Source organism: Melanotaenia boesemani, chromosome 12, assembly GCF_017639745.1.
Source record: "Melanotaenia boesemani isolate fMelBoe1 chromosome 12, fMelBoe1.pri, whole genome shotgun sequence".
Classification (NCBI taxonomy): Eukaryota; Metazoa; Chordata; class Actinopteri; order Atheriniformes; family Melanotaeniidae; genus Melanotaenia; species Melanotaenia boesemani.
The window spans coordinates 15,823,188-15,895,276 of NC_055693.1; the positions used below are offsets into that span (position 1 = coordinate 15,823,188).

The 72,089-nt window shown below is 37.4% G+C and overlaps 3 protein-coding genes across 7 annotated transcripts; 2 read left to right on the plus strand and 1 right to left on the minus strand.

Moving 5' to 3' along the window:
• Nucleotides 1-625: 625 nt before the first annotated feature.
• LOC121650209 (immunoglobulin superfamily member 3-like) lies at nucleotides 626-8,410 on the minus strand. 2 transcript variants are annotated; one of them, XM_042001594.1, is made up of 10 exons: nucleotides 8,091-8,410; nucleotides 7,168-7,539; nucleotides 6,618-7,037; nucleotides 6,050-6,454; nucleotides 5,533-5,907; nucleotides 4,278-4,646; nucleotides 3,788-4,180; nucleotides 3,277-3,687; nucleotides 1,637-2,020; nucleotides 626-1,541 (listed from the first exon to the last, which is right to left on the minus strand). In XM_042001594.1, the coding sequence occupies exons 1-10, from the start codon at nucleotides 8,155-8,157 to the stop codon at nucleotides 1,369-1,371; spliced, it is 3,369 nt and encodes a 1,122-aa protein (XP_041857528.1). In that variant the 5' UTR covers nucleotides 8,158-8,410; the 3' UTR covers nucleotides 626-1,368. The 2 variants fall into 2 exon arrangements, with proteins under 2 accessions (XP_041857528.1, XP_041857529.1); XM_042001595.1 differs by having other exon boundaries at nucleotides 7,168-7,536; nucleotides 8,091-8,395.
• Nucleotides 8,411-11,600: 3,190 nt separating this feature from the next.
• Nucleotides 11,601-18,686, plus strand: klhl6 (kelch-like family member 6). The gene is made up of 7 exons (XM_042002793.1): nucleotides 11,601-12,028; nucleotides 12,106-12,271; nucleotides 15,022-15,471; nucleotides 15,584-15,821; nucleotides 16,382-16,584; nucleotides 16,716-16,929; nucleotides 18,221-18,686. Exons 1-7 carry the CDS (start codon nucleotides 11,772-11,774, stop codon nucleotides 18,517-18,519), a joined length of 1,827 nt encoding a protein of 608 aa, XP_041858727.1. The 5' UTR covers nucleotides 11,601-11,771; the 3' UTR covers nucleotides 18,520-18,686.
• A 1,753-nt stretch (nucleotides 18,687-20,439) lies between these two features.
• LOC121650766 (nucleolar protein dao-5-like) lies at nucleotides 20,440-49,666 on the plus strand. Of its 4 annotated transcripts, XM_042002486.1 has the most exons (21): nucleotides 20,440-20,768; nucleotides 23,116-23,406; nucleotides 25,205-25,477; nucleotides 25,803-25,895; nucleotides 26,243-26,293; nucleotides 26,729-26,869; nucleotides 27,242-27,304; nucleotides 27,577-27,762; nucleotides 28,297-28,452; nucleotides 28,608-28,670; nucleotides 29,737-29,898; nucleotides 33,972-34,133; nucleotides 35,341-35,403; nucleotides 36,472-36,633; nucleotides 37,852-37,914; nucleotides 38,980-39,141; nucleotides 40,349-40,411; nucleotides 41,478-41,639; nucleotides 42,847-42,909; nucleotides 46,116-46,235; nucleotides 47,992-49,666. In XM_042002486.1, the coding sequence occupies exons 1-21, from the start codon at nucleotides 20,720-20,722 to the stop codon at nucleotides 48,126-48,128; spliced, it is 2,685 nt and encodes an 894-aa protein (XP_041858420.1). In that variant the 5' UTR covers nucleotides 20,440-20,719; the 3' UTR covers nucleotides 48,129-49,666. The 4 variants fall into 4 exon arrangements, with proteins under 4 accessions (XP_041858420.1, XP_041858421.1, XP_041858422.1 ...); XM_042002487.1 differs by lacking the exon at nucleotides 35,341-35,403; XM_042002488.1 differs by lacking the exon at nucleotides 35,341-35,403 and having other exon boundaries at nucleotides 36,514-36,633.
• The last annotated feature ends 22,423 nt before the right edge of the window (nucleotides 49,667-72,089 follow it).

A 72,089-nucleotide genomic window follows, 5' to 3' on the forward strand; every position in this document is an offset into this window, starting at 1 on the left:
AAACATTAATTGGACAGATGTTGGGAAAAAGAAGATGAGAAAGAAACTGCTTTATTAAGTCAGGTTTGTCTTTTCTGCAGGAACTTATAGCAACTTAAAGCAACATTGATTCTATGAGTACATGAGGAGCGCTTACTTTATTTTGGTGCAGCGTGTTGTGATGGTGCCCACTACTGAGACATTGTAGCATTTTAGAAAATGACATTTTCTGAGGGTAAAAAGAATAATTCTATAAATATGTCAAATTGGTTGTAAAATCATAGTAAAGCTATGTCTAAAGTGGGGTCTGCACTGTGGTGGTGGTTAGTGCTCACAGCAGGAAAGTTTTTGGTTAAAATCCAAGCGGGGGACTTGCAGGGAACGTGCATTGTTTCCCCATGCATGCATTTTTCCAGACTACACTGGCTTATACCCACAGTCTATAAACATGCCTGTTATGTTAATGGGTGTTGTTAAATAAAGCCTTGGAGCATGTACGATTGTTTGTCTCTGTGTTGGTTCTGTGAGCAGATATTTAGCGTCTCAAATGATGCCGGCCTGGATGTTCTGATGCATTTTCTGTTCTGTCTGTCTTTCAGGATGTGAAAATGCTACATTTAACTGAAATAGCAATGAAAGCTCAAAGTATTTCACATATTGTTTTATTTAAAATTTTATAAGAATTCACTCACTGCAATGAAAAAATATTCTTATTTTATTTAATGCAATGAAGCCCACAAATGCATCACCTTTTCCATGTCTCATGCAAAATTACATAAACGGCTGCATCCTTCTACGACAAAGTCTCTGTTTGTGAGAATGTTTACATATGCACAGCTCATCAGATTTGCAGACCACACAGTCATCCTGTAGAGAACCACAGAGCACTTCCTGGTTGATTCATAGCTGCATTACTAATACAGAAAAAGGTTAACTTTGACCACATTCTGTGCAAAGCTGCAACAGCAGACAAGAAATGCTTTACCTTCTCCTTTTCAAAGACATAGCATCAGCCAGAAGATGAGGCTCCAACAGAAAGTCAGTGCAAGAACATTTCTTTGTGGGTGTAAAGCCATGAGTTCTGCCAATCTCAACACGTCACTGTGAAATGTCACAATCATGAAAAAGGAACTTTAGCATGAAAATGAGAAGCGCTTGTTTAATTTAAAAGTTATAATGAATCTCATTGATTCATAAAGGCTGAACTATTCCCATCTGCACAGAGAGTAAAACATTTAGGGCATTTTTATGGAACATTATAAACAGATACATTTTAAAAAAGAGCTAAAAAAATAAAAACATGTAAAGAATTTTTAAATTGTGCAACATTTTTTGCAAAACAAGAAAAACAGTTTGTTTTTTCTTTCCTCATGATCGAGTCTGTGAGGTTCATCCCTTCAGAGGAACCTGTTCAGTCCAGAGAGATGGGCCTGACTTCTTTCCTCCTAAGTCCTTGCTTTTGCATATTTTCACCAACAGAAGCAATATAACCAAAAGTAAGACGATGACAATAACCACAATTATCGATATCCAGGTGCCGGATGAGATGGCTCCATATTCTTCTGCAGAACAACAACAGAAAAATAAATATATTTTAACTTTAATAATTGTACAAGACGTTCATGAGAAAGTGCTTATCAAGCTCAAGTGTGCTTACCCTTTGAAAAAACAGTTACAGCCAAGTTTCCTGACTTGTCCATTGCAACCTTCCTCCATCCATGAGTGAGCGATGGGAGCCACTCCTCTACCTCACAGAAATACATGCCACTGTCTTCAGGCTTCAACACTGTAAGGATGTACTGGCCAGGCAGCGGATGTCCAAAACTTAAAACCCCGTCCTTTAGCTTTGTTTGTAATGTAGAATTTGTGTAAGCAGTGAATATGGGTTGTTGTTTCGTTTGTGTATCTTTATGCCAAAACCATGTGACCTGGAACTTGGATTCATTGCTTGATTGTCGGGTGATGATGCAGGAGATGCTAAAATGATCTGTTTTGCTGACATTCAGCGGCACCTCTTTCTTTTCAAGGAAGAGGTTTGGTTCTGTGAAAGAGAACAAGGGAAAAGCTTTCTTTTACTACACTTGAGCATAACATGGCAAACTAATCAATGGGACTTTAATTACATTTCAAGGGAGAGACAGACTGTTGATAAATAAGTAAATAGGGAGTGTGTGAGCCTGTGTGAAGCTTTGCAAAAATCAGACGTTGATAACACCCAAGAAAATACATCTGTAATAATAAAAGGGTCAGCAAGGGAGAAAAAGTAGGACTGCTGTGTAACAGAGAAGAGACATGACAAAGAGTTATGATAACAGAGGTGTTACGTTAAAAGTAGAGAAGTGGTCATATTGCTGAGAAACAGCTATGGGATGTTGCAAGTCATCAAAATACATGCAGATGTGCACACATAGTTAAGATTACAAGATACTGCAAGCCTCTGAGGCACTGCAGTACCTACAAACAATAAATTTGGGATGTCTCAAGTTTATTTTCTATTTCAAGAGTCAAAATTAAACATAGACAGGCAGCATTTAGTTTTTATGCTCCTCACATATGGAACAAATTCCTAGAAAACTGCAGGTCTGCTGAAACTATCATCTGTTTTAAATCAAGATACAAAACATTTGTTGCTGCCTTTTATCAAGACAATTGTTCTCATACTTTTATCTCTTGCTTTTTATCTGTCTTATTCCATTTTATATTCTCTTCCTGGCACCTATTTCTGGTCAGGTCTATATCTTATTGCAGCTTCTACTGGGGAACAAAAGGGAAGACAAGATGGTGCATGAATGAAATCATTCCAGGGATGAAGCTGAATTAACGTTGCGTTTAGCATATTTCTCATGCATCCGGGACATGCTCCTTTTACTTTTGTTTGTGCTGTCAAAACAGAACCTAAAGTGACTACCGTGTTTAGTATTATTGTAGATAAGGAAATCCGGGTTTCTGGAAAATCTTACATATGATGATAAAACAGCAGAAGACCCAGTTGTGAACATTTATAGTTAACAGATGCACAGAGATGCACAGATATTTTTTCTGTTTTTGTTTAATTTATTTTATTCTTTTTAGTTTGATTTATATCTCTCTGTGTCAGAAAGCCACTCTTATGTAGCCATGTTGCCCAAAAATGGTTACATACTGTATAACCTCAGTGGTTGAAAAAACCTCAGTTGGCTAGCCTGCGTCTCAAAAAATATTAATAAGGTTTCCCAGCTAGAACTTTTAATGTACGCAAAAAACCCACACAAATGTGTCACATAAAGCTGCTAACAGCTGTTCTTCTGTATGTCATACCTGCAAGATTTACAGCCAGCGTGGTGAAATCAGTACTCTCTGAGGCCTTTTGTTGCCAGACACCCTTATTATCCAGCTGGTATTGCTCCACTTGGCACCAGTAGATGCCACCATCCTCTTCATGGGCCCCCTGGATACTGAGTTGGAAGTTGTTCTGGGTCGGTCTGGAGAGATGAAGCCGTCCCTGTAGGCTTCTGATAACTTGATTTTCTGGGTATTTCAGCAGACCAGTGTGTTCCAGCTCAACCAGTGTGTGATTGTTGGAGGAACTGTCTGGTGCGTATAGCCAGGTGACTTTGTAGAAAAAGGAAGCACCGGAAGCATCTGAGATTATGTTGCACTGGAGCTCTACTTCTTCTCCCTCTTGGCAAGTCAGCTGTTGTTTGTTCTTATCTAAAAGAAGGTCATTAGCTAGAGAAGAGAAGGATAAGATAAGTAAACTGAGAAATTAAACTTGTTACATGCTACATGTATGGACTGACTTTTGCCAATCAGAAAATAAAATTCTCACCAGGCTCAGTAACAACTAGCTTCGTGGTTACAGACTTTTTAGGAAGTGAATACCACTCTCCGTGAGGATCCTGTAGCCACTCCACCACCTGGCATACATAGGTGCCTTTATCGGATATTCTAGCTTGCCGAATAGTCAACTCAAAACTAGGGCCATCGGTGCGCCTCATGCTGATTCGCTGGCTGCTGCTCAGCTCTACCTCAGGCCCAAAGGTGACAAGAGCTTTCCGGTCCGAGCTTATAATAATCTTACTTCCTGGTCCCTGCTGCAGCAGCCAGGCCACATCAAATAGAGAAGATACAGAGGTATTTGAGGCAACTGAACACCTTATTTGTATGTCAGTGTTGATATTTTGTGTCATGCTGGGGCTGGACAACAAAGTAAGCTTGCTCTCTAGAAAAGGACACAAAAATTATTGTGGTGAGAAAGGAGAAAAACATAATGTACTTAATCCCAAAATGCTCAAAAGCATTCATAATATCTACAGTACCTGGTTTCTGGACTCTCACAGATAGCAGGTTGGATGGGTGTAGCTCTTTATGTGCATTCAACAAGAAGGCTGACGCCTTACACCCGTAGACTCCTTCCTCCTTCTGGCTGACACTGATGATTTGCATGTAGTAAACGACCATGTTATTTTGGTTTTCTACTCTTATTTGGTATTGTTGTTGGCCCTCAGACCAGTTGATAGCGCCATCTGAGTTCAGCGTCACAATATCCTCGGTTGAGCCATTGCGTTCCAGACTCCACGTCAGAGTAATTGGCACACGTGGTCCTTTGACCTGGCACATCAACTTAACAGTATCTCCTATGGTCACTTGGGTGTTGCGACTTTTCAGAGACACTTCCACCAGTGAACCTGGGATACAAATCCAGCACACATCATTAATTGTCCACCCTCAGGTGAAGGTAAACAAGAAGCATGAGTGCATGACAACTCTAAAGTTTTTCCACCTTCTTTTCTCAGCTATACACTAATTATCTAGCATTGTTTTCTTTAAAAACAAATGGAAACTTGACCTTGAACTTAAATTTTGGGTTAACTAAAAGAATTCTGTGGTGTTAGCTGTACTGAGAAAATCTGTTTTTCCTGATCAAGTGCAGTCTGGAACTCCAAAACTGATGTTAATGAAAACGTAATGATGGTAGTGTAGAAAAGAGACAGAAGAAACATGAAAGGCTTTTCAGACAGTGTAGATTTTTAGTCTCCCTTTGGTGTGAACTGTGGGCCTTTCAACTTCATACTCTTAAATGTACAATAAAGAAACATAACACACTGAAGAGGAATCAAATATTTCTTCCATACAGTATTTTGATCTGAGGTAGCATGAAAAAGGGAGCTTCCACAGTGCTGAAAATGCAAGGGCACAGCCTCTTTGGTGCAGCAATTTGCTATGTAAATTCTTTACATTTCTAGCATGCATATGTAAAGTTTGGACAGATGGCGATGTTGCAGGAAAGGCTAAAGTGCTTGTAAATGTGTAAGGTAAATGCTTTAAGTAATAATTCATGTCCATCTGCCTACTTATTGTTATATCTTACAGACTAAACAGACAGGCAGAGCAATACTCAGACTTTCAGTCACTTGTTCTTAAAAACTTGTTCCCATGTAAGTTAAAATTGTGTGATTATTCTTATTTTTTTTTTTTTTTAGAAAGAAAGAAAGAATGATCAAAACATGTGATAACAGAAAAATATACATACTTTACTATTTGTCTTGAAAAGTCAGGTTGAGGTGATCTTACCAATAGGATTCACAGTCACAGTGGCACTTTGTGACTGGCTGTGAGTCCAGTTGTTGGATTTCCTCTCAGTCACAGTGCACTGGTAGACACCTGAATCAGAGGGTGTGACCTCATCAAGCTCCAAGATGAAGTTGTCAGCCGCTGGACGTGTCGCTATTACTTTACGACTCGTGTATTCATCCGCTTTCTCCGTAACACCATCCTGATGTAGACTGATAACTCTGGTGATGAGAGCTGTTGGTGAGGATGCAGATTTGTGTTGCCAGGTGACAGAGAGCTGACCTTTAACACCAGCTGCTTTACAGGCAAGCCTCAACCTGCCCCCTTCGGTTACAGTTCTGTCTGTGTCTTGCATTTCGACTGAGAGCCCACTTTCTGTGAGGAGATAAGACAGCAGACAGATTACTTGACTCTGTTTGAGAAGATAATTCGTGAAAATTCATTTTGTTAACATAAATACAAACTTTCAGAAATAATATGTCATTTATAAAAGAGAAAATCTGTATTTTCAAGAAACCTTCGGGTGAGATGATGATCATCTGGGAGCTGGAGTCCTGGGCTGCCCCCTGTGAAAAGGTCCCATCAAGGCTTCTGTCCTGAGGCCACGCTCTACAGACATACTCTCCCTGGTCCTTGGTTTTGACAGGCTTTAACATGAGTCGATAATCTCTGGTCCCAGTCCGTGTGGCTCTGAGCTCCCCTTCTTTCTCTCTGCCTCTGTACTCCAGCCGTACTGACAGAATGCCGGTAGGACCAATGCGGGCCAGCTCATTGCTTCCCCGAAGCCACGCTAAAGAGAAGAACCTCCCTTCCTGGTTCTGTGTGTCTATGCTGCAGGACAGTGACAACTCTTGGCCTTCTTGCAGGGTAGTCTGTGGTGTGGAAATTTTCACCACCAGTGATGACATGTCTGGCACCACTTCTAAGTTGGGCAAATGATAAAAAAACAGCAAGACAATAAAAAGAAACACACATCCTGTCAAGAAACCGCAGTGCCTTTGCAAACAAGTGTTAACACTAGTCAAGACATGCCACTTAATAAAGCAGAAGTGAACATAATCCATTGAATGATTGCTGTTACTAACCTTTAGCTTTGACTGTTAGGGTAATCTTCTCTGCATCCTTCTGAAGCATCAAGTACCAGGAACGATCAGGGTCTTGGATCCACTCCTGAGCACGGCAGAAGATCTTACCCTGGTCTGACGGCTCAAGCTGAGCCATCTTCAACCTGTATGTGTCCCCTCCTAATTTATCTAAGCTAATGAGTCCTTCGTTGTAACGCTGCTCAAACCCCTGTCCTGGGCTCAGTGTGAAATCCTTGTCCAGAGAAATGATGGGTTGAGGGTTGTCCTCCCCATCTTTATGGAGATACCAGGCCAAAGACAGATGTGTGTGCTGGAAGGTGTTGGTGGAGGCTTGGCAAGCCAAAGTGAGATCTTCGCCTTCATTATAGCTCAGTGAGGTGGTGGCTTCAGATGATGAAACACTTAGGGAGTCGCTAATCACTATGGCACCACATGAATAAAAAATGAAATTCCACATGTTTAGACTTCTTTCTCTGGAAATATCATATGTAAATACAAATAAACAGATAAATAGACTTTAAAAATCACATTGAAAAAGTTGATTGTTTACCTTTAAGAGTTGTCTGAGCACTGTAGATTCCATTATAAACATATTCTGAATTAACTACTTGACAGGTATACTCCCCTTCATCATCTTTGCGCAGACTTCTTATCTCAAAGAGGACTGAAGTCTGATTTACATATGTCAGATAAATATCATTGCTGTCCACACGGTCTTTATGACTGGTATAGCTGAAATGCGGGCTGTTGGAACTGATGATGTTGATAGAGTTTGAATGTCCAGGCTTTTCCATTTTGAATTCAAAGTCTTGTTTAGCATTTTTGTTGGAAAAGCCACTCACATGGCAGGAAATAGAGAGCGGAGTGCCTACTACACGATAGAGAGGCCCAGCTTGTATTTCAGTGTCCACGGCGGCTTCTGCTTAGCAAAGCACAGACAATAAAATAAAATAAGCAAAAACAGATATTTCAGCCAGTTTAATGATACAATGCAAACTGTCAGTCATGTTTTAATAATGGCAAACTTATCTGTATAACATGGATATGCAAAGCAAAACTTGTTGCATTCAAGTCATGGTGCACATTGCAATGATTAAGTCTTATTTGTAAAGTAAAGTATTCTTACGGGGATAATATGCTCATTCAAATAAAGTTATTATTACAATTTTTGCAATGAAAAAGTTGCAAGAATTTTTTTATTGAGCTTGCTTTAGTAAAACAGTAGATTAATGTTACTTTGATTTATTCTATATTTATAATATTTTGCATAGATACACACACAATGATTTTACTTAAAAATTTAAGTTTAACCTATAAACCACTTATCACAAAGGTTTCTTAATTTAAAATGACAATTTTCTTTTCTTAAGTGCCATATTGAGGAAACTATTTTGCAATTACCGTCCGTATTTTTTTAACTTATAAAACACACCTGAGGCCACTGTATCTACAGGAATTCAGTGTCCTACTTACCACATCGCAGGAGCAGAGCCCAGAGCAGCAAACTGGCCCTCCACAGGGTGTGCTGGGAACACCTCATCCCGACTCTGCTTCAAAGGCAACACGGTGTTCTTAGCGCAGTGTGCTGCTATGATGTCCGTGCCTTTTCGACTAATTTAGGTGGCTTACACTTCCTCTTCATGATAATCATCAAGAGGAAGTCAGAGGTAGCCTGTTCCCCACATTCACAGTGTCAGTATGTTTCTCAGACACGTACGTGCGGAGGTGGAGTGTTGTGGAGTTTTAAAAAAAAAAAAAAGATACACTTTGATGTGCGCGTGGACGGAAACCTCCGTCTGACAAGAAACGGGGTAAAAAATGAAAACATAAATTAACACTTAGAGATAAAACACCTTAGCAACTGTAATCCATTTTTACACGTTTGAACTTAGTTTATATGTGTTTGCGTAAATACCTCAACTCAGGCAGGTGAGGTCGTCTTTCAGTGTCCCTTCATTTCTGGGTGTTTTGTTTCGTTCTTAATGATAAAGTTTTACGCGACTTCCGGTCTGTAAGGGTTGTTCTAGCCTAGATTTCTAATTTTTCTTAAAGCTCCATGTAAGGTCAAACAACAGATAAAGAACAGGTAGTTTTAAATGTGTTGCTAGGCAACAGCATAGGTAAAAATGAGCCCCTTTTTGGACAAAAGTAAGTCTGGGCTCAGTCGGTTCTGTACCTCAAATGGGGTAATAGTGCCACTTAGCGGCTGAAATGTACAATGAGGTGTAGAATTAAATAAACATAATACAATAAAGATTTTAACAATTAGATCAGATATGATACATTTACAAGAGCTTGCGATTAAAGGTCTACTCTACAGAGCTGAGTTATGTGGAAGTGTGGTGGAATGAGTCCATTGCTGAACATGCTCCTGAGGATATCCAGCACATTGTGGAGAAGGTGTGAAGACCTGTTCAGTACACTCCTTAACTTAAACAGCATCCTACTCTGACACCACCGTCAGAGAGTCCCGTTTCATATCTACAGCATGACTGGTTTTATAGATAAGTTTGTTGAGTCTGTTTGCATCAGCCCTGCTGCCTCGACACAACAGCATTAAACAGGGCACTTGCCACTGCAGACTCATGTAATACCTTGAGCATCATTTGGCCAGCGTTGAAGGGCCAGAGCCAACTTAGAAAATAGAGATGGCTCTGGCCCGTTTTGTAATTTTGATCCAGTTTATTGTCAATAAAAACTCCCAGGTATTTGCAGTCCTGCACAATGTCCACATATTGACTCACTTGATGGAAATGGGGCTCAGTGGTAGTTGGTCAACCAACTGACTGAAACTGCAAGGTTCAGAGTTTTTAAAAAAAAAATATTGAGAAACTAACTGAGGTAAGGAACCATTGCTTAAGAGTTATTTTGATTAGATTTTTTTGTTATATAAGGAAGAAAGAAAGAAAAGCAGGCAAGTAGTTCTTTCTTTCTTTCTTTCTTTCTTTCTTTCTTTCTTTCTTTCTTTCTTTCTTTCTTTCTTTCTTTCTTTCCTCTATAAAAAGATATATTCAGTATATATTTAAGCGGAGTAATCCATACCAGTGAAGGAGCCTTGTTAAACATAGTTGGTACAGTTGATGGACATTTTAAAGCTCTTTTTAGGATGTTGGTTGCATTTGGTTCTATTCTCTGCAAGATCATTCCACACTGTTTTAATAATGTAGAGCCTATGGGCCTTTCTGCATGTCATCTCTTTCTGACTCCTTTCCTGTGTACCTACTGATTAATAAAGCCAACTACATCCAACTACCCTGTCTTAAGAATATTCTTTTTAAAAACAAATACAGAAATGGAAACTAATTTGATGTCAAAACAACTGTTAAATTCTATTTTATTCCATTTTAGCTTTTTCCTTTGTTTTTAGATTTTTTCTTTCTCTTTTTATTTTATTTTATTTCTTTTATTTTTTAAGTTTGTTTTTAAATGCCCTTATTATTGCTTCCTGCACCCCACTGTGATGCTTTAATGTTTTATGTAAAGCACTTTGAATTGTCACAAAACACGAACAAATTTGTTTTGCCTTGGATTGATTGGCTAGTATGAAAGTCTCCCAAGGCTGCTCTAAAGATAAATATAAAGAAAAGTGGGCTGGGTCAAGTCTTTTGTTTGAGCTGTAGATAATAAAAGATAATAGTCAGTCAGTGGCATTAAAAAAAATTAAATTTTAATATTTTAAAATATTGAAATGTCCTCTTTTATGTCCTTAAATTTGCACTTTCTACTACAACATCATTTCCCTTTGATGATTAATAAAGTATTTTTTAAATTTAATTTAAAGTTATTAATTTTTATACTACTTTTTAGCAATTAGCAACATTAATCAAACCTTAAACATTAAACATTAAAACCACCAACTAAATCGGAATCCTGTGCTGGAAAAATTGGCATACTGGCATTCACATGGATCTTCCTTTTGTCACCCAAGCGCCCACTTCCATCCATATGGCAGCAGCTTTACCCCAGAGTAGAAAACTTTTTTCAGAGACTAGCAGTGGGCTCCTCAAAAACTGCTTCTGTCATTGACCTTTGATTCTGTTACATGTTCTTTGATCATGCACAGACTGCTCAGAGCTCTTTTGGCCACATGAGGGAGAACTACTCAGTGTTAGACCAGTTATAATTTTTCACATTGTAATAGAACTTAATCTTTTATTTCGTACAACGCAAAGTTTATCTGACCACAGTAGCAACTTTTTAGGGAAATTACAAGCACCTAACATGATAATGACCCCTTAAAACGCAGAAAATGTTTTTTTACCCTCTTATCGTCTCTGTTTTATTTGAATAAATGCTAAAATGCTCAAATATTACTCTAAAAATAAGAGATTATAGGTCAGAAACTGTAATGGAATTTTGTGAATCAGATTTTTTTTTCATTATCCTTAATTACCACAAGATAGCTTAGATTTGTCTGTGGCCCCTTTCCAAATTTAGAAGGTTTTACTTCACCTGATAAAATCTATTAGAAGGTGGAGTCACAGGAATTGTCCTAATTATTTTGCCAGTGATCCACAGATTCATGCCAACCTTCCTCTGAGTGTTCACAGGCCAAAATGGCTGGCAATGACTTAGGTAAAGAAATCAAGGTCTTGCACTTCAAATATGGGAGCAAAGGGAGTACGAGCATCATATCTTTCTTGTCTGATAGGCAAGTTGCCCCACAAATACAAGACTTATTCTCATAGTTATTATTAGGTCTATTCCACCCAGGTGTCAGGATGATAGAGTGATGTAAGACAGCTAAACTACAGGAATGTTACTGCAGCAGTTTAGATCAAACACATACAGCTGCCATGGGGTCTCATTTGTATCCATCTCACTGTGTTGAGGTCCTCTGCAGTTCTGCAGAATCAGACAAGTCTTTCTGAGACAAGGAAGGATTAAGAAATGTAGGGTGATTTTACTTAACACCAGAAGAGGAAGTGTTTCAGAAATAAGCACCGCTTGATACGTATGTTCCTCACAGAACAGGAATAGGAAGTATGAAGAAGACAGGAAAACAACAAATCCTCGTCTCAAAGCAACACAACTGTCGTCAGCGTGAACCACCAAGGTTTGCTCCATTTTTCTTCACGAGCAGGTGTTTTTAAAGCAGCCGCCTGCTGTTCTTCTGTGGAAAGTTGACTTTCTGAAGAACTTTTGGTGCAGAAGATGAGTGACTCACTGGAAAGGACAACAGATTGTCCCTTGCCATCTGTCAGCGATGAGCCCAGTCTGAATGAGGAAAAAGGGAACACACAAAGTTCACATGAGTTATGCTGGAAAGATGGAGGTCTACCGATGGAGCTGCAGAGAGGGATGGAGAGCCTGCGAGTGAACAGAGAACTGACCGATGTGACCCTCTGTGTTCAGGGACATGACTTTCCCTGCCACAGAGCCGTTCTCGCTGCTGCCAGTCAGTATTTCAGGTAAAAGCATTCTAACGTTGTGTAGCTAAGGTGTGATGAAATAGCTTGTTTTATTGACTTAATACATTTCTGCACAGGGCCATGTTTTGCAGTGGTCTCAAGGAGAGTCACGAGGAATGTGTGGAAATAAAAGGACTGGACAGCGGGACAATGAGCTCTCTCCTGGACTATACGTACACCAGCCGAGCCCTCCTCACACACACAAATGTTCAGAGAATACTTGAGGCAGCGAGTCAGTTTCAGGTAAAGCTGTTGTCAACCTTTAACTCTAAGCAACACCATTTCATAAATCCCAAACTTATTAAATTTCAGAAATATTTATTTGTACTGTAATTAAGAGAAGTGTTAATATTTTTTTTTCTTATTTTGGTTGGATATTTGTGTGTCTTCTGTGTAAAGTCTTTTTGATCAAAGTTTACATAGAGCTTCTATTTTGGTTTAATTAACATGAGATTTTTAACTTGTTTCCATTCTTTGTGCCTCATTAAGTTTAAACTTCGCAGCAATTGTTAGTGGAGTTAATATTTATAACAGCAGAATAAATTGGTTGTTACGTCAGTTAGCACATATACTGCATGAAAGGAAGAATATCGTCCTGTATGATTCTATCCTAAAGAAACAAAGATGAGACTCCAAAAACACACTGACTCATAGTTCAGTGAAGTATGCCTGTGGTTCCCTAAATGGTCACAACTTGTCTTGTTTATCTTATCTGAGCTACTTGATGCTAATGTTCCTGCAAAAAGAGCGTCCAAAATGTTTCCTGGCCTTCTACCAAAATAGTGATAATTACTAAATTGGTCTCTGTAACAAAAAGAATTAAGTTTCCACATGAACAAAATTTCATCAGAGCATTAAGTCCGTTATACTGAATTAGCAGCAGCAAACGTTACAGCATAAAAAAGGTTTGATTTACCTTCAGAAAGACTTAATGTCTTGTAGGAATTGTTATTATTATTATTATTTATTTATTTTTTTTAGCTTTCACATCAGGCAGTTTTTTTTCTGTTTAGGGGAACAAACATCTCATTGAGTAAGAAATCAGCCGCTCAAAGAGGGAAGTGAAAGTTGGCCAGTTGTTTACAGTTTGGATCAGTTTTCCATAGGCTTAAATTAACTACACAGCTGTGCCACACAGCAAAGGAGGCAGGTGTTTGTGTTTTTGTGCTTTTTTTTTTTTTTTTTTTGCAAAATGAGGTTTGAGATTTTAAAGATAAATTTCTGGAGCGTTCTGATTGGTCCTTCAACAGGATGTTTTAGAGACATGATTCACTATAACAAAGAATGGAGGTTAAAATTGTAACCAGATAAGATTTAGGATCCATGATACCCAGTAATATCCATATATATACATATAATATAAGGACTGAGGCAAAATGTAAAACTGTCTTGTAATCTGATCAATTCACACCTAAAGTTTATTGTGGAATTGACGACAACATCCTCAGAGCAAATCCTCAGTTTGTTATTACCAAGCAGTTTATAAGACAGGTTACCTCTGAGCACATGCATGGATCATTTTCACATCAGATATGATAAATGCAGGTTTTAGGGCAACGTATGCTGTCACTGAGTCATTTGGAAATGGGGGAAAAAAGCAAATAAGCTTATTTTACTTCCAAAAATCTTATTGCTTCAGGTCCCAAACGCCTAGTGCAGCACAGAGGTAAACATTACCCTCATCGTAACCTTTTTAAGTTTATTAAAATACAAAACCTGCTAAATGAGCCTGTAGTTTTTACCTAAAAAAGAAAAAAAAAGTTTTGTTTGCTTATGTTTTGTTTTGAATATTGCATGAAGAATGTGTCGTAGTTCTTATAAAAAGTCATGTATTTGACTCTTTCACTGAACAGACCATGTGGCAGTAGATATGACTGAAGTGTATGTCGGATCCGTTGTGCGTCATTTCCTTTGTAAAAAGTTGTGGAAAATCTTTCATTTTAGACAGACTTCCATTACATCATATCGTTTTAAAGCTGATATTTCCTCTCTTGGGGCTGATGATAAGAACAGGAGACTTTCTGTATTCATGAATACTATCTTAGCAGAAAAAAAGGATATTTGTGTTTGGTTAATTATGTCTCCCCTTTGATAATACAAACTGGTGTTGTGTTATACATACTGTAGTTGGAAAGAGTGATTCAACCACCTTTACAACAAGGTTTGACTTGTTAGGACTGTGCTTCTGTGGAGTGAGCAACACTTCTACATGTGAGGGTAGCAACCCCCAAAAATGTGTCAAAACCCAGCTGCAATATTCTCTCGTTAGCTTTCACTCTTATTTAAAAGTTAAAAAGGTCTTTCCATTCTTTCTACTCCTGAAATCTGGAGGTACTCTATAATGAGCCTTTCTCTGTGGGGGAGAGTTAGGCCCCCGATTCTGGAGATATGGGGTCGCCACTGGCTGCAGAGTTTAATTCCAAATGTCTATCAGTTAGGAACCAGTCATGCGTCTGTGATCGGCACACATCTGGGAGTACTTGAATCTTGAATCAAAACAAGAATGAACACCAACCGGAAAATTTTGCAGGGGATTTTGTGACATTTTTGGGGGGCATTACCCACATGTTTAGCTGTGTTACTCATGTCACAGAGACATGATCCTTATAAGTTATACCTTAATATAAAGGTGACTAATCAGGCTTTCCAGTAATGTACAATACAACACCAGCCGGTATTATTAATGGGGACAATGAACAATCAAACACAAATTTCTGTTTTTTTATGCTAAGTTTATAAAGCTTAAAAGATGAGCTAAGGATGTTTTTCAGGTGAAGAACTTGATAGGTTCAATGACTCAAATATTTGCATTCTCTCTAAAGGTTTCTTACTTTAGGGGTAGGCGCATATGAGCTGTCTTGCTTCAGACAAACGTCTTTGGAGACAGAGTTGTACATTTACTTAAAAAAATATCTTTTATTAAACATACAAAATGTTGTTTCAAAAGTGATATTAATTCATATGCACAACTTGTTTTGTTTGTTTTTTCTTAGTTCCTGCGTGTGGTAGATGCATGTGCTGACTTTCTGAGCAAATCTATGCATTTAGAGAGCTGCATTGGGATCCTGAACCTGGCTGACAATCACGCCCTGCCAGCTCTGAGGTCCAGAGCTCAGGACTACATCACCTCTCAGTTCTCTCAGGTGGTTCAGCTGCAGGACTTCCTGGAGCTGCCAGCAGAGTCTCTAGAAGCCATTTTACAAAAGGACGACCTCGATGTTAAGTTTGAGGAGTGTGTTTTTGAAGCACTAATGCGCTGGGTGAGAGCCCGGCAGGAGGAACGCCACCCATTACTGGCCAGGTTGCTTTCACACGTGAGACTACCTTTGTTAGAACCGGCATACTTTGTGGAAAAGGTGGAATCAGATGAGCTCATTCGTCGCTGCAGTGAGGCTTTCCCTTTGTTGCAAGAGACCCGCACTTATCACCTTTCTGGTAGGGAGGTCAGTATGCAGGAAATATCTGCTTACAATCATAAATCTTCATTATTAACTTGTGTTTTAGTGTCGTTATTGTTGATTAAAAACACACATCTCCACTGACTTGCTTTTCTAGGTGGTCTCAGAGCGAACCAAACCACGTCTGCAGCAATTTCTATCAGAGGTCTTCCTGATCATTGGAGGCTGCACTAAAGATGAGCGCTTTATTTCTACTGTTACCTGCTTGGACCCTCTCAGACGCAGTCGGCTGGAGGTCGCCAGACTGCCAATGACGGAGCTGGAGGACGAGACACAAAACAGAAAATGGGTGGAGTTTGCTTGTATCACCTTCCAAAATGAAGTGTACATATCTGGTAAGAGAATAAATTCATGCCTTTACAAAGAGGTTTCTAACATGTGAACTTGACCTTTAACAGTGCAGATGAAAGTGAAAATAGTTCTGAAGATTATGCCAGGTTACAGTTTCTATATGTTCTACCAATGAAAATTCATTCTTATTGCATTAAGATTATGAAGACACCATTATGTCTTGGGTTGTTATTCATATTTATGGGCTTTACTGGCACTCAAATGTCATGTTTAAATTGTTAAATTAAGAAAAGCAGAGCGAAACAACAGGAGGATGTCACATTGTCTGTACTAACAGTTACTGTGGTTTTAGGTGTTTTCCATGTCAGGAACTGACGCTTTCAGCTCTAGTTGCTCTAACTACTCAGGACTACACACACTGCAGAAGTTGAGACTTGGTCATGGGATTTTACATCCTTGATCACAATGATAGCTCTGTGCCCCTGAGCAGACCAGTACAGTCATTATTAAACACTGTGACACATCAGCATTAATGGCTTAGAACTCATTTGTACAGAAGGTGACTTTTTTATTTTCTTTTTGTTATACAATCATGTTGCTCTAGGAGGTAAAGAGACACAGCATGACGTTTGGAAATATAATGGTGCCCTGGACAAGTGGATCCAAATTGAGCCCCTGTCAACTGGGCGGTGGAGACACAAGATGGCGGTTCATGGAGGGAAGGTGTACGTGCTGGGTGGATTTGATGGAGTCCAGAGACTCGCTAGCGTAGAGGCCTACGATCCCTTTCACAATCGCTGGACACAAGTAATTCTATGATCAAAAATATTCCTCCAGCAGGCCATATTTTTTATTAAATGTAAATTTTTGTTTGTGAGAGAAGAAATATTTCTGAATCATTTTCTCACATGCATCCTTCATTTCATCCGTTACTGCAGGTGACACCTCTTGCAATAGGTGTGAGTTCCTTTGCTGGAGCAAGCTTTGACAAATGGATTTATGTGATTGGTGGTGGACCTAATGGCAAACTTGCCACTGATAAAGTTCAGTGCTGGCAACCAGGGACAGACAGCTGGGAACTACGGGCACCCATTCCCATTGAAACTAAATGCACGAACGCTGTTACCTTCAAGAACTGCATTTATGTAGTAGGTAAGTTGGATGAGGTGAAAAGTCTCCAAAAAACAATAAATTAATATTGATTTAAACTCTAAAATAAAAAAAAAAAATACTTCAAAGACAGCATATCTAGTGGTGAAATTAAGGAAATCTGTTGTTTTTTTTAAAATATAAATTATATGTCAGAAATTCACGTTAAATAAGCTGTAATAGGCAAAAACATTCTGGGAAATGTGTCTAATTCTAACAAACTAATGCCTGATGTCACAAATTTGCATAAAAACCACGTCTGGCCTTTGTTTTTTTATTTTTAATTTTTATTTTTATTTTAATTAATTTGTTTGCTTCTATTCACTCTAATTTATGTATTTATTTAATAATAATAACTAACCGCAGGACAGTAACAGGACTCTGGTAAAAATATGAAGGTGGTTGTTTCACTGCTTTGTGAAAGACTGTGTGGGTAAATAGTTAATCAATTTAAGGATAATATTTTTCAATATATATTAAATAAATAATAAATAATATTAATTACTATTCCATATTTAACTATTATTATACCATAAAAATCTGTGTATGCAAGGAGTGAAGCACAAAAACAAAAAATAAATGGTGCTGTTCATCAGACCTCTCATTTGGTTCCACAGCAGGATGGAACAGAACCTGATTACGTTTGTTGTTGCATCTACAAATACCAGTTACTATGCAAATAAGTTGATGACTACATTCATTTAAAAAAAAAAGGGGGGGGGGGGGGGTATGCCGGGCATACCTTGTCTGGTTGAACTGCAAATACTGTTTAAAGGCTAAAAATAGAAAACTTTCAAATGATGGCAGCTGCTGTCCTCAGTTCCCATTTCTATTTGTGTATTTGTAAAAGAAGAGATGATGCAGCAGAATAGAAAACATGCTCCCAGCTTTTCTGCAAGATTTAAAAGAAATGATAATTTCTTAGTATTAAAATTAGTCTATAATGTCTAAAAAATGTTACTCTATTTTAAATAAATGTAAAGTTTGAATGATATGAAAATCATTGCACTGTTTTTTGTATATCTGACACAGTGTACTAAAGCATATACAATATTATTGAAATGTGCATTTACCTGTTTACACCATGCAAGCAAAACTATATGAGGTCTCACAAAATTTTGTAGACACTAACTTACGTAATGATTGGCAGTATTAGAAAAACAAATGAGCTAAAGTAATTTGTGCTATTGAATAATCTATTTAATCTCAGTTCATCTATTTCTGGTAGATTGAGTGCAAACGGATGCCAGTATCATAAACTAATAAGGTCCCTGTCAAATCTTTGTGGTTGCAGGTGGTGCCATGCATGCCATGTACTGTTATTCCCCTCTGTCCGACTCCTGGTCACTTGTGACCCGTCTGGGGGAGAGAGCGAGTTGTGCCATCGCAGCTTGTAACAACAAACTTTTCATCACAGGCGGAAGGGATAACAAGAACCAAGTCATCTCCACAGTGATGTGCTGGGACGTTGATCGAGGGGTGTTGACAGAAGAGTGTGTTTTGCCGATGGGAGTGTCACACCATGGCAGCGTGACCCTCATGAAGTCCTATACACATATACACAGAATAACACCTCCACCAGAGTGCCACTGACACAGGCCTCTGTGAACTGGAATTTGTTTCTGGTGGTGAAATGATGTGGAACAATTGCATTATCGAACTAATTTCACTTTGAGATGCCACTTAGTAAGGAGTCAGTCACTAAGTTTATACTAATGTAAAAATAAACAGTTCATTTTCAGTAAGCTTCTTCTTCTTTTTTTTTTTTTTTTAATCAAATCAGTTCAAAATCTCAGAACATTACCTTACTACTATAATCATCTCAGCAACCATTCTAATTTACCTCCAAAATTCTGTTTAATGTTTAAATATTAATATGCAGTCATAATAGATTCAAATAACTATTGCAGTGACCTTTACAGCTTCATACTGTAATCATAACCCCTCATAAGCCAAATGATACCAGAATGGGACTCAGAGAATTAAAATTTGAATGGAGTCCATGTAAATAAGAAACTTTGCCAATGCTGCCATCCAGTGGTGAAATTGTATTCACCACTGGATGTATACGTATTGTTGTTGTAGTCTACTCAAAGAACCACTGTTTAATATAAAATGTCTTTTTAAAACTAAGATGGTATTTAATTTAAAATAATAAATAAATAAACAAGCAACCAAAAGTACTGGTTTAATAGACAGCAGCAATGTATTTCTTATCTCCCAATAAGATAAAAAAATAAATAAATACTGAAATATAAAAATGGTTCAATAAACAAACTGATGCACCAATAAATTTTAGAACAAAATGTAAAAAATAGTTTTTCCATTAAGAAATCTATAAAACATGACACAAATGTATATTTCTTTTGTCATTTTCAGCTGTTTTAATTTAACTTTATGTTAATATTCCTATTTATTTACTTTCCATGTCATTTTCAGTTCAATTTATTTATTTGGTAATTTTTTTTTTATTCTTTCCTTCTTTCTTTTTATGTCTGTATTTATTTTTGTGTTATTTTCCTTTTACATTTTCTTATCTCCAAAGTTATTTATTCCTGTATTTCATTTTTATAGTGAATAAAAATGACTCATTGAATAATAAAGATGTAAATGTGACTGAATTAAAAAAAAAAAGTCTAAATAAATAAATAACTAAAATGTTAGATGGAATTAAAATACAGTAATAAATAACTTTGGGGAAAAGAAAATATAAAAGGAAAATAACACAAAAATAAATACAGACATAAAAAGAAAGGAGGAAAGAATTAAAAAAAACATCAAATAAATAAATAAATTGAACTGACACTGACAAGGAAAAGTAAATAAATATGAATATTAACAAAAAGTTAATTTAAAACAGCTGAAAAAGAAATGCACATTCCTGGCATGTTTTATAGGTTTATTAATATAAAAACTATTTTTACATTTTATTGTAGAATTTATTGGTACATCAATTCGTTTTTGAGTCATTTTTATATTTTTGCATTCAAATGCATTGCATTTATTTTGGCAGCATCAGTCCCTCCACAGAATTCCAGCATGTAAATCGAAACTATACCTGAGTAGTCAAACCACTTTGTGTTTCCGGTAAGCATTTCAAAGTTAAATAACGACCTAATGAGACAAGCGTGGAAAGTCTTTTAAACCACAATCCAGCTATAGTCAACTATAATGCAAAATGCAAGAAGTAACTCCCCCTAACCAACTTCATATAGTATAAGAAAAATGAAAGGTGTAAATTTTAAAAATTACTAAATTAAACCTGAAATACGTACATTCATATACTATATTTACTTATACATAGGCTACTATATATATATTTTTTTTTAAATTAAATTTTGAAGGCCTATTTTAAAAATCACTTTACGCAAGCTTTTAAGCAAGCTCATAAGCTAAAAATATTTAAAAGTTTCAAACTCAGTTTTATGCCACTGGAATTTTCACGGGACACTCAGATGAAAGGACAATTGTTGCTACCTGTAAAGTCTTTCACACACTTCCGCTGTTTTTTGCTCAACCCGTAGTGGCCGTTCGGGATTTTACCTAAAGTCAATGTGTATGTCACACATTGTCGATAGCTCAGTTATGGACCAGTTCTGACGTGTCGAAGGAAAAATGGTTCGACTTTGTCCGTAGTTGTTTTACTCGGTAAAACTTGTCGGTGTACTCGGTAATACTTGTCGGTGTACTGCAGACGTCAACCTGAAGCGACACTCAAAGTGACTGTCACCTGGGCACACCTGCATTCCTTTTGTGTTTTTTTTTTTTTCTTTCTTTCTTTTTTTCCCCCATAATGAACTTTCGATATATCTTCGGCTACTGTATTTTTACCTCTTGTCTTGGTGAGTTTTTAATTGTGTGACTCTTGACTTTATATAGGATTTGAATTTGATTATGGGCAAGAAAACGACTAACCAGACAGAGAACGAGAAACCTTAGTAGGAGGGACACCAGACCTGACTGACTACTTCTCAATGTAGTCTGTTCACGATAGTAAATCTTTTTCAACAGCAGATAGACTTTATGTCTGTGTTAGTGTTGACCCAGTTTTTCATAAACCCAACCCTGTGGTTATCTGACTTTAAAGTGTTCCCTTTTTCAACCTAAAGTACAGCAATACTAATCAAATTACATCAGATGAACTTGATCATTGTTTATATGTTTTTCTTTCTTCCCTTTAAACTAACAAAATACTCATACTATTATGTTCAAATCAAGTTGGTTATACACCTAGGTATTCTCTTAAATTATTATTAGGCTATTTGAGTTTTGTCCAGAGACTTTTTCCTTGAAGTGTCATCTGTATATTTTGGTCTCTTCAGTTTTTGGTCTTTTTTACCTGTGATATTTTCATCTTGAATGGGAATATATTGGACTGTAAATGTAGCCAACAGATGAAAATGAAAATGGCCTCTTTAATCTTTCTCCTTGATCCACTGATATCAAATAGACAACCTCTGACCCCTTCCCAAAGGTTGCTGTAATCTTATCGAGCTGATTTCTTAGGTATTCATTCAACATGTAACCTGAAACAATAAAGCCACAGTAGCTCTTAAAGCTATTTTTTAAACCAATAATTATGTTCTGACATACTATGTTCATGTTGTGCATGTTGTGAGTAATGTTCATTCATTATTTTAGATTATTATATAGTGAGAGCTGCAATCAGTGTTTGTGCAGGCAGATACAGTCCAGTTTAATAAAACTTTATGGGTCTGCACAGCCTGATATAAAGTTTTATCTCACTATTATAGAGTGCAATGGTAATTACAACATGTTCATAATTTGGCATGTGCCTGTCCTTCTGGTGTTTTTGTCTCCTTTCTCATTTAGAACACAACCTCATCAGTCACATAATTGCTTCCTGGCATGTTCAGGCTCAGCCTCGTCTTGCCTAAACCTGCAATACAAACTGCTTTTGATTCCTCACTAAATTAACTGTACTACTTTCACTTTCTATTTGAACTTATGAATGCCAGATAATGACAAATGCTTGGAATGGTTCTATTTTGTTGTCTGATGGCATCAGTAGAGTATTTCTCTCTTTATTTTGCTTTTTGACAAGTGTGCCTCTATTGTCACTCACATGTATGTAAAATTTGTAAAAACTGAAAACAGGGGCTATGACACAAATTTATTCACATACAATAAGCATTTAAAATATTTTCCTAGAGTCATTTAATATGTTTTAGGTGCTAATACTAAATTTATAATGCTAATAAATGTAAAAGAAAATGGCCACAAATTTATACCAACTTAGTCACTTTTGCTTAAATAAGATTCCTTACTGTTTTATTGGATTGGAAGTGGAGATTTTCTTGTTTCAGGTCATGTAAAATCAATGTTTTTTGCTGCTTCATTACATCATGTAATAGGCCAAATAGAGATTAAAACAGCACAGAAGAGTCAGAAAGGTGTGAAGTACCTTTCTGACAGGTAGCAAAATTCTTCAAATAGCTAAACTAGTTGAGGTGTGATTCCCCCCCTCTGGGCAAGCAAAAAAGACAGAAATACACCCCGGAAAGAGATTCTTTATGGACCAGATGGATCAACATGTATCAGTTATGGACACAGAGCATCACTTCAGTATCAGGTGTCAGCAAGATGGAGGAGAACTGGTGTGAGGTAGATGGGCTACAGGCTGAACTTTGACCAAAACTCAAATTCCAGAAGATGTCATTTTCTAGATACTTGTTTCAGGCAGTGATCCAGGAAGAAGTTCATCATATTTGAGTAACTGCTCCACAGTCTCAGAAGGGGCTTCATAAATATCTGCTCCTGCCCTCATTTAAATTATCCTTAAAGTTTGTAGATTCTTGTCTAACTTTAGATGTGCAGTCAAGCAACACAACAGACCTTTTTGTGCTGCATTTCAGAAGCTTCGGCTGATCAGTGCAACTTGATTTTCAGCAGATTACTGCTCATTTAGTAACTTTAAAAGGCCAGATATGTCATGATGATGTCGTTTTTTAATTATAACACTTAAACAAGTAGAGTATTGTAGATTCTTGATTTGCTTGCTTGTAGTTAATTATTGTAATTACATATTTTTTAGATAAAGACTAAACTTACTTTTCTTTGAATATTAAGTTTTTAGTTGAATGCTGCCTGTTGTTGTGTAAGTGATGTTTATTTAGTCTAAAAAGATGTTGTTTCTCATGTTTTTACACTTCTCTGTTCTGTGTCTAGTTGCTGGAGAGTCTCCAATCTATGGACTCCAGGGGCAAGCTGTCGAGTTGAAAACAAACATCAAATCTACCCCTGATGAAATTCTGTGGAAGCGTAATGGGAACAAAGTGTTAGAGTTTAATGGCATTGAGGAGACACTTTATGGCTCCTTTAAAAACAGGGTTACTCTTGACTGGCATTCTGCAGATCTGACAATTGAAGGCCTCACATTTGAAGACAGTGGAGACTATGAATTGGAAGTGTTCACAAAGAAAATATTGGATCGTACATCTTATAAATTGCAAGTCATTGGTAAGTCTTTTATTTTTTTCATTTATATAATTTAATAGTATTTTATTATATAAAAAAAAAAAGTGGTAAGTTTATTGTTGTGTTCCAGCAGTAGGAACACATAACACAAAGAATATCGGGGGCATTGAAAGGCTTGGAAAGATGGAGGGAAAATAAGTCCAACAAATTACAGAAAGATCTGCAGACATGCAGGAGATATATTTCCCATTCCAGTTTTTCTTGTTTCTTGTTCCTTTTTTTTTGGCTACAAACAATGAGAGGAAATTACAGCGGTTGGCTGTGCAAGGCTCATAAAAACCTTTTCAGCATTCAGTGCCGTTATGTTGCAAAGATGCCCACTGCCCTGCCCATGACTCACTCACATAAAACCTAAAAGTGTGGGACAATGGGTAATTCTTCCCATACAAACTCCTTCAGTTTCACTCTTTTTTTAATAAATCTTTAATCATGTAGAACTCATTTTTAATGAAATACCCATCAGGACATAAGTTAGTGACAAATAGGCGCTAATATAATCAATAACTACAAATAAAGTTAAACAGATTGTAGGCTAACAAGCATGAACATACGATATAACGATATAAAACCTGAAATTTTACAGTGTATGTCAGAATAAATGTAAATTTTTTCATTTGAAAGGTCGTGATCACCTGTGGTTCGCCAGTGTAGAAGAGTCTTGAACTTGCAGTTAAACTAATGGTATAGACAAAAAAAAAAAAAGTCAAATTCTAATCAGATCAATAAAAAAATTACCCTGCTTTTCACTTGAAATGGTACTTCGGTAAACTCCACCTACAGTTTCAAGTCTTTTTTAATACAGCTTGATGTTCACATGATAAAGCAGTTGGTCAAAATGCCTAAATTTATATCTCAGAACTTCTGCAAACAAGTTACTTTGGTTAGGTACATTACTCTGAAACGGTTTACCTTATTATAATCACGATTTATGAAAATGAAATGAGTATCTTAATGCAAGTAAAAATGTGCAAAATATACCCAATTACATGCCACCCTGAATGAGGCCAGTAACTGTTGTCATCCACAAACACTGATAGGGTTTTGGGCTGTACTTTGCTGAATGGTTATGAGTTATCTGAGTAAACAGCAGTTGGATCATAACACAACCCAGCTGTCCTGAGGAGGCTGTGTGCTTTTTGCTTCACTTCATCAAACAGTTTATTTGTTTCCTTGAAATCATCCCCTACATTAAAAACCCACTGGCCTAAGTTAAACTGCTCATGACAAGGCTACAACAAGCTGGACTAACAGTAAACTAATATGTTTTTATTTTTACTTGCAAAAAAATAAAGACGTGTAATAAATAGATTTTATGTAGTTTTGTGGGTAGAAGTAAAGCATCAGAATCTTCTACCATAGCTCCTAACAGATTATTATTGAATCAAAACCTAGTTTGTATCTTAATACATCACCTATTATCAACCTTTGATTCCTTTCAGAAAGAGACTTTGATCTTAGAAATGATTGACTGTTTGGTTAAATGTCTCATGATATTTTACCTTTACATAACCACATTATGATTAAATTAATAGTAAAAGTTAAAATACAAATACATGCTATTAATTACATACAGTAAAAATATGTTTTTCTTCCCCCCTTTTGACATGATAGCTCACTTGGTTTTAATTATTTAACTCCTTCATTCACTTCTCTGTTTATAATATTTTTCCCTTATCCTGGACTGGTATTGGGGTTTAAACACATTTGTTTTTAGTTGTGTTTGTATAATTATTTTGCATGTAATTAAGAACATTTTATTTGAATTTATGTCATAATTTAGACAAAGTGGCCAAGCCTAACGTTACCTGTGAGATGCACAAAGATGGCGGCTCAGATGAATCTGGAAAGCATGCCACGCTGACGTGCTCTGTAGAATCCAGACAGTTTCAGTCTTTAATGACGTTTGAATGGAGCTCAAATGGAAATGTGCAGCGTGGCCAGAATTTGACGATATCTGTTGGAGATGGGCATGACAGTGAAGAGCACACGTGCACCGTGAGCAACCCGCTCACTAGAGCATCCACAGTGTTCACTGCTAAGGAGTGCAACCCCGGTAAGACTGTGTGGACATCAGAGTTACTCTGTAATGTTGTGAAATTTTATACAAATTTTCTTTTTTAAACTTAAATCATTGACCATCGGTTTAAATACGAAAAAAGTTTACTACTGTTTATTTGTTTATTTGTAATCTGTGTATCTCGCTCGCTTTAAAAATAATTTTTCAAATAGATATTTGCTTTGTTGGCTGCAGTTCATGTGTACAAAATATTTAAAATATTCTTTGTTGTGGACAGAATGAGCATTGACATGTTAATGTGTTTTTGGCGGCTTGTTTGACTTTTGGTTTTTTATACTTTCATTTTTCTGTTTCTTTCAAGTTAAGGAGAACTCAACAACGCTGATTGTCATCATTTGTGTTATATGTGCTTTACTACTTTTGGCTGCACTGCTCTTCATCTTACACCGTAAAGGTACTGTTACACAAATCAAAAAAGAAATCCACCTTTGCTAAATTTTTTAAGACCCTTAACCTATTGGTATTAAAATGTTAGGAACTGGACACTTAAATGATTTATTTATCAAGGACGGAGAATATATAGTAACTGCTGTCCATGTGTTCTGGCCACCATTAGTAACACTTGATGCAATAATGATGTCTCATTAGGGAGACGTTATTATTTATGTCCCATAAATACCAAAAATATTTATATGAAGCTATTTACATGCAGTTTTATTTATTAAGTTACTGCTACTGTGAATTCTAATTTTCACTATCTACAGCATAAAAACTAAATGATGATGTTTCTCTCATTTCCAGGATGCTTTTCAACAGCAGGGAAAACTGATGTGGAGAAACAACCCTGTCGTGGTATGATAAAAATATGTATGATGCTGTGTTTTCTCTGAAATGTGATTGCAGGTAACAGGTTTGAAGTACTTTAGTTTATTGATGATTAGATTCCTGATTAATTAATTGAGAAAGAGAGAGAGAAAAGTCACTGGAAATCCCCAGGAGACCAGCCAAAACATGAAAACCGTCAATTGTTAAAATCATTTTAACAGTTTAACACTGTGTAGTTAGTGAGAAAAATCTGGCATTTTTTAACTTCATGAATATGTTTCAGTGTATAATCAGATTTTTGTACCCATCTGGTATTAAACAACTGATTGTGACAGGATTATTCAGAAGACAGAACAAGTATTTAATAAATATTCACAAGAACATTTGGAATGTATTTAATCAAATATGATTTTATATTAACTATAATAACTTAATCATAACCTTTGTTTTATTGTATTTCAGATGAGGGAGTCAGTCGAGAAGGACAGCCTCTCATAAACAGAGCCCCTACGCTGCCCTCTCATCAGAAACTTGCCCATTTACACCACAGGAATACTGAGGATGAGGATGGTCACTCAGAGTTAGGGGAGCACTCTCCAAAAGGTACAGTCCCAGTGAGGCTATCCTTGATTTCATATGTTTTATTTAAACTAATGCAACATTCAGAGTTACAAAATTTACAAATAACTAAAAGATGAATTTGTAAATTAATAAAAAAAAATGAACAATAGTAATATAACAGCTTATACAAACTAATATGTTTTTTTCTCTGGGTGTCTTACATGCAGCCAAAGACAAAAAGTAATGAATTGATTTAAGTTAAAGAATCAACACGTGTCTGAAATAAAAAATTCTGATTGTACGAACAGCTGTTTAATTCTTGCATTTTAGCAACACTGTTATTTATAAATATTAACATTTTCTGTAAACCATGCTGCACATTGATTTATCTAGTTGTGGTTCACCTTTTTGCAGGTAATGTCAGGGGTCGTGTAAGTGATATAGAGCAAAGGACGACTCAGCAACATGCAGCAAAAAGTAATCTTTTGTTATCTCTCTAATTTCTCCTAATGATAAATTACTAGGCACATTTCCTTTCAGAGCTTAAACATATCCATGACGTTCATGTTTTTTTAGCTGTCTTATATGTAACAAAGTACAAAACAATGAGTTGAAATAAGTTTAGGGCTCTGCACGTGTCTCATTTAGTCTCTGACAAAAACAAAGTAAATAGTTTGACTTACAACAACAATGATTACTTCAGTATGGCTTTGCCTCTGACAGCATTATTTAAATTTTCTGTGTTTCAGCTAAAGACAAGGATGGTGGAATCTCTCCCACCCATGTGTTGAACAGCCCCTGTTCAGCCCCTGTTCAGGATCTTTCTGTGAATGATCAAGAACCTGCTAATGAAGACAAGCACAAAGACGCTACAGAGAAAGACGACTCTGAGAGTTATTCTTCTGAGTCGGAGAAGGCAGATGATGCTTTAGCTGGTGAGTTGGACAACAAGTAGTATTACTTGTGATCAGAGCTCTACAACCTCATTCAGCTGCTCTTTGTTCAGACAGTAGCACGTGAAGTAAACGCGTGGATGTGTGATGCATCATGAAAATAAATTAAATGATTTGCTTCATTTTTCACAGTAATGCAGATCTGGCTGTTTTCAAAGATTTGGCTCCACTAAACGAGCTTCATTTCATTTTCATTTAGTGTCAGTCGGAGCTTCTAACATAATGTAATATAGAAATTATAAATAATAGAAACAAGTTGGCGTCTCCCACTTTCCGCAAGTGTTAACAGTAATAATTACAAAGAAGAACACAAGTTACCATTTCTAAAGCCACATTGGTTGATGGAATAAAATTACTAGTTATGTGATTATATTTATTAAGCATATAAAATTTTTAATTGTTTCGTTAACATCAGATAATGATTCTAAGTAGATTGTTTGATTTGCTACAAAAAAGATGATTTCAGTATGGCTTTGTCTCTGACAGCATGATTACTTTTTTTTTACTGTGTTTCAGGAAAAGACAAGGACAGTAAAACTTCATCTCCTCCCCCTGTAGGTCCAAAACCACGTCCTGTCCCTGCTGATAAAGACGAGCTCAAAGAGGCTGCAGAGGAAGACGGCTCTGAGGGTGCTTCTTCTGACTCTGAGAAGAAGAATGACGCTTTACCAGGTGAGTTGGACGACTGTAGTGACCACAAGTAGTAACACTTTTAATCTCTCATTCTTGTTCCAGTAAATAACATTTAGGACATTTTTTGGAACAGAAAATAAATGTTTTTCTTTGCCTTGATAATAAAATATTATGAATGCTATTATGATTTACAGAACCGGTCAAGATCCGAGTCATCAAATTAGAGAAAAACAATCAGCAACACACACCAGCAGCAGGTAACCTTTATTTCTTTGTGTAACAAACTATTTGTAAGATCAGTGAAATTACATTGATGATGCTCTTTAAATATGCTATATTTTGGAAAGTAGATGATTTTTTTCACCATCAAATTCTCATGTTCATTAAAGATACTTAGGAATAATTTTCATGTGTATTTTGAGTATAGTTCAGTGTAGTGTCAGTTCACAAAAGTCATTTCAAAGCACCTTACAGACATAAACAGTTTAAGGCAATTAATTGTGACCCATTTAAAACATTTCTGCACCAGTCTGATTTTTAATAACTGTGTTCATACAAGCCAAATTATAAAAATATTAGCCTAGCTTAGGAAAACCAAGAGATTGCATTGAATCTATTCTTGAGTGTAATTCCCATCATGAGCATGCACGGAGCAACTGGCCACAGTGGAAAGGAAAAAACTTCCTTTCAACAGGAAGGAAAATCCTCCAGCAGAACCAGGCACAGGGAGGGTGGCCATCTACCTTAACCAGTTGGAGGTGAAGAGCCCGGGACAGAGGAATCAACAACCACCACTTTTAGCTGGGGAGACCTGCTGAGATAGAAGAGAAATACAAGTTAATGTCGCCGATAATGTCATATACTTATACATGGAAAATAAAGAGCATGAAAGGAAATGCTCAGTGCATCATGGGACGTGCCGCTGCAGTCTAAGCCTATAGCAGCATAACTAAAGGGATGGATAAACCATGCTTAACTGGAAGATTTATCAGAAAGGGACATTTCATGCCAAATCTTAAATCCTGATTATATTAATTAATATTGTATTAATATCTATATTGACATCTTCAACTTTCCAGAAGTGTTTAGTTAACAGTCTGAAAATATGAAGAAAACTTGAAATTCCATTTCTAAAGCCATTGGTTGAGAGAATATTACTACATTTGTGTAATTATATTTATCAAGCAAGTAAATTTTTTAATCACTTTTTATTTTTAACAGTAAACAAGTTTCTGAGGAGATTGTTTGATTTACGACCACAAAGATGACTTCAGTATGGCTTTGTCTCTGACAGCATGATTATTTCTTTTTACTGTGTTTCAGGACAAAACAAGGACAGTAAAATTTCATCTCCTCCCCCTGTAGCTCCAAAATCATCTTCTGTGTCGCATCCTTCTGTAAATGACCAAGAAACTGCTGATAAAAATGAGCTTAAAGAGGCTGCAAAGAAAGACGACTCTGAGAAGAAGAATGACGCTTTATCAGGTGAATTGGACGACTGTAGTGAGCACAAGTAGTAAAACTTATAATCTCTGTCTCTCATTCTTCTTCCAGTAAATAACATTTGAGTTATTTTTAGGGACAGAAAATGAAAGTTTTTCTTTACCTTCTCAGAGCTTTATGTAGGCCTGTCGTGATAACAAACTTTGCTGTGCGATTTATTTTCTCAAAAATTATTGCGATAAACGATAACATAGTGCAAAGCGATAACGTCATTTTCAGACCATTTTCAACTAATATAATGACAATGCCATAATAATGCAAGTACACCCCTTCACAGATCAATAAACTTTAATTTCTAAAAAACATTTAACACTGGAACTGGAAAAAAAATTAAATCAAACAAAAACAATAAACAGATTTGACATCTAAGTCTCATTAACAACAAATGAAAAGCAAACACAACCAAAAACAATAAAGTCTCTGTTCTGTAAACTAAATTGTCCTTCAAAAAATATATTAAAAAATATTAAACATGGGGCTCAGACAGGGAAACCCAGTAAAACTACCAGTTAGTACCATTTTATAAAAAAAACATACTGCGCATCGTTGCTGTTTGTGAAGCTGAAATATCTCCCCTCATTGCTGCATGTCAGACTGATCTATGAGCAGTGAGTGAACCGCACTGCTGCGATGCGACACTGCCCCTTTTTCACATATGCCAGGACACCGGCTCAAAAGTAATGTGGCCACTGGGAATCCTCCCGAACCTCTCGATTAGCCAGAATTGCTCTTGATGTGTATTTCAGCGTGAGAAATCGGAGGTTTAGCTTAAGAAGCCACTGAAATGGGTGAGTCTCACGGCTATTGCATGACAGTTGGCAGTCCTGTAAAACAAATGCATTGACCGGATCGCACAGGTTAGCGGTTCACCACGGTCTCCTGCTGCAACATGCTGCTGTCATGTATGACACGAGAGCGATCACTCCGCAAGAAACAAGAGAGTTCAGTCGAGATACTCCGTAGTGAAACCTGTTGTCATACACAGTCTATGGTAAAGTAAGATAGAAAAAAACTAATGAAAATTATTGTGGCCGGCAAACTTCTCGCGCTCATTTTTTCTTTCTGTGAAATGAATTGTCTTACTGCTTATCACGACAGGCCTAGCTCTATAATTTATTATTAATGATAATTAATATGTTGTGAATGCTATGCTACGGTTTTAATTAGCTCATTGGCATTGATTTACGGAACCGGTCAAGAGCCGAGTCTTTAAATTTGAGGAAAACAATCAGCAACACACACCAGCAGCAGGTAACCTTTGTTTCTTTATGTAACAAACAGTTTGTAAGATCAGTGAAATTACATTGATGATGCTTCTTTAAATAAGCTATATTTTGGAAAGTAGATGATTCTTTTTCACCATCAAATTCTTATGTTCATTAAAGATACTTACGAATAATTTTTACATGTATTTTGAGTATAGTTCAGTGTAGTGTCAGTTCACAACAGTCATTTCAAAGCACCTTACAGACATAAACAGTTTAAGGCAATTAATTGTGTCCCATTTAAAACATTTCTGCACCAGTCTGATTTTTAATAACTGTGTTCATACAAGCCAAATTATAAAAATATTAGCCTAGCTTAGGAAAACCAAGAGATTGCACTGAATCTATTCTTGAGTGTAATTCCCATCATGAGCATGCACGGAGCAACTGGCCACAGTGGAAAGGAAAAAACTTCCTTTCAACAGGAAGGAAAAACCTGCAGCAGAACCAGGCACAGAGAGGGTGGCCATCTGCCTCAACCAGTTGGAGGTGAAGAGCCCGGGACAGAGGAATCAACAACCACTACTTTTAGCTGGGGAGACCTGCTGAGATAGAAGAGAAATACAAGTTAATGTCGCCGATAATGTCATATACTTATACATGGAAAATAAGGAGCATGAAAGGAAATGCTCAGTGCATCATGGGACGTGCTGTGCAGTCTAAGCCTATAGCAGCATAACTAAAGGGATGGATGAACCACGCTTAACTGGAAGATTTATCAAAAAGGGACATTTTATGCCAAATCTTAAATCCTGATTATATTAATTAATATTGTATTAATATTAGTGCTTGGCAGGTTAACGCGTTAATCGCGCGTCAACGCAACGCTTAATTAACGCCGTTAATGTTTTTAATCGCGCGTTAAATTTTTTTTTTTTTTTTGCTGGCCGCTGGCTTTGATGACAGAAACATGGCGTCCATGTCTCCCTTCCCTGCTGCAGCGGTGCGTCTGACTTGATAAGGAGAGAGCGGGTTTATTAAAATAAAGAGATGTTTTCTGTCTGGAACGGGAAGAAGAAAAAAAGAACCGACGTTTCTCTTTGTCAAAATACATGCAGATGGACAGAACATCGTAGTTTTTGGACAGGAAACTTTTTTATTATTTTTTTTTTTAACAAACGCGGTTTTAATTTATGCAAGACAGCAATGGTAAGACATGCATTCTGACTTTTACAAACATGAAGCATAAATCGGGCCTTCTTCTGCCTCTGGTTCGGTGAATCTTGGTCATAGCGAGATGAAACTTCCAGCTGTGGAATCTGTGAGATGTGAGCTTTCAGTAGAGGAGTCGTTTGTTCATGTTCATGCCATGGGGTGGACACGGGGAGACATAATTTGTGTTTACATGTTTTTCGGACTTTGTGTAGCTGCTCTTTAAATAATTTGTTGTCTTAACTGTGTTTGTTGGTGATAGAAATGGTTTTACTGAACTGGTAGCTGAGATTCTGGACTTTCTGTGGATACCACACATGTTTATAGTTACATCTACAGGCCTGACGTTACACCCGGAAGAAGATGTTAACCCCTTAACTCCGGAAGCGGAGGCTGAAAATGAAAGTTTAGAGAAATTATAGGCCAGAAACCAGGATAATGAAACACTGAAGCTGCATGGATGGAAGTTATTGTGCATTGTTACGACCCGACTTATATTGTGAATATTTTTCTCTCCTCACCATCTAGAAGCTGTGAGATTCTCATCCTGCTTTCTGTCTGTTCACCTGATGCTGATATTCATCACATATTGTTCCTTCTATGTTTAGAAGGAAGCAGCTTCACAGCTTTAAAATCATCCTGCTGACTTTTTACCTTTTAGTTAGTAAATCCTGAACATTTCATCCTTCTTTGTCATAAATATTTGATTTTATAAATATATATTGAGAAATGTTTTATCTGAAAATTGCTGCTAAACCTGTTTATGTGTTTAGTGCAGCGGTCTGCAACCTTTCCAATCCAGAGAGCCATTTTCCCCTCAGCCAGCTAAATAAAACTACTTTAGAGACGCAAATGTTACCAGACTTTTCAAAAAGGCAACTTAATATATATTTTTAATGAAGAGCCACCATAGGATGTTTGTTATTTTTGAAGAACCACATTTTTATTTCCATTTTTAAGGTTTTAAAATAAAGAAAAACATAAAACCTTTATTTAAAAAAAAGAGGATAGACAGACCTTCTGCTAAGGAATGTTGATATTTGTGGAAAATGATGTAAAAGAAAGGGAAACAAAAGTCCATGGTTTCCAACCTAATGACAAGAAAGACAGATTTAAAAAAAATATTTTAGCCATGTATTTAGAGGCATTGTGGAAGGTCCAGAGAGACACTTGCAGCTCCAGAGTTGCAGGTTGGAGACCCCTGATGTAGTGTTTGTAAACCAAAACTTACTACATTTTCTTTTTATAGCTGTAGGCCATTTTTTAAAGGAAAGAGACATTTTGCGCGTAACGATGCGATTAATCGCAGCATGTCATGCGATTAATCGCGAATAAAAATTTTAATCGTTGCCCAGCACTAATTAATATCTATATTGACATCTTCAACTTTCCAGAAGTGTTCAGTTAACAGTCTGAAAATATGAAGAAAACTTGAAATTTCATTTCTAAAGCCATTGGTTGAGAGAATATTACTACATTTGTGTAATTATATTTATCAAGCAAGTAAGTTTTTTAATCACTTTTTATTTTTAACAGTAAACAAGTTTCTGAGTAGATTGTTTGATTTACGACCACAAAGATGACTTCAGTATGGCTTTGTCTCTGACAGCATGATTATTTCTTTTTACTGTGTTTCAGGACAAAACAAGGACAGTAAAATTTCATCTCCTCCCCCTGTAGCTCCAAAATCATCTTCTGTGTCGCATCCTTCTGTAAAACACCAAGAAACTGCTGATAAAGATGAGCTTAAAGAGGCTGCAAAGAAAGACGACTCTGAGAAGAAGAATGACGCTTTATCAGGTGAATTGGACGACTGTAGTGAGCACAAGTAGTAAAACTTATAATCGCTGTCTCTCATTCTTCTTCCAGTAAATAACATTTGAGTTATTTTTAGGGACAGAAAATGAAAGTTTTTCTTTACCTTCTCAGAGCTTTATGCAGGCCTGTCGTGATAACAAACTTTGCTGTGCGATTTATTTTCTCAAAAATTATTGCGATAAACGATAACATAGTGCAAAGCGATGATGTCATTTTCAGACCATTTTCAACTAATATAATGACAATGCCATAATAATGCAAGTACACCCTTTCACAGATCAATAAACTTTAATTTCTAAAAAACATTTAACACTGGAACTGGAAGAAAATTTAAATCAAACAAAAACAATAAACAGATTTGACATCTAAGTCTCATTAACAACAAATGAAAAGCAAACACAACCAAAAACAATAAAGTCTCTGTTCTGTAAACTAAATTGTCCTTCAAAAAATATATTAAAAAATATTAAACATGGGGCTCAGACAGGGAAACCCGGTAAAACTACCAGTTAGTACCATTTTATTAAAAAGAACATACTGCACATCGTTGCTGTTTGTGAAGCTGAAATATCTCCCCTCATTGCTGCATGTCAGACTGATCTATGAGCAGTGAGTGAACCGCACTGCTGCGATGCGACACTGCGCCTTTTTCACATATGCCGGGACACCGGCTCAAAGGAATGTGGCCACTGGGAATCCTCCCGAACCTCTCGATTAGCCAGAATTGCTCTTGATGTGTATTTCAGCGTGAGAAATCGGAGGTTTAGCGTAAGAAGCCACTCAAATGGGTGAGTCTCACGGCTATTGCGTGACAGTTGGCAGTCCTATAAAACAAATGCAGCAAACCGGATCGCACAGGTTAGCGGTTCACCACGGTCTCCTGCTGCAACATGCTGCTGTCATGTATGACACGAGAGCGATCACTCCGCAAGAAACAAGAGAGTTCAGTCGAGATACTCTGTAGTGAAACCTGTTGTCATACACAGTCTATGGTAAAGTAAGATAGAAAAAAACTAATGAAAATTATTGCGACCGGCAAACTTCTCGCGCTCATTTTTTCTTACCGTGCAGTTAATTGACTTACTGCTTATCACGACAGGCCTAGCTCTATAATTTATTATTAATTATAATTAATATGTTGTGAATGCTACGCTACGGTTTTAATTAGCTCATTGGCATTGATTTACGGAACCGGTCAAGAGCCGAGTCTTTAAATTTGAGGAAAACAATCAGCAACACACACCAGCAGCAGGTAACCTTTGTTTCTTTATGTAACAAACAGTTTGTAAGATCAGTGAAATTACATTGATGATGCTTCTTTAAATGAGTTATATTTTGGAAAGTAGATGATTCTTTTTCACCATCAAATTCTTATGTTCATTAAAGATACTTACGAATAATTTTTACATGTATTTTGAGTATAGTTCAGTGTAGGGTCAGTTCACAACAGTCATTTCAAAGCACCTCACAGACATAAACAGTTTAAGGCAATTAATTGTGACCCATTTAAAACATATCTGCACCAGTCTGATTTTTAATAACTGTGTTCATTCAAGCCAAATTATAAAAATATTAGCCTAGCTTAGGAAACCCAAGAGATTGCATTGAATCTATTCTTCAGTGTAATTCCCATCATGAGCATGCACGGAGCAACTGGCCACAGTGGAAAGTAAAAAACTTCCTTTCAACAGGAAGGAAAATCCTCCAGCAGAACCAGGCACAGGGAGGGTGGCCATCTGCCTCAACCAGTTGGAGGTGAAGAGCCCGGGACAGAGGAATCAACAACCACTACTTTTAGCTGGGGAGACCTGCTGAGATAGAAGAGAAATACAAGTTAATGTCGCCGATAATGTCATATACTTGTACATGGAAAATAAAGAGCCTGAAAGGAAATGCTCAGTGCATCACGGGACGTGCCGCTGCAGTCTAAGCCTATAGCAGCATAACTAAAGGGATGGATAAACCACGCTTAACTGGAAGATTTATCAAAAAGGGACATTTTTTGCCAAATCTTAAATCCTGATTATATTAATTAATATTGTATTAATATCTATATTGACATCTTCAACTTTCCAGAAGTGTTCGGTTAACAGTCTGAAGATATGAAGAAAACTTGAAATTCCATTTCTAAAGCCATTGGTTGAGAGAATATTACTACATTTGTGTAATTATATTTATCAAGCAAGTAAATTTTTTAATCACTTTTTATTTTTAACATTAAACAAGATTCTGAGTAGATTGTTTGATTTACGACCACAAAGATGACTTCAGTATGGCTTTGTCTCTGACAGCATGATTATTTCTTTTTACTGTGTTTCAGGACAAGACAAGGACAGTAAAATTTCATCTCCTCCCCCTGTAGCTCCAAAATCATCTTCTGTGTCGCCTCCTTCTGTAAATGACCAAGAAACTGCTGATAAAAATGAGCTTAAAGAGGCTGCAGAGAAAGACGACTCTGAGAAGAAGGATGACGCTTTACCAGGTGAGTTGGACGACTGTAGTGAGCACAAGTAGTAAACTTATAATCTCTCATTCTTGTTCAAGAAATAACATTTAAGTTATTTTTAGGGACAGAAAATGAAAGTTTTTCTTTACCTTCTCAGAGCTTTATGTAGGCCTGTCGTGATAACAAACTTTGCTGTGCAATTTATTTTCTCAGAAATTATTGCGATAAACGATAACATAGTGCAAAGCGATGATGTCATTTTCAGACCATTTTCAACTAATATAATGACAATGCCATAATAATGCAAATACACCCTTTCAGAGATCAATAAACTTTCATTTCTAAAAAAAACATTTAACACTGGAACTGGAAGAAAATTTAAATCAACAACAACAATGAACAGATTTGACATCTAAGTCTCATTAACAACAAATGAAAAGCAAACACAACCAAAAACAATAAGTATGATGGATAATAAAGTCTCTGTTCTGTAAACTAAATTGTCCTTCAAAAAATAGATAAAAAAAATATTAAACATGGGGCTCAGACAGGGACACCCGGTAAAACTACCAGTTAGTACCATTTTATTAAAAAAACATACTGCGCATCGTTGCTGTTTGTGAAGCTGAAATATCTCCCCTCATTGCTGCATGTCAGACTGATCTATGAGCAGTGAGTGAACCGCACTGCTGCGATGCGACACTGCGCCTTTTTCACATATGCCGGGACACCGGCTCAAAAGTAATGCGGCCACTGGGAATCCTCTCGCATCTGTCGATTAGCAAGCTTTGCTCTTGATGTGTATTTCAGTGTGAGAAATCGGAGGTTTAGTGTGAGAAGACACTCAAATGGGTGAGTCTCACGGCTATTGCGAGACAGTTGGCAGCCCTGTAAAACAAATGCAGCAAACTGGATCGCACAGGTTAGTGGTTCACCACGGTCTCCTGCTGCAACATGCTGCTGTCATGTATGACACGAGAGCGATCACTCCGCAAGAAACAAGAGAGTTCAGTCGAGATACTCTGTAGTGAAACCTGTTGTCATACACAGTCTATGGTAAAGTATAATAGAAAAAAAACTAATGAAAATTATTGCGGCCGGCAAACTTCTCACGCTCATTTTTTCTTACCGTGCAGTTAATTGTCTTACTGCTTATCACGACAGGCCTAGCTCTATAATTTATTATTAATGATAATTAATATGTTGTGAATGCTATGCTACGGTTTTAATTAGCTCATTGGCATTGATTTACAGAATTGGTCAAGAGCCGGGTCTTTAAATTTGAGGAAAACAATCAGCAACACACACCAGCAGCAGGTAACCTTTGTTTCTTTATGTAACAAACAGTTTGTAAGATCAGTGAAATTACATTGATGATGCTTCTTTAAATAAGCTATATTTTGGAAATAGATGATTTTTTTCACCATCAAATTCTCATGTTCATTAAAGATACTTACGAATAATTTTTACATGTATTTTGAGTATAGTTCAGTGTAGGGTCAGTTCACAACAGTCATTTCAAAGCACCTTACAGACATAAACAGTTTAAGGCAATTAATTGTGTCCCATTTAAAACATTTCTGCACCAGTCTGATTTTTAATAACTGTGTTCATACAAGCCAAATTATAAAAATAATAGCCTAGCTTAGGAAAACCAAGAGATTGCATTGAATCTATTCGTGAGTGTAATTCCCATCATGAGCATGCACGGAGCAACTGGCCACAGTGGAAAGGAAAAAACTTCCTTTCAACAGGAAGGAAAATCCTCCAGCAGAACCAGGCACAGGGAGGGTGGCCATCTGCCTCAACCAGTTGGAGATGAAGAGCCCAGGACAGAGGAATCAACAACCACCACTTTTAGCTGGGGAGACCTGCTGAGATAAAAAAGAAATACAAGTTAATGTCGCCGATAATGTCATATACTTATACATAGAAAATAAAGAGCATGAAAGGAAATGCTCAGTGCATCATGGGACGTGCCGCTGCAGTCTAAGCCTATAGCAGCATAACTAAAGGGATGGATGAACCACGCTTAACTGGAAGATTTATCAAAAAGGGACATTTCATGCCAAATCTTAAATCCTGATTATATTAATTAATATTGTATTAATATCTATAGTGACATCTTCAACTTTCCAGAAGTGTTTAGTTAACAGTCTGAAGATACGAAGAAAACTTGAAATTCCATTTCTAAAGCCATTGGTTGAGAGAATATTACTACAATTGTGTAATTATATTTATCAAGCAAGTAAATTTTTTAATCACTTTTTATTTTTAACAGTAAACAAGTTTCTGAGTAGATTGTTTGATTTACGACCACAAAGATGACTTCAGTATGGCTTTGTCTCTGACAGCATGATTATTTCTTTTACTGTGTTTCAGGACAAGACAAGGACAGTAAAATTTCATCTCCTCCCCCTGTAGCTCCAAAAGCATTCTCTGTGAAGCGTCCTTCTGTAAATGACCAAGAAACTGCTGATAAAAATGAGCTTAAAGAGGCTGCAGAGAAAGACGACTCTGAGAAGAAGAATGACGCTTTATCAGGTGAGTTGGACGACTGTAGTGAGCACAAGTAGTAAAACTTATAATCTCTGTCTCTAATTCTTGTTCCGGTAAATAACATTTAAGTTATTTTTAGGGACAGAAAATGAATGTTTTTCTTTACCTTCTCAGAGCTTCATGCAGGCCTGTCGTGATAACAAACTTTGCTGTGCAATTTATTTTCTCAGAAATTATTGCGACAAACGATAACATAGTGCAAAGCGATAATGTCATTTTCAGACCATTTTCAACTAATATAATGACAATGCCATAATAATGCAAGTACACCCCTTCAGAGATCAATAAACTTTAATTTCTAAAAAACATTTAACACTGGAACTGGAAGAAAATTTAAATCAAACAAAAACAATAAACAGATTTGACATCTAAGTCTCATTAACAACAAATGAAAAGCAAACACAACCAAAAACAATAAAGTCTCTGTTCTGTAAACTAAATTGTCCTTCAAAACATATATTAAAAAATATTAAACATGGGGCTCAGACAGGGAAACCCGGTAAAACTACCAGTTAGTACCATTTTATTAAAAAGAACATACTGTGCAATCGTTGCTGTTTGTGAAGCTGAAATATCTCCCCTCATTGCTGCATGTCAGACTGATCTATGAGCAGTGAGTGAACCGCACTGCTGCGATGTGACACTGCACCTTTTTCACATATGCTGGGACACCGGCTCAAAAGTAATGCGGCCACTGGGAATCCTCCCGAACCTCTCGATTAGCCAGCATTGCTCTTGATGTGTATTTCAGCGTGAGAAATCGGAGGTTTAGCGTAAGAAGCCACTCAAATGGGTGAGTCTCACAGCTATTGCGAGACAGTTTGCAGCCCTGTAAAACAAATGCATTGACCGGATCGCACAGGTTAGTGGTTCACCACGGTCTCCTGCTGCAACATGCTGCTGTTATGTATGACACGAGAGCGATCACTCCGCAAGAAACAAGAGAGTTCAGTCGAGATACTCTGTAGTGAAACCTGTTGTCATACACAGTCTGTGGTAAAGTAAGAGAAAAAAAACTAATGAAAATTATTGCGGCCGGCAAACTTCTCACGCTCATTTTTTCTTACCGTGCAGTTAATTGTCTTACTGCTTATCACGACAGGCCTAGCTCTATAATTTATTATTAATGATAATTAATATGTTATGAATGCTATGCTACGGTTTTAATTAGCTCATTGGCATTGATTTACAGAATTGGTCAAGAGCCGGGTCTTTAAATTTGAGGAAAACAATCAGCAACACACACCAGCAGCAGGTAACCTTTGTTTCTTTATGTAACAAACAGTTTGTAAGATCAGTGAAATTACATTGATGATGCTTCTTTAAATAAGCTATATTTTGGAAAATAGATGATTTTTTTCACCATCAAATTCTCATGTTCATTAAAGATACTTACGAATAATTTTTACATGTATTTTGAGTATAGTTCAGTGTAGGGTCAGTTCACAACAGTCATTTCAAAGCACCTTACAGACATAAACAGTTTAAGGCAATTAATTGTGTCCCATTTAAAACATTTCTGCACCAGTCTGATTTTTAATAACTGTGTTCATACAAGCCAAATTATAAAAATAATAGCCTAGCTTAGGAAAACCAAGAGATTGCATTGAATCTATTCGTGAGTGTAATTCCCATCATGAGCATGCACGGAGCAACTGGCCACAGTGGAAAGGAAAAAACTTCCTTTCAACAGGAAGGAAAATCCTCCAGCAGAACCAGGCACAGGGAGGGTGGCCATCTGCCTCAACCAGTTGGAGATGAAGAGCCCAGGACAGAGGAATCAACAACCACCACTTTTAGCTGGGGAGACCTGCTGAGATAAAAAGAAATACAAGTTAATGTCGCCGATAATGTCATATACTTATACATAGAAAATAAAGAGCATGAAAGGAAATGCTCAGTGCATCATGGGACGTGCCGCTGCAGTCTAAGCCTATAGCAGCATAACTAAAGGGATGGATGAACCACGCTTAACTGGAAGATTTATCAAAAAGGGACATTTCATGCCAAATCTTAAATCCTGATTATATTAATTAATATTGTATTAATGTCTATATTGACATCTTCAACTTTCCAGAAGTGTTTAGTTAACAGTCTGAAGATACGAAGAAAACTTGAAATTCCATTTCTAAAGCCATTGGTTGAGAGAATATTACTACAATTGTGTAATTATATTTATCAAGCAAGTAAATTTTTTAATCACTTTTTATTTTTAACAGTAAACAAGTTTCTGAGTAGATTGTTTGATTTACGACCACAAAGATGACTTCAGTATGGCTTTGTCTCTGACAGCATGATTATTTCTTTTTACTGTGTTTCAGGACAAGACAAGGACAGTAAAATTTCATCTCCTCCCCCTGTAGCTCCAAAAGCATTCTCTGTGAAGCGTCCTTCTGTAAATGACCAAGAAACTGCTGATAAAAATGAGCTTAAAGAGGCTGCAGAGAAAGACGACTCTGAGAAGAAGAATGACGCTTTATCAGGTGAGTTGGACGACTGTAGTGAGCACAAGTAGTAAAACTTATAATCTCTGTCTCTAATTCTTGTTCCGGTAAATAACATTTAAGTTATTTTTAGGGACAGAAAATGAAAGTTTTTCTTTACCTTCTCAGAGCTTCATGCAGGCCTGTCGTGATAACAAACTTTGCTGTGCAATTTATTTTCTCAGAAATTATTGCGATAAACGATAACATAGTGCAAAGCGATAATGTCATTTTCAGACCATTTTCAACTAATATAATGACAATGCCATAATAATGCAAATACACCCTTTCAGAGATCAATAAACTTTAATATCTAAAAAAACATTTAACACTGGAACTGGAAGAAAATTTAAATCAACAAAAACAATAAACAGATTTGACATCTAAGTCTCATTAACAACAAATGAAAAGCAAACACAACCAAAAACAATAAAGTCTCTGTTCTGTAAACTAAATTGTCCTTCAAAAAATATATTAAAAAAATATTAAACATGGGGCTCAGACAGGGAAACCCAGTAAAACTACCAGTTAGTACCATTTTATTAAAAAAAACATACTGCGCATCGTTGCTGTTTGAGAAGCTGAAATATCTCCCCTCATTGCTGCATGTCAGACTGATCTATGAGCAGTGAGTGAACCGCACTGCTGCGATGCGACACTGCGCCTTTTTCACATATGCCGGGACACCGGCTCAAAGGAATGTGGCCACTGGGAATCCTCCCGAACCTCTCGATTAGCCAGCATTGCTCTTGATGTGTATTTCAGCGTGAGAAATCGGACGTTTAGCTTAAGAAGCCACTGAAATGGGTGAGTCTCACGGCTATTGCGAGACAGTTGGCAGTCCTGTAAAACAAATGCATTGACCGGATCGCACAGGTTAGCGGTTCACCACGGTCTCCTGCTGCAACATGCTGCTGTCATGTATGACACGAGAGCGATCACTCCGCAAGAAACAAGAGAGTTCAGTCGAGATACTCCGTAGTGAAACCTGTTGTCATACACAGTCTATGGTAAAGTAAGATAGAAAAAAACTAATGAAAATTATTGTGGCCGGCAAACTTCTCGCGCTCATTTTTTCTTTCTGTGAAATGAATTGTCTTACTGCTTATCACGACAGGCCTAGCTCTATAATTTATTATTAATGATAATTAATATGTTGTGAATGCTACGCTACGGTTTTAATTAGCTCATTGGCATTGATTTACGGAACCGGTCAAGAGCCGAGTCTTTAAATTTGAGGAAAACAATCAGCAACACACACCAGCAGCAGGTAACCTTTGTTTCTTTATGTAACAAACAGTTTGTAAGATCAGTGAAATTACATTGATGATGCTTCTTTAAATAAGCTATATTTTGGAAAGTAGATGATTCTTTTTCACCATCAAATTCTTATGTTCATTAAAGATACTTACGAATAATTTTTACATGTATTTTGAGTATAGTTCAGTGTAGTGTCAGTTCACAACAGTCATTTCAAAGCACCTTACAGACATAAACAGTTTAAGGCAATTAATTGTGACCCATTTAAAACATATCTGCACCAGTCTGATTTTTAATAACTGTGTTCATTCAAGCCAAATTATAAAAATATTAGCCTAGCTTGGGAAAACCAAGAGATTGCACTGAATCTATTCTTGAGTGTAATTCCCATCATGAGCATGCACGGAGCAACGGGCCACAGTGGAAAGGAAAAAACTTCCTTTCAACAGGAAGGATAAACCTGCATTAGAACCAGGCACAGGGAGGGTGGCCATCTACCTCAACCAGTTGGAGGTGAAGAGCCCAGGACAGAGGAATCAACAACCACCACTTTTAGCTGGGGAGACCTGCTGAGATAGAAGAGAAATACAAGTTAATGTCGCCGATAATGTCATATACTTATACATGGAAAATAAGGAGCATGAAAGGAAATGCTCAGTGCATCATGGGACGTGCTGTGCAGTCTAAGCCTATAGCAGCATAACTAAAGGGATGGATGAACCACGCTTAACTGGAAGATTTATCAAAAAGGGACATTTTATGCCAAATCTTAAATCCTGATTATATTAATTAATATTGTTTTAATATTAGTGCTTGGCACGTTAACGCGTTAATCGCGCGTCAACGCAACGCTTAATTAACGCCGTTAATGTTTTTAATCGCGCGTTAAATTTTTTTTTTTTTTTGCTGGCCGCTGGCTGTGATGACAGAAACATGGCGTCCATGTCTCCCTTCCCTGCTGCAGCGGTGCGTCTGACTTGATAAGGAGAGAGCGGGTTTATTAAAATAAAGAGATGTTTTCTGTCTGGAACGGGAAGAAGAAAAAAAGAACCGACGTTTCTCTTTGTCAAAATACATGCAGATGGACAGAACATCGTAGTTTTTGGACAGGAAACTTTTTTATTATTTTTTTTTTTAACAAACGCGGTTTTAATTTATGCAAGACAGCAATGGTAAGACATGCATTCTGACTTTTACAAACATGAAGCATAAATCGGGCCTTCTTCTGCCTCTGGTTCGGTGAATCTTGGTCATAGCGAGATGAAACTTCCAGCTGTGGAATCTGTGAGATGTGAGCTTTCAGTAGAGGAGTCGTTTGTTCATGTTCATGCCATGGGGTGGACACGGGGAGACATAATTTGTGTTTACATGTTTTTCGGACTTTGTGTAGCTGCTCTTTAAATAATTTGTTGTCTTAACTGTGTTTGTTGGTGATAGAAATGGTTTTACTGAACTGGTAGCTGAGATTCTGGACTTTCTGTGGATACCACACATGTTTATAGTTACATCTACAGGCCTGACGTTACACCCGGAAGAAGATGTTAACCCCTTAACTCCGGAAGCGGAGGCTGAAAATGAAAGTTTAGAGAAATTATAGGCCAGAAACCAGGATAATGAAACACTGAAGCTGCATGGATGGAAGTTATTGTGCATTGTTACGACCCGACTTATATTGTGAATATTTTTCTCTCCTCACCATCTAGAAGCTGTGAGATTCTCATCCTGCTTTCTGTCTGTTCACCTGATGCTGATATTCATCACATATTGTTCCTTCTATGTTTAGAAGGAAGCAGCTTCACAGCTTTAAAATCATCCTGCTGACTTTTTACCTTTTAGTTAGTAAATCCTGAACATTTCATCCTTCTTTGTCATAAATATTTGATTTTATAAATATATATGAAGAAATGTTTTATCTGAAAATTGCTGCTAAACCTGTTTATGTGTTTAGTGCAGCGGTCTGCAACCTTTCCAATCCAGAGAGCCATTTTCCCCTCAGCCAGCTAAATAAAACTACTTTAGAGACGCAAATGTTACCAGACTTTTCAAAAAGGCAACTTAATATATATTTTTAATGAAGAGCCACCATAGGATGTTTGTTATTTTTGAAGAACCACATTTTTATTTCCATTTTTAAGGTTTTAAAATAAAGAAAAACATAAAACCTTTATTTTAAAAAAAAGTGGATAGACAGACTTTCTGCTAAGGAATGTTGATATTTGTGGAAAATGATGTAAAAGAAAGGGGAAAAAAAGTCCATGGTTTCCAACCTAATGACAAGAAAGACAGATTTAAAAAAAATATTTTAGCCATGTATTTAGAGGCATTGTGGAAGGTCCAGAGAGACACTTGCAGCTCCAGAGTTGCAGGTTGGAGACCCCTGATGTAGTGTTTGTAAACCAAAACTTACTACATTTTCTTTTTATAGCTGTAGGCCATTTTTTAAAGGAAAGAGACATTTTGCGCGTAACGATGCGATTAATCGCGATTAATCGCAGCATGTCATGCGATTAATCGCGAATAAAAATTTTAATTGTTGCCCAGCACTAATTAATATCTATATTGACATCTTCAACTTTCCAGAAGTGTTCAGTTAACAGTCTGAAAATATGAAGAAAACTTGAAATTTCATTTCTAAAGCCATTGGTTGAGAGAATATTACTACATTTGTGTAATTATATTTATCAAGCAAGTAAGTTTTTTAATCACTTTTTATTTTTAACAGTAAACAAGTTTCTGAGTAGATTGTTTGATTTACGACCACAAAGACAACTTCAGTATGGCTTTGTCCTTTCACACCCTTTCACAGATCAATAAACTTTAATTTCTAAAAAACATTTAACACTGGAACTGGAAGAAAATTTAAATCAAACAAAAACAAACAGATTTGACATCTAAGTCTCATTAACAACAAATGAAAAGCAAACACAACCAAAAACAATAAGTACGACGGATAATAAAGTCTCTGTTCTGTAAACTAAATTGTCCTTCAAAAAATATATTAAAAAAATATTAAACATGGGGCTCAGACAGGGAAACCCGGTAAAACTACCAGTTAGTACCATTTTATTAAAAAGAACATACTGCACATCGTTGCTGTTTGTGAAGCTGAAATATCTCCCCTCATTGCTGCATGTCAGACTGATCTATGAGCAGTGAGTGAACCGCACTGCTGCGATGCGACACTGCACCTTTTTCACATATCTCCTCCCCCTGTAGCTCCAAAATCATCTTCTGTGTCGCATCCTTCTGTAAATGACCAAGAAACTGCAGATAAAGATGAGCTTAAAGAGGCTGCAGAGAAAGACGACTCTGAGAAGAAGAATGACGCTTTATCAGGTGAGTTGGACGACTGTAGCGAGCACAAGTAGTAAAACTTATAATCTCGGTCTCTCATTCTTGTTCCAGTAAATAACATTTAAGTTATTTTTAGGGACAGAAAATGAAAGTTTTTCTTTACCTTCTCAGAGCTTTATGCAGGCCTGTCGTGATAACAAACTCTGCTGTGTGATTTATTTTCTCAGAAATTATTGCGATAAACGATAACATAGTGCAAAGCAATAATGTCATTTTCAGACCATTTTCAACTAATATAATGACAATGCCATAATAATGCAAGTACACCCCTTCACAGATCAATAAACTTTAATTTCTAAAAAACATTTAACACTGGAACTGGAAGAAAATTTAAATCAAACAAAAACAATAAACAGATTTGACATCTAAGTTTCATTAACAACAAATGAAAAGCAAACACAACCAAAAACAATAAGTATGACGGATAATAAAGTCTCTGTTCTGTAAACTAAATTGTCTTTCAAAAAATATATTAAAAAAATATTAAACATGGGGCTCAGACAGAGAAACCCAGTAAAACTACCAGTTAGTACCATTTTATTAAAAAGAACATACTGCGCATCGTTGCTGTTTGTGAAGCTGAAATATCTCCCCTCATTGCTGCATGTCAGACTGATCTATGAGCAGTGAGTGAACCGCACTGCTGCGATGCGACACTGCGCCTTTTTCACATATGCCGGGACACCGGCTCAAAAGTAATGTGGCCACTGGGAATCCTCCCGAACCTCTCGATTAGCCAGCATTGCTCTTGATGTGTATTTCAGCGTGAGAAATCGGAGGTTTAGCGTAAGAAGCCACTCAAATGGGTGAGTCTCACGGCTATTGCGTGACAGTTGGCAGTCCTGTAAAACAAATGCATTGACCGGATCGCACAGGTTAGTGGTTCACCACGGTCTCCTGCTGCAACATGCTGTTGTCATGTATGACACGAGAGCGATCACTCCGCAAGAAACAAGAGAGTTCAGTCGAGATACTCCGTAGTAAACTAATGAAAATTATTGCTGCCGGCAAACTTCTCGCGCTCATTTTTTCTTACTGTGAAATGAATTGTCTTCCTGCTTATTTTGGGTATAGTTGTTACCATATGGTGATACAATAGGTCAGGGATCACCAACTCCGGACCTCTTGAGCCAGTGTCCTGCAGGTTTTCAGTATCTCCATTCTGCAGCACACCTGACTCAAATAATGGGTCGTTAAGAGGCTGGTGTAGACCTTGACTATTTCATTTGAACCAGGTGTGTTGCAGCAGGGATGCAGTGAAAACCTGCAGGACACTGGCTCAAGAGGTCCGGAGTTGGTGATCTCTGCAATAGGTCTTTGAAACTGTATTAAACATGATACATGTTAACTGAGGTATAGATTGTGTGCTTGTTAAAAACAAGAATTTTATCCCCTTCAATAACTTTTTTCTTATTTTTCTCATCATACTGCAAGCTAAAATCAGAATTGCCCACTTGTACTATTTATGTTGTTGCCTTTTTAAATTATTCTTTCCTGCTTTAACGTTTTTCTACTTTTTTTATTTTAACTTCAATAAATAAACGAAAAAAGATAAACAAGAATTGCAACCTCAGAGGAACAACATAAACTGACATTTAGTAGTCTTTAAATTGTTTTCACCCAAGGGCATGTTTCAAACTGGATAAAGGGCTGAATTCGATTAACTGAAGTGAATGTTATTGCTCTGTTGGAGATGTACCCATAATATACTCAGACTTTTCCCTACTTTCTGTTTCAGAGTCAGATGAGGAGATGGATGAGGATGCAACATTTGCTTCCCAAAGTGATGTCTCTGCCTCTGCTGACCAGCCACACCCAGCTTCTACCCCAAATACTCCAAACATGGCACCAAAAGACGATGCTGATAAAACATAAAGAAAACACCAGCTCAGATTAGGCGCTGAAGTGGACTTGAGAAAAGTGTTTGAGAGGCTGAGTCATTACGCTCAGTGGGATGTATTAAGGTTACCATGCAGGTAGAAGAGTCCTCCTCCACCACCGCTGAATAGAAAATGTATATAAACCAAAGCACATGAACAAATTAAAAACTGCAACTAACAGAAACAAACTGAGATGTGAAGACCGAACAAGAATTAAGCAAACAGATTTTTCAAGAAGACAATGCAGATGGCATAGGTGACCAAGAAAAACTGATTCTCTTTTAAACACCCCTCAGTAGCATCAAAACCGGACAACAGTAATGTTGACAACCTGCCAAGGTCCCCTAGTACTGCACATGCAATCCCAGACCGGGAAGAAAAGGAACAAGGCATGGCTTAACAGTGTCTAAGACGCAGCAGACGGGGTGGCACTGCTGAAGATAGAAAATGAGGACTAGGACACAAAAAGATAATAAATGAGAGCATTAGTGAGGATGAAGAGAGTCAAAAGAAATCTGAAGCTACTGAATAAACCTTAATCCATCTGAGTAAACCGAAAAGAGAAAATTCAGGAAGGAGGCAGATAATGGATGGATTCTGTACAAAGGAGTGTTAAAGAGTGTGTGTAGGACAGACAGTCCAAAGACAAATATTTGCTCTGGGATTGGACAAAATATTTGAAAACAAACTGGTGGTTTGTCTGTCTCTCTGACTTTTCATTTTCTTATAATAAAAAGCCGTGATATAAAGGATCTCCTTAAAACTAGTTAAAAAGTGTGTTAACAGACAGCAGCTGGTGTCTGTTTTCAGCTTGGACTCAGTTTTAGGGAGATGGTATGCTCTGTTTGCCACAAGTTAAGTTCAGGAACGAAAAAGTATTGCTGTCTAAAATTGTTGATATTTGTATTCTACTACTTTTACTTTTAACTTAACTTAATTTTAAAAAGCAGTACTTTGTATAAATTTCATACTATTTTATATATGAATAGAATAAGTATAGGTACTTGTGAAGTTGTCATTATGCTGTGTTGCATTTTGGATGAATGGGTGTTTTTTTTTTGTTTTTTTGTTTTTTTTTTGCTATATTAGGACCTTCAGGATGATGTTTTTATGCACATAGAGTTAGCCTAACCTCTAAAATCAAGTTTTAGCCCATATCTGTCTGGTATAAAAAAATTAAAAACATATCTCACCATTGTAAATTAAAGAAACTTCCAAATTTAAACAATAATTATTAACAGTATAGCAGCTTGTGACACCTACTGAGAGTGACTTCCTAAATTGAACCCGTATCCGTACCGTATCCAGTAGTTTATTAATAAATAAGACTTTTAAAAGCAGTTTAAAGGAATTTTTGACACATTCTTTTGCTCATTACATGTAATATTGATCTGCATCTGAAAGCTGGTTTTCCTTTTTTTATTGTTAGGACAATAGTTCCTCCTGTTGTTTTCATCTTTTACGTCTTGCTCTGATTTGATGGCATGATGGAGATTTTTGCACTGACCTATAAAGACAAGTGTTCAATTTTGATTTCTTGTCTGTTTCGTATTTTATGTTTTGGTTTCTTTTTCTTGTTAAGAGATGTTGACCCAGTTCATCCAGAATATTTAAAGGAAGTCAGTGGATTTGCTAATGTTTAGTTTGAATGCAGAATAACAGTCATTTAATTGTGAAATGTCATAACTTTTACTTAAAGAAAAATAAAGAAGTAAACAAGTTTTATAAAGTAATACATATATACTTAAAAGAAAGACAAACTTGATCAGGCGAATTACAATAAAGTGTAAGAATATTCTTATGTCAATAGGGGGCAGTATTTATCAGCCTGTATGTCTAATTGTTGGCTGATTTTTGAACTTGGATGAGAGAAATATGTTCTCTTTTAATATCTTAACATTGAGATGTTAAGGTCATTTCATTAAAATATTGAAATGTGGCTACAGAAATTTATTACAGATCCTTTTCAAAGTCTGGAACATTTAGATGTGTGATATTGCCTTGAGTTATAAACACAGTGTTGATGAAGTGTTGTATAACTGTATTATGAAGAAATGTGTGGGTCTGATTAATGTTTAAGGACATCATTCAGAGATATTCAGACATATTTTTTGATCTGCGTAAATGAAAAGCGTGTACGTAAACCAGCCAGTTACATCACATTTAACTCAGCCTTTAAAGAGAGGAAAAAAACTATATAACATGAAAAATAACAGCCAAGCCAACTTACTTGCTCAGTGATAAAAAAGCATAAATGTAGGTTCGCCTTCTGCTGGATGACAAGCTGGTGTAGATTTGGAAGGGCACTGGTTGGGCCATGTGAGACAGTCGTTCATGATTAGTTTAACCCGTGAGTCACCGAGATGTCTGTGATCTGCTACCACCTGCCCTGTGGGTTCAGGGCACAAGCAGAGAATGAACACTATCATATTTCTATGGTCACAACAAATACCAGGGTTCTATTAGAGTATTGAATTATTTGTGGGGATGGGGGCTCTGCCTCTTCACATAAGGTTTTTTAGACTAGTTCTATAACAGTTCCCAGCTCATATTTACCACAGTCAGGGTATTCCCAATATAGTTGCTTTAACATCAGATATATGCTGATTAACATTTTCTCTTTAGATTGTTTATTTCCTTTGACCCTGATGCAATAGAAAACAGTGGAGGAGAGCATGAATGGGCTACCCTCCAGTACAGCCGATTAGCATGCTGGGTTGTTTAAATTGCCTCCTGGACGGCTGACGTGAAATCAGACAATATCCTCTGGCTTTAGAGACTATAGCCCCACGGCTTCTCATTTATTTTTATGCAGAGTTAGGACAGAGCCTTGGCACAGCTCCGCCGAGGAAGCTGAGCCCAGGGAGGCCAGGTCTGGGTAGGTCAGGACAAATCAATTAATATCGGCTCAATAAAAGTTCTTGGCTCTTTCTGGGCCATTCTTTACTGTGACAGTGCAACCTGGGCGCCACCATAATGATGTGGCTAAGTTGTTAAGTGTGGTTCAGACATCATAATGAAATAATATCCCTTTCTTTCCCATCACTATAAAATACCTCTGTTAAGATTTGATTTGTCTTTGGACCTCGCTTCCAAGGATTAATAGCCCAGCATTGTTCTTCATTATTATTATTATATTTTATTAAAGGTTTCCCTCTTGGGTGATGATGTTTATGAGTGTGTTTGGGCCCAACTCTGTGCATTTATTTTTCTGCTAACATTTGGTCATCATGTAAAATTCAAGCATGCCCATGGCAGAGATTATTACACCCACGGCAGTAACCAACACAGTGGAAACACTCACTAATATGCTGCTTATATACTTTAAGTGCTGCAAATGGGACAGATAAAAATGAGTGTAAGAGAAAAGATTGAAAGTTATTTGTGTTCTCTCTGAACCAAAAATGATCTCAGTTGTCAGGAATAATTCTGGCAACCATAAATACATGTCAGGATATTAATGAACAAAACTGCTGTGTGTGAAGGAAAATCAGGATCAGATCAGGAAGATTGTTTCAGCTGCATTTCTCCACTAACAGGGAACTTAACTTGAGGATGTACTGTTTGGTAGTGTCTGAGCAACACAGAGTTTATCAAACACACCACTGCTGGCAGGTTGGCATTTGGTGACCACAGGGAAAACACAGGCTGGGTGAAGGTGTGCATGTTCCAGCCATGTTTGCGTGAGTGTGTTAGTGCATTCCTTCAGATCAGGACAGCTTAAGGCTAATTAGAGACAGTCTCTCCGTGTGGCCTGGCATGAGTTTGAAGCTTGGTCACATATTTTATTTTATTTATTTATTTATTTTTTTTGCTTGCACACTCATACATCAGACATCTTTTCTCCTTCTGAAACATCAGCACTAGTCAAAAAGTAAATATTTTCTTCTGTATGGTCAGGAAGAATCTTTGGAATATTTACATGTTTTCTTTATGGTTTTTCTTAAGCATTTGCTTTGGAGACAGCTTTCCTCACTGTGATGGAGACCCAGAACCTCGCCCGATTTTTGGATTACATCTAAACAGCATGTGCACACAATTAAGCACTAAAGAGACCTGATTCGAAGTAGATACAATCGTTTTTGTCAGTTAAACATTAGTCTGAAATAGTGAGACAGCAGAACTTGATGTGAGATGCACAACCGTTGTGGGGTAACAGTTCTACAAAACCTAAATTAAATTAGGTTTGATGCAACATTTCTAATCATTTCTGTGCCAAACCTTGTTCATCTTAATGGCAACAATCAGTGAAGATAAAATATGATTTTTGCAATAAACTATGTTTCAGATTATGTTATATAACGACTGCAGAAATTGTTTTATTATTGGTTCTCAATTAGATGAAATTATCCTTATCAAAATTTAGCCTATTTATAGATATATTGGCATAGACTTTTACATATTTGGAGGAACAGACTAAATCTTAACTAGTGTTAAATGTTGATTGAGCTGAGCCACCAAGGCAGTCGCCTTGTGAAAAACTTGTAATAATATAATGATAATGATAATGATTGGGCTACACGTGGTGTGGTGGTTAGCACCACAGCCTCACAGCAACAGTGGCCTTTCTATGTGGAGTTTGCATGTTCTCCCTGTGTATGTGTGGGTTCTTTCTGGGTTCTCCAGCTTCCTCCCACCATCCAAAGACATACATGTGAGGTTAATTGGTCACTCTAAATTCTCCCTAGGAGAGAGTGTGTGTGAATGTTTGTTTGTCTCTGTGTGTTGGCCCTGCGATGGACTGGTGACCTGTCCAGAGTGTACCCTGCCTCTCACCTGCTTATTGCTGGGATAGGCTCCAGCTTCTCCACAACCCTGAATTTGACTGAACAGTACATAAAATGAATGGATGGATAATGATAATCTTAATTTGAAATTAAAAATTTATTCAGAATAATGTGAATTGCAGTTAATTCTAGAGAGCTGCATCAGCAGCCAAATTAGCACCTAGGTTTAGGTCGCCATTGCGCATGTGCGTGTCACCTCGGGCAGCAGCTCAAATCAAGCAGTGAGAGCACTGATCCAGCCCATAACAAACATACCCACCTGGCTTTTCCTTTCCGCATCAGCAGGTTGATAGTTATGTATTTGGGTGATGTGTTATCAAATTAAACTGTGCACTCAGACTCAGATAAACACTCTTTTTATTAAAAACTAATCACTTTCCCATCTTCCCCTTAAATGAAAAATGATTATGGTGAACATAAAACAACAGCTTGTCTGCATTTCTGTTGCATGTTAGCATTTGAAGTCAATAAAGATGTTGCAGAGCATGGATTTCGCTTCAAACATATAAAAATAGATGATGACACATTAACACATTGATTTACACCATATTCACTTTTAACAAACGCTGCTCATTATCATCTGCGTTCAAACTCTTTTGTTTCAGATAACCAGCACCATATGATGCCATTTGTCAAAGATAAGCTCCACCCAAGTTGTTGAGCACTCTTGACATTTCATAGAAAACACATTTTTGAAACGCTCTGTAACCAAATCGGAATGAAAAAGTATGAGTAGTTGGAAATGTGTCCTTTCAGCACCATGGACAGACAGCAGAGACAATCACATTGTCTTTGTTTTCAGTTGTCGTGTGTTTCTGTAAAAACTCATCTCAGCAGTCGAAGTTCTCGGCTTTGAGCTTTTGTCAGTTCTTTATTCAAACAAGCTGCCTGTCAACGTGCCACGCTGACGTATCTGTGCTTGTGCACTTGCAAAACCTGATTCAGTTCTCTTGGGGTAGAATGGAAAACACTCTCAGCATACCGCCTGCTTTGTATTGTCTGATGGGAAGATTAAAGCCAAACAAAATTCACTGTCTTCAGCCATGAGCGGGTCGATGGCGAGACCACCAGGGGGGAGCAGCTCACTCAGCTATGTCATCAGATCACATTATCATTGATCTCCAGCTCTGGTCCTCTATCTGTCTTTGCCTTCTTGAGTCGGGTCGGGCTGTCAGGAACATTTCCCATGGCTCTCTGTTGCCTCTCGTCTTTTGAGTGTGATAAGAACCCGTGATGACTGACTTCAGCAGAATAACAGGCTGCATTTGAGTGAGCGGAGATCCACCTCCATCTTTTGTTAAAATAATGCTCAAACATAATAACCATTGCTCACAAATTATGTTATAAGGTTGCAGCTTGAGGCACTTCATGCCATTTTTGTGGTGTATTTGTTTCTTCTTGCCATTATTGCTTCATTGCAAAAAAGATGGCAGCTGGCTGCCTTTCACAAGCATGGAGCCCCTTAAGGTGTATTCATCACAGGAAGGAGCAGGAATTGATTGTGATAAATTCAAAAAGCCTTTAAACATAATTGCCGCTTTCAGTAAAAATGTGGTGCAAAATGAGGCTTTCTAGGCAAAATCCTTAAACAGTTTTGACTCATCAGTTGACACTAAATCTATTTAAGAAAATTTTAATATTTGATCTGAGCATCTTTTGCACTGCAGTGGGTAGTCTGCTCAGCATGCAGAACATATTGCAGTTCTTCTGTAGATTTAATCTTTCTGAATTTCTACTCTCTTTTTAGACTGAATTAATATTATTGAGATCATGGCCCCGTGGAGTCCACACCATCTGAAGAATGGCTTATTCTTTTTGTCACTGATGAGACATAAGTATTTATAACTCTGGGACTATGTTGGGGTTTTTTCATGCTTCAGAATGACTGTTTGTTTGATGCCACCTTTTGCACTGTACCATAAAAATCTGATTTTTTAGGGCATTGCCAGCATTTAAACTGCTTCTGAAAAACTAATGGAGTCATGATGAATTTCAATGAAAATATTAATAGCAAATGAATATTGTGCTTCTCTTGGTAAACAAAAAAGAAGATAAACGGAATTTCAGGGGAAGTTGTGGCTATTTCAGTTTTTTGCAAAGATGAAATGTTACCAAAACAAGATGTTCGACACGTTTTCCATCTCTGTTGTGGTTGTTGAAAGTCTGAAAATCTCTAAATGTTCTCCATATGTCTGGCAATATCAGTGACCTCTCTTATTTAGATGTGCCAGGCTGTATGTTTTTACACTTGGTTGATGTACAGTGAACATCACAGCAGGAAAAGATTTCATATAAAAAAAAGAGATTGATGTATACTACTGTGACATGTCTACATTTAATGGTGAAGAATCTTGCCACTTATTCAACCTTTATGAGACCTATGTATGTACTACATAAGTGTATGGATGTGTGGGGAAAAATGTTCCTACAGTTCAAGCTCACTCTGCGACAGAGTGTTACTGTACATGAAAGTGAGAGTTTCAGCCAAATGCTCTAATTGTTTATTTGTGTCTGTTTAGCTCGATGGCAACATGTCATTTCTGTTTCACTGATCTGTCTGTGAGCCAATGATTCATGCTGACAACACCATAGATTGTGCTGGTGATTATTGAAAAATAGCCCTCGCGTGTGGCATTTGTACAAGTTCATACGTGCATACATGCCTAAAAAGACCACATGTATGACATTGCATATACATAAATGTTTGCTCCTGTGTCTAAGCAAATCAAACATGCCTGCCTATGTGTTCACATTCCTGCCTTCATGTGCGTGTAGTCTGGGATCTGGCGAGTCTCTCTCCACCCGTGGTGGGCCTCTCACAGCCAGATGGATGGTCTCAGCCAGTGTCAGTGAGGTGACAGCTGGCTGGCCTGGCCTTTCCTGGCCATGGGTCTGGATCCTGTCCTCTGACAGCTCCTGACAGCTCCTGATGGGTCTCCCACTACCCCTCCCACCCACCTACGAGCTTGCATCATGGAAACTCCCAGTTTACTAGAGAAATCAATGATGTCTCTCAACATGCTTTAATGAAATGTAAAGTATACGAGCCACACCCCAGCGAGATGACGCCTGAGCTCATAAGTAATCCAAAGGAAGTAGCCACCCGACATATGATTGAACAATTAGAACTTTTCAGTGGCTGTAAAACGTGTTTTACGGGGAAAAAGAGTAATGACTGAAGTAAGACAACATGTCATGCTTCAGACTGAAAAGCAATGATAACTTATTTACCATGTCAAAAACCTCATTAGGTAAGTTATACACACTGACACAAAATCTCTCACGAAAGTCAGAAATTTTAGTAAGCGGGTGCTACTCGTCTCACTTTTCATAACACCCAGCTCCTGGCTCTTTTGTTCCCTCACTCTCACTCTTAAGTGGCTTCAACTTCACAGTCAACTCGTTAGAGTCCGACCAGCTAAGCTGCAGCGACTTGGGGACTGAGCTCAGGGACTTGGTAATGTATGTGAGTCATTATTTTGAGCTTCCATGCAGAGGGCTGCAGATTTCAGCAGGACAGAGATGGAGCTATGATAAACCAAGCCTGTGTTAATGAGACAGCTCTGCAGGGATGAGAGGAACACACACAGAGCAACTCGGGAGATGTCTGCTGGCCTCCCAAAGGTAATTCCCTTAAATGAAAAGCAGACTGCATGCTAGTCATTGTTGCATCAAGGGGGTGAGGATGAATAGTGATGGGGTTGTGTTTCAACACACCTCCCCATGTTCTTATTATGGGGCTGAGATGAGTGGAGGCAGAGGTACTGTTCAGACACTCCCTGCTGATGCTCTTTTTTTTTTTTTTTTTTTTTTTACCCAATTATCCTTGACTAGAATGAGTTGTGTTACACCGGCAGTGTCACGCAGCTTTCGAGTGGATGCTTTATCCTATCAAGGCCTTTTCATTTTTTTAGATTAAAAGCTGTTCTTGCTTCCAACCAAGGACGCCAGCAGGACTGAAGTTCTCTACATCTGGGAGACATTAGGGACACATGGAAGAGGCTCATTTGAGGTTCTTGTTAGCTCACCTGGCGCTCTAAGTAGGACCATTAATAGTGAGCTACTTCAAATATGAACCCTTCCTCACACATGTCTGTTTGATGAGAAAGACACCACATCCCACCAGCGTGTCATTCCAGCCTCGCACCAGTCATCACTATCAAAGTGGTCCAAGCTGAGATTTGGAGTTAATAAGCTTTCCAGATGTTCTCCTCTGTATTTCATTGAATCCAACACCTCTGCAGGCCACTGTCCGGCTATAAATCACAAGTTGCATGCGACAAGAGGAGAATTAGGGGGATGTGGCTTGATGCATAAGTCACATACTTGATTCATGAGCTCACCGCAAATATCTTCAGAGCACAAGCAGAACAATTAGCTGTTACCTTAACCCCTGAGGCCATGCAGCCTCTTAAAGGGGTTTAGCATCCCCTTTATAAGCTCCACAAGCCCAGCTCAAAGCCGTTGGGACAGCAGAGCTTTATAAGAACGATTTGGTTTTATGTGGTATTCTTGGATGACAGCACACCACAAGTCACTGTGCAGTGTTAGCAACAGTTCATGGCTTTATTTGGTTCTGTGAGCAAACTTCAGCTCCAACTGTCTGAGAGGAGTCAGGTTGAACAGATGTCTGATAAAAGTGCTGTATCGTCTAACGTAAATGTGCTGTGTGACAAAAGCTGTTATTAATATCTGTAAAGCATCAGGCAGTGTTTTCCTTCCACTGGCTGAGCCAAAATAGGGTTCCAGTAAGAATTACATCTATATTGATTGTAAACATGTGGGCTTAACTGAGCATTTATTCATAAACACATACACACGCATGTATTCCTGTGAACACAACTGAATCACTCAATGTGTAAGTTCTTGATCCCCCTTAGTCATGATATTTGAATTTTAACCCTGTGCTGGATTCTAAATTTATTTCACAGACTTTAATCCAGATACAGAACAAATCACGCAAACTCAAAATGATTATATTTTACTCTAAGTTTCCTCTCCAAAAGGGATTTGGTTACAGAGACCTTTGGGAAATCATGTCATTTTAAATCTTTCTCCTTCCTGAAAGAATATCGCCTCCATCTCAGTTTTTTCAGCTTTTATAAACGGCCACTGGCAGGTCTGAAGTCTTCTAATGTGCAATCCATCTGTTCCTTGCCTCATATGTGGGAAATGATTCGATTCATAATCTGTACCTGCAGTGGGAAGGTGATCTGACGTGGTGACGAGAATGATCAATCTGATGTAAAGGTTTATCTTTCTGGGAGGATTTTCTCTCCCTCTCTTTGGCTTTGACTTCTTAGTGAAATGACTGGATGAAAAAAAAGGCGTGAAGCTGTTTGTTTCCAGTGATCCGTTACTCACACGCTATTAGACATTTCCCGAATAGCTCCCCACCCTTTTCATGTAATGATGTGTGAATTTGAAGTTAAACTGTGTGTGTATTTTCACACCCAAGATTTAACCTCTGTACAATAAAAAGACTTCACAATTATATTTTTCCTATTGTTTAGGTCAATTAATATGACTTTGGAGGTGCTTGTTGTGATTAGACGTTCAGTCAATAGGTCAGACTAATAATAACTCATTTAGTGTGTGAACAATTATAGAACTCCTTTTGCAAAACACTTGAGTTATAATGTGGTTTGAAAGCTGGTGCAAGAAACTCTCGATCTCCATAGTGACAGCAAAAGGCTTGACACTGTCGTCTCCGGGGAGCTGTCTCTTCTCAGCAAATAATAAAGCCCAGAGCGGCTGCACGTATTGTCATAAGATCATCCTGTTATTTATTCCATACAAATTACTTGCATATGTTCACCACTGCCTTGCCCTCAAGGTTAAAGCTCTCATCTAAGCCAGAGGAGTGATGGAGAAAGTTGGCAGAGTGATAGATGTTCTCTCAGCTGCAGCCACTAAACCTTGTCTCTCATTTCCCATCCACACCTCACAGTGAGATCCAAAACCCTGGGACAAATGAGTTCCAGAGATATTCCCATGAAATGTTCTGCTTATTCCTGGCCTGTTTGTGATCACACCTTTAGATCTGGAGAAAAGCCAAATCAGGAATAACTCGAGGGAACACCTTCACATGGCGGACAATTACTATCAATGTCATTTGTTGGAGCGGAGCTGCCTTGCGTGATGTGAAGTGGAGATGGTGATGAATGGTGTTTCCATATCAAAAGAGAGGCCTTGGTTTCAGGATCACTGTACATCACTGGGATGTGGTGAAGGCTCTGACTGATAAATGAGGGAGCTAATTAGAGGAAGTAGTCCCGGTGGTTCTGCAAAGGGTCTTGACATTGAGGTTTGGATGTCACGTCACCAGGTTTGCAACACGAAGAGATCAGAATGCTCAGGGTTGAACAAAGTGGCATTGGGAAAGGAGGAGCTGAAGCCGACAACAGCTACTCACATTAATCTTGGGCCTTGTAAATGTCAGTGCAGGAACCATTGCAGATATGGCATGCAAACAAAGGTGAATATAAACCAAAATAGGTCATAACCTGAATTCCATCAGCAGAATCCTGCCACAGCTTCCACACAGCCACTGGGCTGTGCTCCACCTGTGTATCACTGGCTAAAATAGAAGGTCTATTTGCAACAGCCCCTTAAGGTCATCTGTAGGAAATAAATCATAATCTTAACTTTGGTTTGATACCAGATCTGAGGCAACAATGACACCCTTGAACAATAGCACAGACTCAGAACCAGTGCTAACAAAAACACTTTCATTTCACTTCCGAGTTGTCTTCCAGGAAAATCTTATGACATTTCACGTCACTGGCACAGTTTGTTAGTGAACTTTTCATATTTAATAAAAGACACTGATAGCAAAAGCCTTTTAGAGGGAAAAAAATGGACCACATTTGTCTCTTAAAGTCTGGACTGTTTCTTTGGGAATGTTTTATGCAGGTTTCTTTCACTGACATTTTCTTTTTCTTTTTAACAAGCTTGCAGAGACGCATAAAGCTCCTCTTGTCTAGAACAAAGTTGATGCAGCTCTCCTGATTGAATTCTCAGAGAATTGTCCTGAGGAAGAAATATAAATCAAAAACTAATCAATATATCATATACAGTGGCAAATTCCTACAGACATTCTTACTTTTTAGCATGTGAACCATATTCTAAGCAGATGCTCATTCATATTTTTGTGTATTAAGTACAACTACATCCTAAAGTTTCTTCTCTTCTTTGAAGCTCATTTCCTCATTGTATCATAATTCATAAACTCCTGACTGGGATGTAATGACTAAGATAAACATTTTAATGGTTCGATTTTGTTTTGAAATATGGATCTGTTACAAACGGGCTCCCAATAAATAAATGCATGCCTGGCTTCCTTTGGCCGTCCCCAGAGGCTCAGAGAGCTCAGACAGAAACAATGCCACAGGAGTCATAAAGAGGAGAAGAAATTCCTCTGCATGTCATGTGCTCTCACCATATCCATCAGCTTGAAAGGACTGCATTAGAAAGGGTGAACAATATATATATATATATCCCATGGATTTGACATGGAATTATTTGAACCTCTGAGGGAACATAAATCCACCCAGTCCTAATCCTGTGGTAACATGTAAACGGTCTACTTCTCACATGACATGCCTCATGCCCACTTAAGTATTTTTTCAGCATCTCTCTTGTCCTATAATATGTAATGCTTTGAAAATTTGTTTCCACACAATTCCCATGTAAAGTCAGTAGATTGTGGTATTATTCTAAACATTCTACGGTGTTGTTGCGCCGTCTGTTGCTCATGTGATGCCAGAGGGAATGGCACAGGCCCCTTTTGGGATTTGGTTAGCTTCCTGGTGCCCGGCCACTAGAGTCATAAGTTTATAGTATAAAACGTTAGTTTATTATTATAATGGATGGATTACTGAACAGTCCTACATCTGTGTGGGGTGACTGTTAAAGGTTCTTGTTGGAAAGTCAATCAAATGACCACAGAAGCTGTTTCTTGGCTTCACCCAACAGATTTTAATGTGCGAATGTAAATGTCAGAATTACACTCAGTTACAGATGTGCACAGACACAGCTACTCACACCACAGAGTTGTAGTTCTTTTTATTATAGAGCTCCATGGCAGCACTTTATAACAAGCAAATAAATCTCTATAAGGATTCATGGAGGAATGGATGATGAGCTAACAGATAATTCTTCATTCATTAACTAGTTTGTAACTTTTAATCCAATCATATAGAAATGATTCTGAATATATTAAAGAACTGCCTGGAAGATACTTTATTTGCAAATCGCTGGCAATTAATTTATCCATAAGTTTATAATATTTGCTTTCTTTATGTCATCTGTAATTAATTCTGATCCAAACACAGTGGCATGTTCCAGTAACTTCCTATTCATTGCCAAGTACTCAATATTAGTCACTCTTTCTGCGCCTTTTTAAGTCATTAAAACATAATACCGAAGTTTTTTAGTTTTATAAAGAGCTGTTAGTATTTACTTTTCAACAAAAGTCCTAAAGTTCAAGTAACATAACAGCTTAAGAATTAAGAATCTTGTAAAGAAATGTAAAACTTGTGAAATACTCATATTTGGCATAACAGAATTTATAATAATCCTTATAAGCAACTGCAGCTGAACACTTCTATACACTGTTAAAAATGGATAAAAAAAAAAACATTACATTTCAATATTTTGTTTTATTATATATTTACAAGTTTATTTAACAGAGAAAAATACATAAAACATTGGTCCATAAAATTATACAAAGTAAACGCCATGCTTACAGGTTTGTAGCCAAGTCTAATTTACAACCCCTGTCCCTGTTTAGACTTTGAAAACGACTTCTTCCTTTCCATATTAGCTTACTCAGTCACTTTCTTTACCTTTTCTTTTCCTTGTATCATCCCAGAGGAAAGAGTTTGACAGAATAGTGAATCAAGCAATAAAAGCTGAGTCATTTTACAGTCATTTAAGTCCAATGCCAGCATTCTGCTGCTCCCAGTTGGCAGTTATAAGCTTTCTCGTTGTTAGCAAACAGACACAAAATTTCGTGTCTGTTAGCAGACATGTCTGTGTCTGTGTAACCCATATTTATCCACTACAATAGCAAAAAGATAGCCCCTAGCTATAGATGAGAAACAATATCTTCCTTCTCCATGGCTTTGGGTGAAAATAGATGCTGTAAAACTACTGACAGTAAGTTGGAAACACAAGTGGCATCAATGTCATTTGTTAGGTTTCCTTCTTGTTGACTGTGAGAGAGAGAGAGAGAGAGAGAGAGAGAGAGAGAGAGAGGCAGAGAGTCAAAGAAAGAGATCTGTGGCTTCAGGCCATCTGCAGAGAGAAATGGTCCATTTTGGGACCTGTTCCATCCTTACAGATATGCATGGGTGTCGTTAGGCCAATTTAGGGGGTCTGGAGCCACCCTGAAATGTTCTTAAGCCTCCCCCCTAAAGTCATGAATTTATTGGTTTTATTATTGGCTTTAATGATTGGGTTAGTGATCACTTGAGCTGTGTTCATCAATGTCTGGAGCACAGTAAAATTTCCCATTTGAAGTTCTGGCACCTGAATCTGTTCTGTTTATAATCGCTCCGTGTTTTCATTCCCATCTTTTACTCCAACTGTATCTGCAGCTGCATGTAACACCGTGAGTTTGGAATCTAAATGGGAACATGAGGAGTGTTTTTAAAAGATGAAAGTAAGTAGTAGTCACTAACTCCAGCTAATTAATAGCAAAAACGTAGTTATTATTGATATATTGGGTGCTCCGTGTTTTACAAATAAAACACTTGCTAACGCTGTTTAGTTAAAATCTTAGTAGAATTTTCAGTTCTGTTATTGTTTGGTTGGCTCTGAAAATAAAGATAGCTCAGTATGTTCTCTAGCTGTTATCATCAAAGAAAAAGAAAAAAGAGCAGAAACATCTGCTGAGGATGAGAGTCTAAAGTATTTAACAGGAAGTCTGATCCTTAAAAAATGTTCTATTATTCAAGTAAATTAAACAGTTAAAATAATGCTAAGTTGTCCATCAAGGAGAACAAGAAGATTCGGAGACAGAGAAGGGGAATCATTTGTATGAAGAAAGAGGCCAAACAGACCCAGTGACAGAAGAAGGTAACAAAACCACACGATGATACTGGACAGCTGCCAACAAGAAAGTTTTTGGTTCACATGTAACAATAATTAAGGTGAAGACAGTCCAGATAGTTTTGATTTTTAACGTAATAAAGTTTGACTCTTTTCTGCATTTCCATCCGTCAGATGGCAGTGTGATGTTCTATTGCATCACAGAATAAAGATTCCTGGCTGGGGCTTTTTTATGTGGTCTTCATGTTCTCCCTGGGCATAAATGACCTCCTCCCACTTCCCCCCTGTATTGACTCTAATAGTGTGTGCCAGTAACCCCAAAGAGGATAAAGCAGGTGTAGAAAATGGATGGATAAATAGACCAGCAAATTATCTAATAGGAAGTGGAATTAGGTTTGAGATGATGCTTTTCTATTCAAATATTTAGCATTTATATCACTGTATCCAGAAGAAGTCAACAGACAGTTACAGTAACTTGAGATTACCACAACTGCTTTTCAACATTGCTTTTAACTCATCATCATGCTGCTGAGAGCTATGCACTCTCTGTCTTTTAAGGTCCCATATTATGCAAACCTCTCACTTACTTTTTAGTGAATGCGTGCTTAAACGGGTGAGTCTGAGCTATTTTCCTTTTGTGACCTCACAAAGGGAAATAACCACTAACCCCAGTTGTGGATACTGCCATCTAAAATTTTAGCTTGCCCTCTAAAATCATCGAGCCTCTCCCAGAGAAGGGGGTGCACAGGCACCACTTATGAGCATTTAAAGGTTCAGACACAGAAGCAGCTCATTCTGAGGGTAATACACTTTGAAAGCAATGTTGTTGGACCACTGACACCCATATGAAATTGTTTAAAATATTTATAATATGGGACCTTTAAAGACGTCCCAGCAGATATGTCTGTGATTATCAACCTGTTAAATTATAGAGGTTGTTTTTAACCATAAAAGGGCTGGAAGCAAAGTACCTCATTAACAAAATAATTGCTAGAAGAGGTAGAGGCTATCATTTGTTAAAGGATGAGTTAGCTAAAGGAGTGGATTGAGATTAGCCTTTAGCTGACTCGGTGAATATATGGGGAACAGAGATCAAACCCAGTTCTAATACAGTTTATAAACGTCCACATGAGCACACACACTTGTTTAATTGTTTCTAATGAAATTTCAGGACCATCAATATGGAAAATTACCAGCTTATATGCATACATAGTAAACATTTCTATTATATATGCACATGAATGTACAACCACACATTAAACTTATTGATTATTGGGACCATTTCATTTATGGCATATACTGTATTTTGCAACCTTATATGTTCATGTTGTATATATAGAAAATTCAGATCTCCACATAAATGTTTCATACATTTATATAGGTGGAATATAAATTCAATATACAAATCTCACATAAATGCATGATATTCCATGTAATTTGTCAGTTTCTGTATACACACAGTTTGATTGGTGACGCGTCCATCACGTAGAAACTCTCATACAATATTTACGCAACTGCCGAGGAAGGGAATACATCTGAAGGGCAGTGTTGTTATGTTTCGTGTAAAGAAATTAGAAAGAAAAACGTCTAAACAAGGCCTGAGTTAAACATTGACTGGAAAGCTACAGGAGAAAGGCATATTTACTATCAGAGTTTTGTTTTTTTTATTTCAACCAAAAAACATTTAGAAAACAGTCTGTTTTTTAATCCCACCTCTAACCTTTCACAGAAAAGTGTTCAGTGCTATTTTGAGAGGTGACTGCATTCTGTTCGATGGTAAGACTCTGACCCTGACTGAGGCTCACTTTTTACCGGATGTTGTATTCACAAAGGAGCTGAACTCAACTCTATTCACTGTTTCCTTGGACTTTACCATAATTCTGTATCAAGGGACATTTTATTTTTTATTGCAGACCTTATATAAGCTTGTGCTAGGATACAATATTTTTTTCCCCATAAGAACAGACATGCCTTGATTTATTTCTTTTCTCTAATAATGATCTGAAACATATGTAAAAAAAAAATACCATCATAAAGTCATAGCTGTAATGGCAAACAATGCATTGTGTTTTTTGTGTGGATGTAGTCACATATGTTTCACTGTCTTACTGTTTTACATTTCAGTTTTTATTTTAACTGCATTGACTCACCACAAAGATATCAGTCCTTTATAAACCAAAAAGGCAGTGTCATTTCATGCATGCCCTTTTGGAAGAGTCCAAGGCTCAAATCAGCTGCATTGTACGTTTCTTTTTCAGTTTATTCTACAGGCGTGACAGCGCAGGCCCTTTTGCCCTCATAAACACATCTAGAAAGGAGTGATTATTTCTCAAGATGTGGGGATTGAGGACTTGCCAGTTCATGTCTCTTTCTGAGTGTTTTGCCATGACGGCCTGTTCCGTCTGACAGTGCCTTTGTTCCTCTTGTTAGAAAAGATGTTTATCCCATTCATCCTGTGGGCCATGTGTCTCTGTCACCTTAAGCCTAGCAAGTGGGCTGAAAGAAACTGTGGCTTTCAATGTTTGTGTCTCCCTTAAAGGAAATGCACCATATCAAGTGTCCCCAAATTAGTAACAGTATTGCAGGTCGTAAAACATGGCATTTCCTTTAATCCACATTGACACGATTATGCCCACATCCTCTCATGTTGCAACATCAGGAATGCATTTTCATCTAATAAGGGGCTTCTCCGCCATGTTCATGCATTTTTGAGGAGAACAATTTGTAAACCCAGATTGTGAAATTTGAAGATGTAATAAATCAGGACATTTAGCAGGGATGTAATGAGTGGTTGAAGTGTGGTCCTTGGAAAGGGATTAAAAAAATATGTGCTTGGTCATTTAAAAAATGACTTATTTTCCCTTTTTAATGTAGGAAACCTTTGAATAAAAGCCAAGAAGCAAGTTACTCATTAGAAAGGCAGATAAGCTTTGATGAGTCAATTCTCCAAGGAACCACACTAGAGCTTACTTCATCTTTTTCCTTTCGAATGAGCATTTAGAGATAAAAATCAAATCGACATAATGTTTCCTACTAAAACCTTCATGATATAAGATTTTCACAACATGATTATCACGGATAACACAATTCAATAATTAACACAATGAGTCAGGAAAATTTGTCAGATGTAAGATAATTTGTCTCTCTGTCAACTTGTTCTTTATTTATGTTTAAAAAATGTAATAATTTGTAAGTGGCGCTCAGTCTCACAAGAAACCTTTAATAGTAATATGTGTTCACATGCCCAAAATGTAGTTTTCTTTATGGGAAGTGTTTCCACCCCCTCCTATCTCCTTATAGGCATTTTAGAAATGAAAAACTTAAGTATGTCACAATTAAAAAAGGAATATCTGGTAATTTAATGCCTTAAAGCAATACTGCATAAATTCACAACCTTAAAACTCTGTGCTACTGATACCGATTTCAATGGTTTTTACACCTTAAAGGAAAATGATGATTGTATTATTGCATTAATATCTTATATATCAATATATTATATATCAATGCTTGAAAGTAATGCTTTTAAAACAGTGATGACTGATACTGATTACTGATGTGTAAATTAAATAGAAAAGAAGATATATCAAATAAAATCAAAAAGAAAAATAAACAACAGATTAATATAACATTATTCACATTAAATAAATGAAAAATAAAAAATCGGTTACAGTAAGATGATAAATATAATAAACCATAATGCACACCTGCATTAAATCATTACAATATCAAAACAAAACATCATTACTAACAGAGCAGCATCATTAAGACATATATAGGCCACCACAGTCATGTGACCACACTGTAACTGGGCTTCACACACAGTTTTATTGCCTAAAACTCTTAGAAGTGAAAACAGATGTTTTGAATCATCAGAGAGGTATCTCGATACTCAAAAAAAATATTGAATCCGATATTTGACTGGCTGATATCAAAGTATTGACTCCAGAGTATTAATACACCCATCCCTAATACCGACCTTTACTAGATGGAGAGAGCTCAGAGAAGAAACAGGATGCAAGACAAATGACAAATTAGTCTTCATTAGCGGGCACCAAAGTTCTAAAAGTTTCCCAAGTTAGGTAGTGCAGATTTTAAAATGTAGTAATTCGCCATTTTTTTAGCAGGTATAACAGGTTGGCGGTTTGGGATTGAGCCTCTATGTCTGTTTCAGAGTGACTCCACAGTCACAGAATGTCTCTGTTGTCATAGCAATGCCAATGAGCAGGCTGGGGGCAGTTGTGTGTGTAAGATTGGAATCAAACACGCCTCCCCAGATACAGTCATACATAGTGATTCAGAGGAACCGGATGTATTTAATGAACAATCCACATTTTTTTATTAGTTTATGGACACCAGTGATTTAGTGCTGTCATTCTGTGACTATATACAGACACACGCGTCAGCACGCCTTTTCTCTTATTCTCTTTCATACACACACACACACACACACACATTACTACATCAAAGTGTAGGTGCCTTTACATGTCACATACTGTATTCTGTTCACAGCCCCTCCCTCACACTTTTTAGGACCTTTCCTGTCACCATAGTACCCACACAGGTGATCCATCTGTGAAATGGCTGCCCTAGTGGGGCTTGGGCAGTAGCTGCTTTGGCACCCATCAACATTTCTTAAAAATGTTTTTATTTCTGTTTATTCTTCCGTTCATATGCCTCTTAATTTAGTCATATTTAAGTGTGGACGTCAAAACTCAGCAAACTTCATATGTTGATGAAAACTATGTACTATGTTGTTAGTTTGTTTTACCACACACAGTACAGTCCCTCCCTCATTTTTAACTTGTATTCAGTTACCTATTAAGATCACAGGAAAACACAGTTTGGCCATAAACTGACATACACAGTTTAGACATTTACTATAAAATGTCATTCAGTACCTGTTACATGGTAGCAGCAACATCTTGCTTCTTTGCCTAAAAATATGGACATGATTGTGTTTACCAGAAATGTAAAATAGCTTAGTAATAGACCCTACTTGATTATATTGGAGGGCATGAACAAACAAATTATGTGGAGACTTGCCTGTGAGGATAAAATTGATATGACATGGGGAGTTAGATGAATATAAATCTGAAGTCAACATAATTAAATAATCACTCCTCACAGACTGACTGTAAATATCTGTCATTTTCATTTTAATTATATCATAGAAAATAACTCTTTTTGCCAGACCTGTATGTGAAGAATCAGTCACACAAGATCAGGCTTGGCAAACATTTATTTTTCCAAATACTAAATGAGACCCTGGGGATATTATGCTTCAGATACCACTTTGTTTCTGACTTCAAAGCTCCTGCTAGGAATTAACTGACATATTTCACTTTGCTTACAGCTGCAAGAAAAAAAGGAAGGAAATTATGTTGAAAATTATTAGGCATCACTTGATTTAAATAATTAAACAATGTGTTCTTTACCTAATAAATATGTCTAAGAAATAATAAAGTATAATATTACATGGATCTTTTTTTTTTTCCTCCAGTGGTTAAGCTTGAGCCCTTTGCTTAAACATTAGTCAGGGATGCACTTGCTTTCCACAGACCTTATCAGTTAAAAAATGTAGACAAACTTTGTAAAATGGTAAAAAGTTAGCAGACAGAAATCTGAGATGTTTGTTTAGTAGCATGCTGTTCAACTATTGGCCAGGTTTTTGCTATACTGCGTCTTCCCGGCACTACTCAAACAAACTTTCACACTTGCTTAATTAAATCCTTGAACCAAAACGTGTTTGTGGAAAGAAAGGAGATATTCCATGCAGAAAACACTTCTTCAGACATCTCATGGCCCTTGGTTTTCCGAAAGAGGACTTCTCTCACAGTAACTCAAATTTTGTCTGTGTTTATTGGCTTAAAAGTAGGTGGTGGATTTACTTCCAACAGCCCTTTTCTTTCATTTCAGCATCTTGCAAGGCTGTGTTTGATTTTTACACAGCTGTAAGCTGACAATCAAACAAGACCTGGGTCATACAAGCAATTAAAATACTTGAGGCAGCCAGAAATCCACACTTGACAGTGTGCTGGGTTTTTTAACACTAATGAGGCATCTTTCTTACACTGGTCAGGAGGTTTAAGCTGGGAAAGCTTCATTTGTTCTTTGGCAGCTTTCATCACTTTTAATGCTTCACATCTTCAAGAAGGTTTTGTTTTTATATGCAAGGATTAAGTTTGGAATTTCACTGCCAGTTACTTTTACTAAGATTGGGCTGAGAAGATAGAAGGCATTTTCTAATGATCCACCTTTAATGACCTTTATCCCGCTGAACAATTCTGTTTGATCTCTTTCACAATCACTCATCGCTTTTTTTTTTTTTAGCTGGTTACTTTATCTGAGCATTCAATGGGGTGGTAATAATTTAAATGTCATCAAGTGCTAATACAGATTAAATAGGCATAAAGCTACTTGACAGTCCTTCTGTGCTATAATAGTGAGAACCTGTTCCAATCCTAATATTAAATCATGCATAATGGTGCTTGCTTGCACGTGCTTTTGGAATATTTTTGCCACAGCAGACTGGATCCATGACAGTGATTCCTTGCCAAATCAAAGATCTCAAGTGTATTAGGGGTGGAGACATGGCCCCAGAGGCAGAGATTTTAACACAAGTTGCAAACAACCTTGTCAGCACTTTCAGTCTGTGCACAAAAAAGAAATGCAATGTCATTCATGTCTCTGGTAATATTTATGTATCAAAACAATGTGATGATGGGAAATGTTTTTATTCATTCCATGCTTTTAGGCTTGCCTTTAGAGACCAAATAGCCTCTGTAAGGTGGAACCCACTGGAACGAAGAACAGGAATGCAGAGAGGGATGTTAGCTTCGAAAGTGTATTTACTGTAATGAGAAGCAGACAGAAGAGATTCTTCTTGCTATTGTTGCGTACAGGTTTGCTTTGAATTCCCATCTCACCCCTGCAGGCTACAGACCCATGAATATTTAAACAGGTAAGGGACTTCCTCTAAACATCAATCAAAGCCCTATCTATTCAATTACTGGCCTCAGATCTGAGATGTTCACCCAACAGCAGCTTCTGAGCAGAAGAATTCTGCCGATGGTAATGCCTGTGAATATCCCAACCATGTGGACAATCAGTCAATTAAAACAGCCCCTCAATGGTTGGCATGCCTTCAAAAGAGGAAAGCCAATGGATATTTATGCAGTGACGGTAGACTTGGAAGAAACTTCCAGTCCATTGAAAAGGGATCAAAATACAGAAGAGTAATCTCAATAAAGAAATGTTATCCCTCCTTTCTTGTGAAGAAATTTCACTCAGTATTAAAATTGAACTCAGGTCGGTATTTTCTCATAAAGTATGTTGAATGGGCTCAAATTCAAAGACATTTTCTCTCCCTAAACACAGTTTATGCATGATAAATACCAGAAACTGACTGTATTTCTTTTTTTATTTAAAAAGTGTAAAAAGGAAGCAATAGAAACTGTTTGGGCTTGTGAAGGGGTGGGCTGAGATGGGAAAAAAAAAAAAAAGAACAAATGAGTGACGAGGAAGGAAAACAACAATTTTGGACACCTGTTCAAAGAAGTTCGGTTGGGCCTCTGTCATGGGAGACAAATGACTCATGCTGGCAGGGGATCAGTTGATTGGAGGTGTGTCATTTATAGCCATCCGACATCTCTGTCAGTGAGTGATTGCACAATAGTCGGGCAATCTTTTTTAACCGCAACAACAAGCGGCTCAGCCTGCAGAGGAGCTGTGCTTGACACAAACCTATCTTCTGTTAACAAGAGCCAGAGACTGAGTGCTATTCTTGGCAGGCAGCATCGATTGACAGATCATGCAGTGAAGCCAGAGGACTGCTAGGGGAATCTTTACTACACCACTACAGTGGTTAGTTAATAAAATGTTTGCTTTTTGTATTATCTTCACATACTGTGGCTTTCTGCTCTTGATTCAGTCATATTAATTGGGTTAATCAAGGATCCAAGCTGTACCCTTTGGAAAATGTTGATATAGTGTTGTGAACAGAAGAAAACAGTTGAGGGATTCAATACACACATCTATGTGAGGGACTGGCCAGAGAAATATTACATTAAACACTGAGCACTGATTAAAGGAGCAATTTTATTTTTAAGAAGTATGCGACTGGCAGTCTTAGTTTGGAAACTCTAGTTGCAAGAAAAATTTGTAATTATCAGGATGTTATAACAAATTTATCATAAAAGTTTTCATCTAGGTCATAATCGTCGACACACACAATCTGACTTTATTGATAGCACACAAACAGCTGTACTTTTCATGCAATTAATGAACACTAAGCATTTATAGTGCAGGCTAAAATAAACCAGTAAGAGGAACAACTTTTCCTGAAGTTTCTCATATTTCAGTTAAAAAGGTGAAATACCTGATAAAGTATCGGTTATAAAAGTGGTCCTCTCTCTCACTAAAGCCTGGTGGAAAATGGGCCTGCATCAGCCCTTTTTAATTAACTTAGAAAGCTGCAAAATACTGGTGTGGGAGAGCAGTTGCTTCCCTGATGATAAAGGTGCTGGAAAAAGAAGAAAGAGCTTCATGATCTAAAGTAGTGCTATAAGTATCATTCATGAGGCAACACTGTTACCTACTGCCCAAAAGTGATGTGCAGGAAATCTACTGAGCCTCTTCAAACTGCCGAGTCATCCCTAATACAGCTTTACCCCTAACCCTTGTTTATACTTCCACAAATGTCAGTCACAGTAACATGAATGTCAAAAAGATCACTAGAACAGTAATAAACTTAGCGGCTACAATCAAAGTTTACCAGAACAAGTTTAATTAGCTTCACAGATATTCAACCAGAGCATTACTTGGCCAAAAATAATTGCACCCTGAAAAACAGTCTCTCACTCACTCGGACTAGACGCACTTTCACCAGATGACAGCCAATTTCAAACGGATTGTCTCGGACAAATTGCAGCATTCCAGTAAAGGGGTAACTTGTTACACGCAAACTCTGGACTAATTAAGAGGCGTACAATGCTGGAGTATTCTGGTTGACTGGCTGTTGGGTGAAGTGCAAGTGGGGAAAGAGAACGTTAGGCTGCCTTTGTTACACAGTATGGTCGCTAGAGGGGGCCTTTTTCACAGCTGCCCCTAGGAAA

Excerpts from the sequence above, each read along its gene's own strand:
- klhl6 (XM_042002793.1), top strand. The coding sequence starts at position 11,772 with ATGAGTGACTCACTGGAAAGGACAACAGATTGTCCCTTGCCATCTGTC. Across the intron at positions 15,472-15,583 it reads ATCACCTTTCTGGTAGGGAG|GTGGTCTCAGAGCGAACCAA; the intron begins GTCAGTATGCAG and ends TTGCTTTTCTAG. Across the intron at positions 16,585-16,715 it reads TTCACAATCGCTGGACACAA|GTGACACCTCTTGCAATAGG; the intron begins GTAATTCTATGA and ends CCGTTACTGCAG.
- LOC121650209 (XM_042001594.1), bottom strand. The coding sequence starts at position 8,157 with ATGAGGTGTTCCCAGCACACCCTGTGGAGGGCCAGTTTGCTGCTCTGG. Across the intron at positions 7,540-8,090 it reads GGCTCTGCTCCTGCGATGTG|CAGAAGCCGCCGTGGACACT; the intron begins GTAAGTAGGACA and ends TGCTTTGCTAAG. Across the intron at positions 7,038-7,167 it reads TGCTCAGACAACTCTTAAAG|TGATTAGCGACTCCCTAAGT; the intron begins GTAAACAATCAA and ends GTGGTGCCATAG.
- LOC121650766 (XM_042002486.1), top strand. The coding sequence starts at position 20,720 with ATGAACTTTCGATATATCTTCGGCTACTGTATTTTTACCTCTTGTCTT. Across the intron at positions 25,896-26,242 it reads CTTCATCTTACACCGTAAAG|GATGCTTTTCAACAGCAGGG; the intron begins GTACTGTTACAC and ends TCTCATTTCCAG. Across the intron at positions 26,294-26,728 it reads GGAGAAACAACCCTGTCGTG|ATGAGGGAGTCAGTCGAGAA; the intron begins GTATGATAAAAA and ends ATTGTATTTCAG.